The sequence below is a fragment of the Magnolia sinica genome, chromosome 3, assembly GCF_029962835.1.
Source record: "Magnolia sinica isolate HGM2019 chromosome 3, MsV1, whole genome shotgun sequence".
NCBI lineage: Eukaryota > Viridiplantae > Streptophyta > Magnoliopsida > Magnoliales > Magnoliaceae > Magnolia > Magnolia sinica.
The window spans coordinates 124,330,496-124,400,474 of record NC_080575.1 but is presented as its reverse complement, the minus strand read 5'-3'; the positions used below and the strand labels follow the sequence as shown (position 1 = coordinate 124,400,474).

Genomic DNA, 69,979 nt, shown 5'->3' with positions numbered 1-69,979 from the left:
ATACAAACCCTGCAAAATAATCTATACGAGTGTGAGCGTGACAGCTCGTAAGGTCATATCCTTCCCAAAATTGAAAAATTTTACTTTAACACCAATACAACTCAATAAAATAAATAGGATTAATTACGAGTATTAAATCGTCATTTTACATGACAACAATAACAATTTATTTTATTTCATAACAACAAAATAAGACAATATAGTCATCTAAAATCCTTTTTGGTTCAATCCAGGGCAGAGCACCCGTGTGTGTTAAACCTTTTAGGGAATGACCCTCGGTCGAGCACCGGTGTTGATCCTTTTAGAGAATGACCCTCGGCAGAGCACCTGATGAATAAACTTTTAGGGTAAATACCCAGGGCAGAGCACCCGTGTGTGTTAATCGTTTTAGGGAATCACCCAAGGCAAAGCACCCGTGTCGATCCTTTCGAGAATAACCCTGAGCAGAACACCCGTACCGTACTGATCTTTTTCGGGAATGACCCTGGGCAGAGCACCCATAAAAATATAATGATCCTTTTAGGGCAGAGCACCCATAAACAAATAACATGGTGATCCTTTTGGAGCAAAGCACCCGTAAATTCAAATATATTATACATCATCTAATAATAAGGAAATAATTACAATTTAAGCACATAACGATAATTAATTGAAGTCAGTTAATAACTCCAATAAATTACCTCTATAATATGCAATTAAGAATAAAATAAAATAATATGTAATTAAAGACAATAATCAAATAATTGAATATATATAACAAATAATCAATTCAATTTAGTGTAATAGAATTTTCAACAGGGAAGATCACTTACCTGATTTAGTGTAATAGAATTTGATGTATGGTTGATCTTAACGTGCCGACGATCTGACTCTGCTCCAGTTCGACTCAGTTGAACACATTATACACTAAGTGACTTAGCGTGACTCTTTACAGTTTTTATGTAAATTGATGAAGTCATCTGTCATGAAATTACAATGTTGGTCATACATAAATTATACTAACGTTTCTATTTTCCAGCCAATTTATAAGTACTTAACCTAATGACTCACTAAGTTGACTCAATGAATCAACGGCATCAACCCTAACTAGAGTACTATTTTGAATCAGATGGGTTAGAGAATAGTCTACCTATCAGGGATCGCATACAAGGCTTGGATTAAACTTAGAATTTGTTTGAATGTGAAGAGTCCACGGGTCGACTCGATGAGTCGATTCAGCGGTGGTTCTCTCCTATCTTCTTCCTCGTTTCTTCTCTTCTTCTCCCTCTTTTCTTATTCTTCTATTCCTGCCTGTTGTGTCTTTCCTTCTAGTTACTTCCTCTATATCACGTCCCCCAACTGGTCATGAAAACCTACAACTCAATGATTCAATGACTTTTGAGGTTTCTCTCTCTCTCTCTCTCTCTCTCTCTCTCTCTCTCTCTCTCTCCATTAATGCCCCTAGCTTTTAACGCTGGAGAAAGCTCTTAAAGCATTTAAAGAGTTGGAGGTTGCAACTAAAGCAAGCAATTTGAAGAAATAAAAGAACAAGATTGCAAAATAGATCTCTTGGTGAATTTGATTAGTTATTTGAAACATGAAGCATTGAAAGACTTAGAACCATTGAATGGAGAGGTAGGAGTGGTTAAGATCAGGTTATAAGGGTTTTAAGCGGATCGTGGGGGAGAGTTTTCAACTGATGAGATTACTTCAAAGTCCGAACATAATAGACGGTATAGATTATGCTATGGGTCCCAGCATGAAGAATGGTTGATGGTCATATCTCGGGTCGTGCAAGCGTTGGCCGAAGAAGAAGGGAGAAAGGAGTGGGAGATGAGGTTGGTTACGGTGAGAGGAGTGACGTGCAATGTCATGTCACTTTCTTCTTTTCTTTTCTTTTTTTTTCAAAAAACATGGTGGGACCCACTGAGATGGCGTGGAAAATCCACTTCGTCCATCCATCTTGTCAGGTCAAGTTAGGGCAAGGGCCCAAAAATGAGGCTGATCCAAGGTTCAAGTGGGCCACACCCAAAGAAACAATGGGGTTTAGGATACCTACCATTAAAATAAAATTTAAAAAAAGGATGTTACATTTGACCCCCCTTAACAAAATTTCGTCCTCGAAATTTACTACAATGACGTTTGTCATCGAATCTCATGGAGTGTATGCAATTGGGGGTGCTTGCGTTGGTGTTTCCTCTAGTTTTGTCATTCTCTTAAATGGTGGCTGACATACCCGAGTGTTGAAATTTGCTCCTCCTTTGATGGTGTGGTAATCTATCCTTGGGCTGACATGAGCGTCGTGGAGACCTATGATGTTCCCACTGTTGTCATTGTTAATGTGGTTGTTGAGATTGTCGACACGGTCCTTGATATGACTACAATGTGACGTGTACGACAGATGTCGTTACTAAGATACTTAGTACGGTCGTGGAGAACCTGTTCCTGCGGTTGAGTCTTCAAACGCTATGGTTGCGATTTCGAATGTTGTGGCTAACCTCAAGTGTTGTGGTTACCAATGCGAGGATCAGTGATATCTACTTCCTATTCACTAGATCTGTTGTGGGATGGTTGGTGTGATCTTAAGATGTCTTGTGGGTGTCTTTACTGTCATGACCTCAATTACGACTATGACACTTTTTAAAATATGGTGGAGGTGATCTTGAGATGATGGTTGCGCTGAAGAGTGCAGTGCAGATCTTTGTTACATGAATGACAACCCATCTGTGGAGGTGGCCTATAAACTTAATTAGGTGGTCCCTGATTTTATGGTTGGCGAAGAGGAAGGGGTCGCACATAAACATGCAACATGGTCTTCATATCCACAGTTGTAGCAGGATTTTAACAGTAGTGATATAGAAGTGTGATCATGGTCGGTATAACCAAAACAACTTAAAAATACATTAGGTCCTAGCTACTCTATTTGCAAGTGATCCACTCTAAAGGCATAGGGTCAGGCGTTCATGATAGAGTGACATGACTCGAGTCATTTACAAGTACAATATATGATCGGTTGAAAATGTATTTCACAAAAGATTTATTCGATTTTCAAGGAAGAATTTGGTGGTTGGAGTTGGCATATGTGATGGTTCAACAGGGACGGTGCTGAGATATATATTAAATTTGAAGTGTAAAAATTTCTGATGTTGAAGGTATTGTTCCATTTAATGCATTGGATAGTTTCAAACACTGGATTGGTCTAATTTTATTTTATTTAATTATATATATTTTTTAATTAGTATGTTAAAGATTTTGTAAGATTGTAAGAGATTAGATGATCTAAAAGACTTACACATGAAGATCGGTAGAATAAGAGCTGTGATATGTACCAAGGTTGTTGTGCAAAAAAAAAAAAATTAAATAAAATAAAATTAGATTATGAGGATATTGTTCCTGCTAATGTTTCTAGTATTTACAAGTATCGGATTGGTCTAAAAAATTTTATAACGATGCATCTATTAGTCTATTATAACTTTATAAAATTTTAACTTAATCCAAAGTTTATAAAAAATTCTAAATTTTGGAAAATTAGGTCTGCCCAGAAGCAAACGATTTCTGACTAGTATACACTTAAAATAAAATCGCTATAGGAGAAACCTAGAATTATATTTTTGTATTATTTTTTCATAAAATTACACTTGTTAATCTACAACTGAGATTTTAAATCGCCTTAAATGGATTTATAATTAATTAGTTATGATTTTTATAATTCAGGTGTTTTCTGCTTACTATTGTTGTCCAACTCATCGTAGTAGACTAAAAATTCTTAGGGTCCAGTTTTGGGCTGTTAGTTCAATGTCAAGCCTAATTAATATCATATTTGATGTCATACAGATACATAGGGTTTCCTAAGTTTATATTTTATTTTTGTTTTTATTTTTTATCACAAAAATAAAAAAATCTTATATTTGGTTCTCTAATTCAATTTCTATCATATGCCTTCAAATTGATTCTAGTCTAGGCTTAATCTAATCATTAGTATAACATACATCTAAGGTTCTCATGAGAATTTAAAACCTAGGCTTTGATACCAATTTGTCACACCCCGAAATTTGGTATCCGAGTTGGCCAGGCCCGAACCCGAATTCCAAGATTGTGAGTTGTACTTAAACAAAATATACATCGCAACCCATATTATTTTCATGCATTTTCAAGGCAATCAAAGCAACTAAAAAAAGGTCAAAATAAATTTCATTAAATAACATCCACAAATCAATCTTTGAATATTTAGTTATATTGATATTAAAAAATAATTAATAACAACATACATTGATCTTTAATTAACTTCTAAATAAATAAGGGAAAAAGTCTTCAATCTTGCCCAACTGATTCTTCATATACGAACCCTGCAAAATAATCTATATAGGTGTGAGTGCGACAGCTCGTAAGGTCACATCATTCCCAAAATTGAAAATTTTACTCTAACACCAATACAACTTAATAAAATAAATATAATTAATTACGAGTATCGAATCGTCATTTTACATGACAATAATAACAATTTATTTTATTTCATAACAACAAAATAAGACAATGCAGTCATCTAAAATCCTTTTTGGTTCAATCCAGGGCAGAGCACCCGTGTGTGTTGATCCTTTTAGAGAATGACCCTCGACAGAGCACCGGTGTTGATCCTTTTAGGGAATGACCCTCGGCAGAGCACCTGGTGAATAAACTTTTAGGGTAAATACCCAAGGTAGAGCACCCGTGTGTGTTGATCGTTTTAGGGAATCGCCCAAGGCAGAGCACCCGTGCCGATCCTTTTGGGAATGACCCTGGGCAGAGCACTCGTACCGTGCCGATCTTTTTCGGGAATGACCCTGGGAAGAGAACCCATAAAAATATAATGATCCTTTTAGGGCAGATCTCTCATAAATAAATAACATGGTGATCATTTTGGGGCAAAGCACCTATAAATTCAAATACATTATACATCATCTAATAATAAGAAAATAATTACAATTTAAGCACATAACGATAATTAATTGAAGTCAGTTAATAACTCCAATAAATTACCTCTATAATATGTAATTAAGAATCAAATAAAATAATATACAACTAATGACAATTATCAAATAAATTAAATATATATAACAAATAATCAATTCAATTTATATGTTAACGTAAAATTTTCAATAGGGAAGATTACCTACTTGATTTAATGTAATAGAATTTGATGTATGATTGGTCTTAACATGTCGACGATCTGACTCTGTTCTAGTTCGACTCAGTTGAACGCATGATACACTAAGTAACTTAGTGTGACTCTCTACAGTTTTTATGTAAATTGATGAAGTCATCTGTTATGAAATTACAATTGTTGGTCATACATAAATTAAACTAACGTTTATATTTTCCAGCCAATATCTAAGTACTCAACCTAACGACTCACTGAGTTAACTAAGTGAGTTGACTCAATGAATCAATAACATCAACCCTAACTAGAGTACTATTTTAAATCAGATGGGTTAGAGGATAGTTTACCTGTCAGGGATCGCATACAATGTTTGGATTAAACTTAGAATTTGTTTGAATGTGAAGAGTCGACGGGTCGACTCGATGAGTCGATTCAGCGGTGGTTCTCTCCTATCTTCTTCCTCGTTTCTTCTCTTCTTCTCCCTCTTTTCTTATTCTTCTATTCTTGTCTGTTCTGTCTTTTCTTCTGAGTTACTTCCTCTATATCACGCCCCACAACTGGTCATGAAAACCTGCAACTCAATGATTTAATGACTCTTGAGGTTTCTTATGATCTCTCTCTCTCTCCCTCTCTCTCTCTCTCACCATTGATGCCCCTGGCTTTTGACGCTGGAGAAAGCTCTCAAAGCATTTAGAGAGTTGGAGGTTGCAACTAAAGCAAGCAGTTTGAATAAATAAAAGAAGAAGACTACAAAACGGATCTCTGGGTGAATTTGATTGGTTATTTGAAACATGAGGCATTGAAAGGTTTAGAACCATTAGATGGAGAGGTAGGAGTGGCTAAGATCAGATTATAAGGGTTTCAAGCGGATCGTGGGGGAGAGTTTTCAACTGATGGGATTACTTCAAAGTCCGAACATAATAGACGGTATAGATTATGCTATGGGTCCTAGCATGAAGAATGGTTGATGGTCATAGATCAGGTCGTGTGAGCGCTGGCCGAAGAAGAAGGGAGAGAGGAGTGGGAGATGGGGTTGGTTACAGTGAGAGGAGTGACGTGCAATGTCATGTCACTTTCTTGTTTTCTTTTTCTTTTTTTACAAAAAACATGGTGGGACCCACTAAGATGGCGTGAAAAATCCACTCTGTCCATCCATCTTGTCGGGTCAAGTTAGGGCAAGGGCCAAAAAATGAGGCTGATCCAAGGTTCAAGTGGGCCATACCGTAAGAAACAATGGGGTTTGAGATAGCTACCATTTTAAAAAAAAAGGGATGTTACATTCTACCCCCTTAATAAAATTTCGTCCCCAAAATTTACTACAATAACGTTTGTCGTCGAATCTCATGGAATGTATGCAATTGGCAATGCTTGCGTTGACGTTTCTTATAGTTTTGTCATTCTCTTAAATGGTGGCTGACATACCCAAGTGTTGAAATTTGCTCCTCCTTTCGTGGTGTGGTAATGTATCATTGGGCGGACATGAGCGTCGTGGAGACCTATGATGTTCCCACTGTTGTCATTGTTGATGTAGCTGTTGAGATTGTCGACGTGGTCCTTGATATGACTATAATGTGATGTGTACGATGGATGTCGTTGCTAAGATACTTAGTACGGTCATGGAGAACCCATTCCTGTGGTTGAGTCTTCATGCATTATGGTTACGATTTTGAATGTTGTGATTAACCTCAAGTGTTGTGGTTACCAGTGCGAGGATTGGTGATATCCACTTCCTATTCACTAGATATATTGTGCGATGGTTGGTGTGATCTTGAGATGTCTTGTAACGCCCTGAAAATTGGGAGTCGTGCATACGCTTGACTCCCGAGTCCCAGGACATCACTTATATCCAATTTTTATTAGTTTACGTTTAATCGGGTTTAATTGCGAGCCTAAAATTTTCTGAACATGAAGTACAACCACATAAGTCTACTGAAATGAAAGAGATCTAATATATATACAGGTCAAAAAATATAAATGGGTCGCACAAGGCGTTGCCCAACAAAAATCATAAAAAAATGATATGTCTAAAAAGAATAAAGCTGAGTTCACAACTCAGTGATCTAAATTCCGACTGACAAGTCGATGGAGAGCCGCCCATCAACTGAAAGTAGGACAACTCGTCCTCCTCGTTTAAGCTTGTGCCGTCAGGTTCCTCGTACTCAGCGTCACCTGCATCTACTAGAAAGTCTGGTTGGTGTTTTAAAACACCGTCCCAGAGTGGGAGTGAGTGATTAACTCAGTGGGTGCTATTAATCTTAAATTATAACAGACATCAATTACATTATAAATTTATGAAAAATAATCATTCATAAATACCCAACTAATCTTACTAATGCATATGCATGATAGATGATATGATGCATGCCCTCGCCACAACACTCCCTCGAGCGACTTCATCTAACGATCACGTATGACTGACACTCCCTCAAAGCGACCTTGACTACCGAGTCGCCACCCTAACTAGTGCGATGTAATGTGATCGTGTTAGTTGGGTTCTTAGTAAAATCTATTCATCCAACAGGTTGGGGAATCTGATACACCCCGCATATCAAATGCCCTGAACTAGTTGCGAAGCCAAGACCCCCCAACATGTGAGGCCGAGATTCCGCGATCCTTGATCCCCTCGGGTTCCCCATCCCCAACTTCAAGCACATGGGGAGTGTCGAGAGAAAGGGATCACTCGCTGTCACTACAGGGAGGCGCGTCACCCCAGCGTAGGCCGACAACGCGGACACAGTGTCTCATTCCACCATACTTTACTCACGAGATGGTGGATTGGCTTCAATTGGTTATCGATGGACTACAACGGTTGTAGAGTGTTCTAGGTTCCATACATATGTGAGCAATCAAGGTTAACAGGTAAGATTGATAAGTAAATAAACTATATCGCACAAGTTCAAGCAAGCACGCGACAGACAACATCAGGTACGGGCGACCCATGTAGTCTAACTACTGTCACCCGTCCACACTCGCCTAAACCCATGGGTTTAGTCCAGGGTAGTCCTACCAACGGGACCACCCTTACTCTTCTCATTTCCTGACCAACCCAAGGGTTGATAATCATCCATATCATGCTAAACATCAGCGTTATCAACTAGCATAGGTAATATCATGCATCCATATCTATCACACACAATTTAGGTTTTTCTACAAGCAAGCTAACAACGTTATGAACAAGGTGCGTGTGTGTTGTGTGGGTTAGTGAGGAAGTTAAGCACTTCCTGCATCTCGTAGAGCCTAAATGCACAAGAGTTAATGAATCATACGTGTTATAAAGCAACACCATATAAGAAAATCATACAAGACATGAACATGAAATCATCTATTGTAACCGAGCATGTGAGAGGCATGAACAACATCATATGAGAACTAAAACATGGAAATTCCATACAATTCCAACAATTATACGATTCCTGGGTTTCTTTAGATTCTCCAAATATGTCATCCACATAAACAAAATCATTAGACTCATACTACAATTGGTGCTAGGCCACATAAGGTTAATAGTTCGCACCTATGGATCGTTGAAGACTTGAAAAACGACTTAGGAACGCCGAACTCGATGTCGATCGGCCGGAATTCTAAGACAACGTACTTGCATGTTAGAATCTCATGTGAATCCACCCTCAACATGAGGAATTTATAAGAGATGAGGGTTTTACCTACTCAATCGGTGGAAAGAGGCTCTTCTGGTTGTGGGTAAAGGATTTGTTGAGGAATAGGTGAGGAGTTACAAGAATTGGTCTCCTTTGGGCCCCACTAGAGCAATGGCCTACCATCCCTCTACTTTACTCTCCCTTCCTCTCTTCTTCCTTTTCTTCTTTCTCCCTTTTCTCTCTTCTCTCTTTCCTTTTTTAAAGGGCAAAATCGTATGGGGAGAGAGGTGCCCAAAAGAAGCCCCTTTTATAATTCCAGATTTGGTGCAAATGGCCCCAAGTGTTGGGTTTTTACTATACTAACCCTATGAGAAGGTTTTTCTAGCCTCTAGGGCCCACTATGGGCCATAGGAATTGACACCCACCGTTGGATAGTTGACCCTAGCGATGATCTACCCACAGACACAAACGGCCTGTCATTTGGATGCGTCGATCGACGAGTATGATTAAAAGTCTGTTCAACGGTCATCGATAGTCAATCGGGGCTGCGGCTATACCGATATGAATAGAGAAATATCCTTACTCCACATGTGAAGTTTGGTCGTAAACTTACGGTTCGAAACCATCATCTTTGCATAAGAGTGGACGACCCAGTTCACTTAAGTTACACCTTTTTCCTTTAGGGTATTTGCACTTCTCATGCACTTATCCTTTGGCCCAAGTTGAGCGGTTCTAGGCACCACCAAGGTCTAACTCCTGCGATGGACGTCAAGCCTAGTAAGACGGACATTATTCTATAGTTTTGTAACTAGTGGTCCACCAACGAGCAATCTAGAGCTTGTTCGGGAAATCGGGACATCTCTATAATGAATTAGGTATTAAGATTTCTTGTGGGCAATGATTAGGGTTTGGATTAACTATGTTCATAGTGTGGCCTATTTATAACTAGTGAAAGGAGATTTAGTCATGATTACTTTAAACCATCGGTTTTAGGCTAAAATAACAATCGGGTTTATTTGTCTATTAGTTAAGATCTGGGCCTTATCTGACTCGGCTTCGGTTAGATCTTTAATTTAATTATGATTGTCTTGATCAGTTAGCGATGAGTCAGTTAGATTTTGGGCCATATGTGAGTAAATCATGGGGTTAAAGTTGATGTTCCAGTTATCGGGCGGATTCGTTGGCTTCCTACGGTTAATTACTTGGACTTGTGCGGTTCTTTACTGGTATCACCCCTGTATAAACTAACATTGAGTGTTAATGGCTATTAAGTGATATTATAAGTTAATTAATAAAAAAATTTAAGAATTTTTGAAAATCCAAAACAGTGAAAATCCAGGATGTTACATGTCTTGTGGGTGTCTTTATGGTTATGACCTCGGTTGCGACCATGACACTTTTTAAAATATGGTGGAGGTGATCTCGAGATGATGATTGCGCTGAAAAGTGCAGTGCAGATCTTTGTTACATGGATGACAACCGATTCTGTGGAGGTGGCTTATAGACTTGATTAGGTGGTCCCTGATTTTACGGTTGGCGAAGAGGAAGGGGTCGTGCATAGACATACAACATGGTCTTCATATCCACAGTTGTAGCAGGATTTTAACAGTAGTGATGTAGAAGTGTGATCATGGTCAGTATAACCAAAGCAACCTAAAAATATTTTAGGTCCTAGCTACTCTATTTGCAAGTGATCCACTCTAAAGGCATCGGGTCAGACGTTTATGGTAGAGTGACATGACTCAAGTCATTTACAAGTACAATATATGATCGGTTGAAAATGTGTTTCACAAAAGATTTATTTGATTTCCAATGAAGGATTTGGTGGCTGGAGTTGGTATATGTGATGGTTTAACAAGGACGGTATTGAGATATATATTGAAGTTGAAGTGCAAATACTGTTCCATTTGATGCACTTGATAGTTTCAAACATTGGATTGGTCTAATTTTATTTTATTTAATTATATATATTTTTTAATTAATACATTGAAGATTTTGTAAGATTGCAAGAAAGATTAGATGATCTAAAAGACTTACACATGAAGATCAAGACAATAAGAGTTGTGATATGTACCAAGGCTGTTGTGCAAAACAAAAAAATAAAATAAAATAGATTATGAAGATATTGTTCCTGCTAATGTTTCTGGTATTTGTAAGTATCGGATTGATCTAAAAAAAGTTATAACGATGCATCTATTAGTCTATTATAGCTCTATAAAATTTTAACTTAATCTAAGGTTTACAAAAAATCCTAAAATTCGGAAAATTAGGTCTGCCCAGAAGCAGACGATTTATGACTAGTATACACCTAAATTAAAATCGCTATAGGAAAGACTTCAAATTATATTTTTATGTTATTTTTTCATAAAACTGCACTTGTTAATCTACGACTGAGATTTTGAATCGCCTTAAATGGAGTTATAATTAATTAGTTATGATTTTTATAATTCATGTGTTTTCTGCTTACTATTGTTGTCCAACTCATCGTAGTAGGCTAAAAATTCTTAAAAATTTCTTAGGGTCTAGTTTTGGGCTGTTAGTTAACTGTCAAGTCTAATTAATATCATATTTGATGTCATACAGATACGTAGGGTATCCTAAGTTCATATTTTATTTTTATTTTTATTTTTATCACAAAAATAAAAAAATCTTATATTCGGTTCTCTAATTCAATTTCTATCATATGCCCTCAAATTGATTATAGTATAGGCTTAATCTAATCATTAGTATAACATACATATAAGGTCCTCGTGAGAATCTAAAACCTAGGCTCTGATACAATTTGTCACGCCCCGAAATTCGATACGTGAGTTGGCCAGGCCTGAACCCGAATTTCAAGACTGTGAGTTGTACTTAAACAAAATATACATCGCAACCCACATTATTTTCATGCATTTTCAAGGCAATCAGAGCAACTAAAAAAAGGTCAAAATAAATATCATTAAATAACATCCACAAATCAATCATTGAATATTTAATTACATTGATATTAAAAATAATTAATAACAATATACATTGATCTTTAATTAACTTCTAAATAAATAATGAAAAAAGTCTTCAATCTTGCCCAACTGATTCTTCATATACAAACCCTACAAAATAATCTATACGGGTGTGAGCGCGACAGCTCGTAAGGTCACATCCTTCCTATAATTGAAAATTTTACTTTAACACCAATACAACTCAATGAAATAAATATGATTAATTACGAGTATTGAATCGTCATTTTACATGACAACAATAACAATTTATTTTATTTCATAATAACAAAATAAGACAATACAATCATATAAAATCTTTTTTGGTTCAATCCAGGACAGAGCACTCGTGTGTATTGATCCTTTTAGGGAATGACCCTCGACAGAGCACCCGTATGTGTTGATCGTTTTAGGGAATCACCCATGGCAGAGCACCCATGCCGATCCTTTCGAGAATGACCCTGGGCAGAGCAACCGTACCGTGCCGATCTTTTTCGGGAATGACCCTGGGCAGAGCACCCATAAAAATATAATGATCCTTTTAGGGCAGAGCACCCATAAACAAATAACATGGTGATCCTTTTGGGGCAAAGCACCCGTAAATTCAAATACATTATACATCATCTAATAGTAAGGAAATAATTACAATTTAAGCACATAACGATAATTAATTGAAGTTAGTTAATAACTCCAATAAATTACCTGTATAATATGCAATTAAGAATCAAATAAAATACTATGCAACTAATGACAATAATCAAATAAATTGAATATATATAACAAATAATCAATGCAATTTATATGTTAACGTAAAATTTTCAATAGGGAAGATCACCTACCTAATTTAGTGTAATAAAATTTGATGTATGATTGGTCTTAACGTGTTGACGATCCGACTCTGCTCCAGTTCGACTCAGTTGAACGCATTATACAATAAGTGAGTTAGCGTGACTCTTTACAGTTTTTATGTAAATTGATGAAGTCATCTGTCATGAAATTACAATTGTTGGTCATACATAAATTAAACTAACGTTTTTATTTTCTAGCCAATACCTAAGTACTCAACCTAATGACTCACTGAGTTAACTCAGTGAGTTGACTCAATGAATCAATATCATCAACCCTAACTAGAGTACTATTTTGAATCAGATGGGTTAGAGGATAGTCTACCTGTTAGGGATCGCATACAAGGTTTGGATTAAACTTGGAATTTGTTTGAATGTGAAGAGTCGACGGGTCGACTCGATGAGTCAATTCAGTGGTGATTCTCTCCTATCTTCTTCCTCGTTTCTTCTCTTCTTCTCCCTCTTTCCTTATTCTTCTATTCTTGCCTGTTGTTCTTTCCTTCCGAGTTACTTCCTCTAAATCACGTCCCACAACTGGTCATGAAAACCTGCAACTCAATGATTCAATGACTCTCGAGGTTTCTCACGTTTTTTTTCTCTCTCTCACCATTGATGCCCCTGACTTTTGACGCTGGAGAAAGCTCTTAAAGCATTTAGAGAGTTGGAGGTTGCAACTAAAGCAAGCAGTTTGAAGAAATAAAAGAAGAGGACTGCAAAATGGATCTCTGGGTGAATTTGATTAGTTATTTGAAACATGAGGCATTAAAAGATTTAGAACCATTGGATGGAGAGGTAGGAATGGCTAAGATCAGGTTATAAGGGTTTCACGCGAATCGTGGGAGAGAGTTTTCAACTGATGGGATTACTTCAAAGTCAAGTCCGAACATAATAGACGATATAGATTATGCTATGGGTCTCAGCATAAAGAATGGTTGATGGTCATAGCTTGGGTCGTGTGAGCGTTGGCCAAAGAAGAAGGGAGAGAGGAGTGGGAGATGGGGTTAGTTACAGTGAGAGGAGTGACGCGCAATGTCATGTTACTTTCTTCTTCTTCTTCTTTTTTTTCAAAAAACATGGTGGGACCCACTAAGATGGCGTGGAAAATTCACTCCGTCCATCCATCTTGTCGGGTCAAGTTAGGGCAAGGGCCCAAAAATGAGGCTGATCTAAGGTTCAAGTGGGCCACACCGTAAGAAACAATGGGGTTTTGGATGCCTACCGTTAAAAAAAAAGGGGGATGTTACAGCCTCACTCAAGGTGTTTTGGCCCTTACTATGGGCCCACTTAGATGTGTGTGTGTGTGTGTGTGTGTGTGTGTGTGTGTGTATTATATATATATATATATGGTAAAAGGTACTATGCGCTCGACCTCACGATAAGCTCCCGTGAGGTCAAGCTGTGTGGGCCCCATCGTGATGTGTGTCGACCATCAACACCGTGCATTTGATGGGTCCCCTCTAAATTATGGGATATCCCAAAAATCAGCCGTATACGGAACTTAGGTGGGCTATGCCATCTAAAATCATGTGAAGACACTGTTAAAACATATAAAAGCACTTGGTGGGGCCCACCTGAGTTTTGAATGCTGCTGAAACTTGGTCTGAACCCTCATCCAAGTGGGACACACATAATGGATGGGCTAGATTTGCAAACCACGTCTCGGTAGGCCCAAAAAATGATTATGAATGTTTTAATGGTGCACGGCCCCTCCCCACTTCTGTATGTGGTGTGGCACACACAAGTCACAAATTGACTTGATTTTTGAGACCCAGGCCCATGATGGAATGGTGCATCTGATTGATGGGGTAGATGTTCGAAACGCATCACGGTGGGGCCCACACAGCTCGACCTCATGGGACAGACTCGTGAGGTCGAGCGCCTAGTACCTTTTCCCTACACACACACACACACACACACACACACACACACATATATATATATATATATAAAAGAAAATAAAGTTAAAAAAATAATTATTTATTTGAGTCGAGGTATGACTAGGTCACTTGAAACCTATTCTGACTTTATGGAATTGCTAAGAAAATAAAGTTAAAAAAATAATTATTTGTTTGAGTCGAGGTATGACTGGGTCACTTGAAACCTATTCTGACTTTATGGAATTGTATCACAAGTGGAACATGAATTTTGGACAATTAACTTCCGGGATACAACGACTATAATCTGATTTCATTGCTTCACTCATTATACATTGGCTTGAACTAGTGCGCATAACTCAATTAAAGTGAGTTAACTCGACGATGAACTCAATTGGCAAAACAATACTAAATTAAAGGTGATTTTTTGAAGAAACAAGACAAAAATCATTAATCTAAATAATTAATTAAAAAATTGAGTAGGTTTATATATAGATCGTAACTAAGTACTTTATTGGATTTGAACTCAATTAATCTGAAATCCATGCGAAAACTACCACGTGTAAACCTGCTTGTAAAGTACAAAACAAAACTATCAGTACAAGTATACTCTCGATCCTCAGTAATATAAATTCCAACTAATAGCATAACCCTTGATGAACCAAATTTACATGCCTCATAAGAAGTGGCTTAAACATATGCAAAACTCCTCTCTTGATACTTGGTTTTTCTTTAGTCATTCTAGAAGTGAAAAAATAGAAATGCACTGAAAATAAAATACTTAAATAAAGAAAATGAAAAAAAATACTTTAAGCTTTAAAATAAATTATTTTAAAATACAACAAAATAAATACAACTCCACTATTACTGATCCACCAGTTTATGCATCCAACGAATCATTTTCCTATAACGAGGCCTGCTAATTAATGGGATAGATACTCTTTGCATTTATAACGTAGAGATGAGATGGCACACCGTATCATCTCCATCTCGAACTGGCGTATGATTTAGTGGAGCCATTGTCCTCCCATGCAACCTACCTTCCCGTTCATGTGGTGGCAGGGGAGATAGCAAATCATGACCATTTAAACATGACGCGTGTCATGGATAGTTGATATTGAAAAAAACCACACTAATCGTACAACACTAGTCACTTGATCGCTGCCACGGAAACTGTACGGTCATACCATTTCTAGTGGGGAACAATCGGCGGAAGTAGAACTGAAGACTGTGATATGATGGTCTGTAAATGCAATGACCTGAGAAAGATAAAAATGCTCGTCCGAGAGATTATGCAGCTGACGCGGTTTTGAAATTGTAAAAGTAGAGTCTTTATTCAGTGATCTAAACCGTTGAAAAGACGGGCCATTCCGTGGATGGCCAACCCAACAAAAATTTCCATATTTTAAGATCTTAACCGTAGAATATTATTCTTTTCATTTTTTGAACGGGAGCAATGCATTTTCAATGGAAAACACTTCTCTAACTTGGATAAACGTCTTCGTGTGCATAAAATCCACCCCATTCATCAGGTGGGCCACCCCATCAAATTATACACAAACCTTTAAATCACGTGGTGTGGCCCACCTGAGTCATTGAATAATGCGATTTTGGGTGATTCTTTACACCGACGAAACACATCATATAAAACACCATGGCGGACTCCACATCAGAGTAACGGTGGGCGTCCCATCCCAACTGTTTCCTATGTCGTGGCCGGTCCCAGGGCGAACATGAGGCAGCGTACTTGATGGACGGAGTGGATTTATCTGACAAAAGTTCACCTACCTGGCGAGTAACCTAGCGCGGTTCATCTTCATTTTCAACCGTTTCAGAAATGTTTAAATTCTTTCCATCTTTGGGAGATTTTTGTTACGTAGACCATCCACAAAGGGTCCAGTAACACCAACGGTTCGGATCACTGAACAATGGCCCCGACTTTATGGTATTGTAAAGTCTCTCAACCCGAGCATTGTATAAAACCTCCCTTCGAAAAACTCGACCCTCGTCCTCGCCACATTCTTTTTCCTTCTTTCATTTCTAGGGTTAGGGTTTTTTGTAGCGTTTCGGGAGAACAGCAATGGCGACGGCGACAAAAACACCCATGAGAAAGCCCGTATTTACGAAGGTGGACCAGCTAAAGCCCGGAACGACTGGCCACACGCTGACAGCGAAGGTGGTGAGCTCCAAGCCCGTGCTGCAGAAGGGCCGAGCAGCGTCCACACACACCCGCCCCACTCGCATCACCGAATGCGTTGTCGGTGACGAGACCGGCACCATCGTTTTCACCGCTCGAAACGAGCAAGGTACGTCCGTAGATTCATACGTACTTAGACATGTATGTATATACATACACGTATGAATTTATTCGTCATTTAAAAAAATATATATTTACAAACCCTCTTCTCTGTTTAAAGCCCTAATTCTTGATCTTTCTTTCGTTTCTACTTATCTTTCAAGACCTAGAAATTCATCAGATGCTCTAAAACTGTTCAGCTGTATCATCGGCCGTTGATTTTGCACGAATTTAGGCGATCTTGACCGTTGAGTTGATGGGTCACCTCGTGGATTGACTATGCCCTAAAAAATTCCTCCCAAGAGGACGATGCTAGTATTTTAATCTGCGGTGCCCTTCAAAAAAGATGGCTACGAAAACAATACGACCTCATTTCAGTAGGCAGAAGGCCAGTGTATTGGATGCCTAGGGTCATCTGTTGTAGAATATTTACGGGGAAGTGTTCGTCCATGGAGGGCCTGGATCACCGATTCACCGCACCCTCTTGTAATTGGGGCCAGATGGAACAATCAAGTGAATGAATTGCCTGGATTGCGACTTCGTTGGGCCCACTTGTAAAAATTCTGGCATAGTGCTACTATACCTGTCCTCCGTGCCAACAGTCAAATAATTCCTTTCTGAAATTTCCCCATTTTAGTGCCATATTGGCAACACCCATGTTGTGGAGTTAGGATGTAATGTTGGGCAAGATCTTAAACCATGCCCCTCAGTCATTGAACAATGACCGACAGAAATGATATATGATAAGAATTTCGCGATAGAGCCCACCTTACACATTATGCGTAGCAGGGTGGATGGTGAATCACAGCCATCAACCTGTTGGACCCATGCCATGTATGGGCCACGTTCAAGAATCGCAAAAAATTTGGTGACCCTGGATGTCGGATCATTTTACATTAAAAGATAGTCATTTTGACGTTCAGTGGGAGGAAAGAGATGAAAATTGATGGCTAGGATTGCCCAGAGTTTAGGGTTTCTTAATTGTGGGCCACCCATGCCAAAGCCAACTAGGTGATTGGTCCTGATCTAATGGGATCTCTGCCATGTGAACGGTGGAGATGAGGCCCTATGATAATTGAATATGATGGAGATGACTTTATCACATCATTTCCCATTGACCAAGCCTAAAATCTAAATCTTCACTAGATGCTCTAAATCCCCTGATTTTGCGACAAACCTTTTGGATGCACCTTGAAAAAGGCGTTTGATGCCAACATGGCATTTTAAGCCAAATCCTAGTTTATTTGTGCATTTGGTTGCATTTAAGCAAACCGTCATATGATCCCCCTCTCGACAAAAGTGCTAAAATTCTCACTCACCAGGAACCAATCTGATTGGTCTTTTGGCAAGTTGACCGACAAAATTGTGGGAAAGTCCTCTTCCTCGGAAAGCCCTCTTTTGCAGAAGTTGTGTCCAAACAGGCCCGTAGCCCTGTTTTTCCAGGGCTGAAAATGCTACCATGTGGATTGCCGTTTCTGTGGAGTTTGTTTTGCCCTTGTTGCAGCCAGAGGAGCCCGTCATGTGTTGCTCTATTTGGTCCACATGCTGAGATGGTCAGATGATTGGAACCGTCCACATTGTAGATTCTATGAAATAAGGACCATCCAAAGAAACTTATGCTGAATGGATGATTCAAACCATCACTGTGTTTAGCTGAGTTTATAAATTTGAAAAGAATTTTTTCAATAGCTCAAATTCAACTCCAAAAATGCAGAGGTATCACCATCAAAGGGTTGTGATTATTGGAATATAACTCAGATATTGCAGATACCTAGAACAAGGACAGTTTACATCATCTGACCATCTACATGAGGCGACACATGTTTAGGTTCCCAAGTTGCAACATAGGCAGAACAAGCTGTTTTCTGTGCTACCCCAAACACACTTTGTTTGGATGTGCAAGTGACTGAGTTGCAAAATTTTAGTTTTAATATAGAGGAAACGACCGATTTCCTTGGAATGAGATTGATAATCGCCCTAAAATTGCAGTTACGTTTCTATCAAGTACCATTTGAAAGTAACCTAACTGAAATTTACAATGTTTCCCCTCATATTAGATGCTAAGGAAGGATCATAAAATATGGTTATCTACACTTCAATTGACCAATAGTTGCAATTCAAATCAAGGATGCATCCAAATGTACCCCGAGTTAGGCTTTGGGAGTTCCACCAACCATGATTTGGCAGTACACCCTACCTCAGTTTTTTTTTTTTTTTTTTTTTAAAACTCAAATAATTGCATTAAATTTAGAAACCCTGTTTTTATATTTTAAAAAATAAATCAATTCTTGTTAAAACCTAATCAAATCTCATTATTATTAAAAACGAAAAAGAAAACATTTTTTCAAGAAATGCGAAACCTGTATGGGAGATTTTAGGGTGGGACTTTGTCTAGAGCCTGCTTAGGTGTGGCACTGAAAAATGAGTTCATCTTATTTTATTTGATCCTAATTATGTATCAGTGATCGATCCTCTTTATTTTTGGGTAGGGATGAAAACTATGACCAACAAGTTGTATAAACTATGATCTCTAGTACACAATTGATGTTGGCTAATATGAGATAAAACTCATTTTTTATGTGGCTACCAAACACGCCCTTAGTTTTTTCTGTGTCAAAATTGTATCAAAGCTGAAAATTTCGTTCTCCACCCGATCCCTATCTTTGTTACTTTTTTTCAATGATGGCTTTGTCTTCTTGGCAGTTGACTTGATGAAGCCAGATACCACTGTGATTTTGAGAAATGCGAAGATTGATATGTTTAAGGGGTCGATGAGGCTCGCGGTCGACAAGTGGGGTCGAGTTGAAGTCACCGAACCTGCCAAGTTCGTGGTGAAAGAAGATAACAATTTGTCCCTTGTTGAGTATGAATTGGTGAGCGTCGTGGATGAGGGACCATGATTTCTTTCATGGGATGATGACTTATAGAGATGTGGAGGAAGAAGGCATTGAACCTTTCGAAGCCTGCTTGAGTAATTGCTGCTGAGTAAAACAGTTTCTAAAGAGTAATTTGAGGCAGTATACAAAATCTCACTATGGTTATGATTTTTTACTTTCTCTTTTTAAATGTTCCCTCCATGAACTTGGTAATTTACAATGACAGCAGCGGTAGTTTTTTAGGTGTAAAAAGGGATCAGTGTTTGTTGATTCTACCATATGAACATAGAGATGTCCAGCGAACTTAGAAAAGTAAATGAACTAGTGTTTATAATAAGTGTGTGTCAATTAGTTTTCATGAATTCTCTCTTGGGAAGGTCTGACTTGGTGTTTCTTATGCATGCCTCATGGTTACTGAGGTTACTATACTGCAATACGACGGTATGCATAGTGTTTATAATGTGTGTCAATTAGTTTTCATGAATTCTCTCTTAGGAAGTTCTGACCTTGACATCAACGGATGGTATTTCTTATGCATGCCTCATGGTTACTGAGGTTACTATACTGCAATACGACGGTATGCATAGCGTTTGTAATGTGTGTCAATTAGTTTTCATGAATTTTCTCTTGGGAAGTTCTGACCTTGACATCAATGCCTCATGGTTACTGAGGTTACTATACTGCAATACGACGGTATGCATGCATTGTATTGCGCATCTGTGGTTTTTTTTTTTCAAAGGATGTATTGTGCATTTGTATCTTTTATCTTATGACAAGCAGAGTGGAGGTCCTGCAGTCTCTTCTTTACAACCGGTGAAGTCATGGCATTTTGCATCTGGGTGTATTGGGTAGGCCACATACACCTTTATAGCCTCCTAGGGCAGAAGGCGGTCGTCCGGAAAATACGGTAAGTCTATTGATTGGTATGAAATCTCTCTCTCTCTCTCTCTCTCTCTCTCTCTCTCTCTCTCTCTATATATATATATATATATATATATATATATATATATATATATATATATATTTGCTAGTGGCTTGCATGTCCTGCCTCATTTATACTAGCCCTGATTGGTTTCCACTTTAAATGAGTTCTTCTCATTTTAGTTAACAGGTAATCATGCATCAGAGATTTTCGTAACATTAAAAATAATTATGATAACCATAATTTACGTAGAGCTTTGCTAAGCACGTGCTAGCATGGCACATAGTTGCGAGATGCAATCCATCCATCAGGTTGGTCCAACCTTCTACTTGTTTTCCCAAAATAGATCTGGTCCGGTCAGTATGTGGGCCTCAATATGGCAAACAGGCGGGTGGATGGGTTAGAAAACCCAATCTGTTTTGCAGACTGCGGCCTAGCTAACCCGTGGATCAACCTTTTTTTTTTTTACACACACACACCCACACACCCACATGCCACATGGGTACTCAAACCCATGACTTCAGTGTTGAAAGCCACAGGATCCACCACTGAGCCATGAGTAGGTACCCGTGGATCAACCTGATTTTGCAGCTAGGGCATCAGTACAGTGGTTCATTTCTGGAGGATGCATTGGACCTAGGTGTGCTATTGAACTGTGCTAGCAAATATGTGTTATTTACATGAGCTTTATTGCACCGGTACCCGCTTAGCAGAGCTCATTTTTTGCAAACTATGATCACTAATACATAATTAATGTTAACAAAAATGAGGTGAAGTCATTTTTGTGCCTTGTATGATGTTCTTATATATCAACATCATTTTTATATCTTAAAAAAAAAAAAAATTTAAAAATGAACATCATTTTTTACATGGCTATGACGCAACTGTTGTTCTGCATAGGTATGTTTGTAAAATGCATTGCATTGCATTAAATGGAATTAACATAATTATTACACATTGATTACCTGTAGGAAAATACCATGGTATTTTGACAATCCAATCCCTTGTTTGGGATCCAAATCTTCTCCTGGGAAAAACACTGTATTATGTGGATAAAATGCATGCATATGATTTTGTGGGGCATGCAGATGTCTTGTATTTTAAATTCCACTATAAATCATGCTGCATCTCTTGTTGGGACTGGAAGGTCAAATATTTGGATTAATTGGAATTTTCCCAGTGATTCCAAATGCTTGTTGGAATTTATATCCACCTAATGCAGTAGGTTACTGTCTAATCCTGCATTCGAAATAGGCCCCCTATGAATAGATGATTGGCACCTGGTGCTCTCACAATTTTTAGTAATCTGCGTTGCCTGTCTAATGCAACCCCTGTGGACTTGCCAAGCCCTAAAAATCTCTTAGTTGGGAGATCCTATCACAGATGCTGGCCCTTATTTCATTTCCGTGGACCATTGTTACATCCCCAATTGAGCCATATCTTTACAGACACAATTTGATAGTGGTCCATTGACATGGGTCCTTAACAAGCTCAAAGTCTGGATGGTTCAAACCATCCAAGTATAAAGCACGTATTCAATTATTCATTCGGATTTAGAAGAGGTGGTAGCATGTGAGGTTGAAATCTGCACGAAATGGTGCTGCTGGAGATTGCTGTGGAACGATTCCTTGAGAGTCATTTCTTTCTGGAGAGATTCGTTCATCCCCATCTAACGGCTGATGGTTGCCCAAATGCAACGGACCATCAGAACAATAGAGCCTGCTTGGGCGGCGGATAGCAGGATTGCGAGTCGCATGAATGAAACAGATCCCTACATCAAGCATGCATGCAACCGTTACCCACTTGTCCGCCCCAGATCGCAGTTTCTTGTGTCCATGCCAAGTGGGGACGCTGACAATTGCAAGATCTGGGCCATTCATCGGGTCTGACACACAGCAAACATGCCCAGTCTCAAGAGATAATTTCAGCTGCTCTCATCAGGTTGTCCACATGTGTATGAGAAATATCAATAACACTTCTATTCCGTACACACATGGAGTGCCTTATGAGTGAACCTATCCAATTTTTGGGCCACAACATGTTCGCGGTGGGATATGCACTTGCCGAATGACCTGGATCTCATCCAACCCGACGGTTTGTTGATGGTCCAAAACAACCTTCACATACGTTCCAATTTGGAGATGTGAGTCATCCATGGGCGTGCTCCCATTTAGAGAGGATTTACAAGTGCCAACGGGGCGAGCATTCTCTGGTTTCAATGGGGGTATCCATCCTAGACTGCCAGAGTAGCTCAATTTGGCAGATAGGTCACATGCACAGATATGGGTGTGGTCCAAACTTCCTTTCCCCCCCTACTATTTTTTGTTTCTAAGAAATATCTCCGTATGCAAGATGGATGCCAAACATGGCCAACCCGATGACTTGATGACTTGACTCTGGCAAATGGTACAGGAGAATCTTCAACCGTAGTGATGACCATTCCAGATCTTATGGGTCAGGCAGGTAAATTAGTTTAGGTACTGTTTGGATATCAAGGTTTAAAATTAGTGTATCAGAACCACAGTTTACAATCAATGCGGCCTGGTATTACCCCCTTTGCATCCTTTACTGGGCTGTTTTGGGCCGAAACAACTGCATTGTTGATGGCAATACCAGTACCAGTATGTATTGGGCGATATATACCGGCTTCAGACCATACTTTAAAACTTCTGGGCCAACGATAAATTGCATTTGGAGTAGTGAACCTATGTGAAATGGACAAGCAACCATTCTCCATGCTTTTGGGATGTGACCCAATGAGGTCAGCAGGAGTCGAGTCGAGTCTCGTCTTCAATTGCACCCCAAATTCAAGATCAACATAAGAACAGCTCCCCCATTCATCCTTCCCTCACTGTATCAGCAAAGGAAATGCAGGTTCTTAATGTAGCATCATCATCTCTCATCGACAAAGTTCAAGGTTTTTCGGGGCAAAAACACCATCCTAGCTCGCATGGGTACTGTTAGCAGCAGGTTGGGGCAGACTTGCACAGAATCAAATGTTACTTCGGCACAACTTAAAAAAAGGTGGTGACTTTCGAACGAACGTACAAATGGAATAGTTGTATCCAGACAGTCCAAATCACTGACTCCAACTGCAAATGGGTCATAACATAAAAGACCACTGAGAAGACAACATTAACCATTTGATTTTCCCTACCAATAACCAGATGGTTAGGGTTGTTTTGTCAGTGTGATTTTAGACATATGCTCTGTCCACAATGGGACCCACAATTTGGATGATAATGTTAGCTATACGTTAGTAACAGTGCCCGTAGTAAGGAGTCACCTTCAATTTCTATGGTGTAAAACTATCATAGGAGTCTACCCCTTCTCATCATTCCCCCAGGGGGGCGCTCCCCCATATAACTACCCAAGGAACGCTGGTGCAGTCTTTTTATGGGATTTTGCATGCAATCAGAGCCATTGAAATGCCAAACCTCATCAGAGTGGGGCCAATCTCCTCATCCATGCAGCCATCTTCAAGCTATTTTTATGGTGTCTACTACACTTGAAATTGTAATTTCAAATTCAGAGCCTGGTTCATAATGGCCATAGGAGGATAATGGAACCTTCAAAGACGGATGATTAGAGATAATGTGAACATAGGTGAATTTTTATGAGTCTTGGGTATGTATGCATTTCTTATAGCCAACTGGGCATCATAATGCTAGCAAATGATGTGTATCTGTCCTGAGAGGCATGATAGGCATCAGTATATGTATGCATTTCTTATAGCCAAGTGGGCATTGGAATACTAGCAAATGATACATATCATCTATACTGAAGGCATAGCCGTCTAATCTTGTTGTGTACACAGGAACAAAATTATGAATCTTACGTGCCAGAGATGCTGTATGTTAGTGCCTGCCAACTAGTGATAGGATCCTCAGGTCTAGAGCTAAGGGTTCTGCATTTGGTGCAGGGGGTCAGACTAAGAGAGAACTGATCAAATGTCCAAGTGCCTATCATCTTTGAATCATGGCTAAGGGAGGTGCTCTACACCTTGCAAAGATGCTGTAATAGGCCTGTGGCTGGGCGCAGAGCCTTTGTCCATTAGGAGCTTAGCACCTGATGCTAAAGGCTTCTCCTGGCAGTGGGAGTGGAAATTTTCAGACAGACCAGGAACTCGCGCAACAGCTCAAAAAACACAGTCCACGCCACAGGTGGCGGCGCTATGTAACTTGAGAAAAGCAACTCAATCAGGAAAAAAAAGATATGAAAAGAAAAACTCATAAGCCCATGTGAGCATCGGCATCCTCTTTGAGACCTGTTACCCAATCTTCAAAATATATTTCCATTTTTAACTTCTTACTTTTCTAACTGAAACTATCAAACACCTCAAGCAGCTCACAAGTCCGTTGGAATCCATGCAGAAGACATTCATGGAAAATACCACCAATGACGCAATGTCCCCAACAAATGAAACTCATCCATCTACAATAAAACCAAATATATGAAGTTAAAAACAACCCCAACTCCAGTCAATGATGTAGTTTAAATAGCTCCCGCTTTATTTCTCAATTGACAAGCAGCATAATAAAGAAATTAGAAACCAGGGTGGCCAGAAGAGGTCCAAATCCACCTAAAGTGCGAGGAAGATGTCACAGCCCTAAAAGAAGTGAAAAAAGTCAGAAATGAACAAAGGGGCCAAACTTTGTAGATTGACAAGAGCTGTGTTCTGATGTGGCAGTCTTTTGGGTTTTGGTCACAAAACACATCCGCATTCAAGGTTTTCAGTGCTAATAACAAGAATAGCATGCATGTCCAATAAAAACAGAATGGAGAACTAAAAAAGATTTTGCTTGAGGTTTACAGAAAACTCTTAAGATATAATTTCAGATACTGAAAGTTTACAGAAACAAGAGTTCCCTCCAAAATGAAGAAAAAGCTGAATTCTATACAGAAAGGCTGGCAGAGTAGAGGTTTTTTCAAAACAAGTCCGCGGGCAGCTTTGGGATGGTAAATTGAACTGCAATGGTTCAATTCCGTAAGGGGTTTTCGCCAACTGGAATCTAGCCCTTAGGAAATGGATTTCACTAGTTAGGGAAAGGGTGGGAAATGAATTCCCATGGGAATCTAATTCCCAAAGTTTCCCATCTTTACGATGGGTAGCAAAAACTTTGGTAAATGGATTCCCATCCAACAGCCATATTTTTTACAACGATAAAAAGGCCTCTCCTCTCCAAACTACTCTTTCCCAATATCCAAACACAAAAACTGGATTCATAAGAAAGAGCTTTCCCACTATCCAAACACCATAAACAGAATCTCTTTCAATGGGAATTTGCTCTTGGAAACAGATTCACGACCCCTTTAGGATTCCAGGGAGCCAAACGACCCCTAAATTGGAAATGACCAGACTGGAGCCAAGCCGAAATGATGACATATGGAATTGAAATAGGAGTTTGGTGAATGGTGCCACCCCTCACTTAATTCTTCTATACTGAATTGAACTTTTGCAATTCAGTTAGATTTAATTGTAACCTTAGGCTGTGTTTGGCTCAAGGCCATCTCACAAACAGGAACAATAATCTGTGATTTTTATTTTTATTTTCATATAAATAATCTGTGATTTTTTAATTTATACTCCAACAGAATTTGGAAATTCACAAGATGGAACTCTTTTGCATACTGGAATGGAAAGAAACGGGCTCTTTCATATCCACACAAGCAAAGTCTCATGATTGCTGGGAATTCTACTAGAATAGAAAACCTTCTTTTTCAAAAAAAAAAAAAAAAACTTAAAAATTGCAATTATATTTCTCGAGGCCCGAGCTAAATGCAGCCTTATTTTTTAGAAGTTATGAAAAATGATCAACGACAAATTTCTTTTCACTTTAGAAAATAGAGGTGTCTTGCCAAAACATGAGAAAGAGGCACAAATCTCAAAAGCGGTTCTAGAGTGGATTATCTTAAGATAAAACTTCTGATTGCGCCGAGAATAAGATAGAACTTAAACCCAAGACTAACTGAGAATCTTACCAACACACCATAGAATCGGCTGACACACTCAGAAGACTAATATAAGATGAGATTTTCACTCTCAGTGAAACAGTCAAAAGGTTCCAAACTAACATTGTAGTTCTAGAAAACCAAAATTAACATACTGAGAAAGGCTTTAGTGTTCCTAGTTGATCCAGACTGTTCATTAGGTCTAACACATATTTCATGGGCTACCATGAAAACGTACATTGATCAACAACTTTAACCATTTGCTCAATGGCCTTAAAAATGGACAGTAAAGATCATTTACACAAAAATAGCTCCGGTCAACAATTTGATTCATCTATTTGTTAAGGACCATCAAGGATTGTTTATGATGCTAAAGAATCATATTCATAAGATGATTTTAACCATCCCATCCAAGGATTGGAAACAAAAAATAAGGCCAAATTACAGATGGATTAGAACATCCAATCACTGTGACTGTTTGCACGATAGACCATGAAATGGATTCTGAACTGAATGGACAGTTCGGATCAATCGATTGGACTAAGTGTCCAATGCAACTAGGAGCACAATAACTTCTGGCAATCACTTTGAGGTAAGTGGTGTGATGGAATTTCCTTCCATGAGTATGTAACTTTGCATCCATCCCATCTTCTCAAGGATTTCTTCTGATGTTCTGAATATTCAGTATGCCATTGATGTAGAGGTTCCAAAGGAATATTGAAGTGCTTACAATGGGTAGACCAGTCATCTGGTTGCTTAGTTCGGCTCTACAACACAGGCTCCCTAAAGGTTCACTGTCCACTTCGTAGACTGAGTTTCAATGCCCCTCATTGGCACTACTACTGTTGATTTGATCTCGCTATCAAGCTGTCTCTCATGCTTAATTCCAAAAACATTGCTTGCATTGACATAGACAAGGTTGGGCATTCTCCCCTCTCTAGTCAGGTACAGTTTCTCTCATCTCACCCCAGCTTTCTACTTGTCCCTCCTTTCAGAATCTTGACTCAGCACCACTAATCACATGAAATGTGTTTTTTTAAGGGCATTCATCTCTTCTTTCTTCTAGCTCTCTTTTTCAAGGACATTGTCTATTTACTCCCCAAATGATAGCTATTTACCAAGATCATGTGTTGGCAGTGCTCTATTACCACCATACACTCCTTACAAATGCTTTATTTTGATATTCCATCATTCTCACAAAACCTTTCCTTTAGTCAATTGACTAAGGATTGGAGTGAGACCGATTCATCCATGACAAGAGAAGGAGGGGGGCATTAAATGGGCTTACTCAAGTCTGATTAGTAAGAGAGTTTCCAATGAGTGGGTGATATGAACCTTGGGAACCTTTGCTGCTGAACCAAGCATTCTCACCACTTTCATGTGGTGGAAAATTCTATTACATGGGTGTTTACAAAAATTGTCTCATTTATGTTACAATTTTTATTCATTTAGATTATCATGCAGTAGGACAACATTTGCAACAAAAATGCCTTGTCGAAAGGCTTTCTTAATCTAGGAACAATACGTTCAAGGCTGTGATCTAGCACAAGTCCTCAATTACAATCCCTGAGGGAAAACCCTTGATTAAAAGGTAAAAACCAAGGAACTCCATGTTAAATGTCACAGAACATAATATGCAAATGATGCATGAAATCCTAATTTATGTCCCTCGTCTTCAGAGTTTCTAGATGATCGATCAACCTAGAGCATTCTCGTGCTTCATGAGCATGATAGCCTTTGGTGTTTAGGGTAACCAACTAGGTATCATGATATTAGCGTGGATTGTGTATCATGTATCCAAAGAGGCATAGGCTTCAAATAACCATGTAAACTACCCTGTTTTGGACAATTTCTAACAACACTGTTGAGTTTGGGACTTCTAAGTTCCAGCATCGCCATGGGTCTAACATGCCAGAGATGACCGATGTGGCAAAGGATGCTTGACTGGAAGTTGTGTGCAGCCCATTGAAAGATGTATGCAACCCCTTGGAATAGGAATAGAGTATGTGTGACTTGGCCCTTAGGCATAAGACCACAACATCTAGGTGTTGGGTAGTCAGATATAGTTAGTACGACCCAATCTTGAGACAACATAGGCAGTGTGAGACCATTGTTGATGTCTCTCATAGTTGTCGTGAGACCACTTGGGGCAGTGCAAATAGTGGGCGGATAGCTACTGTTGAGGCCCCTAGACAGTTGGTGTGCGGCTGCTATCATAGGTCATAGACAATTGGCACAAGGCTAGAGGTGGGCAGGATCCGACCCGACTTGTCGGATCCGACTCGACTGAACCGGTTGGATCCGATCCAACCCGAACCGAAAGACAAGGTCAGCTCGGATCGGATCGAGTAGACCCACTCGGATTCGACGCCAAACCGAGTCGAGTTCGGGTCATGTAGCAACTCGATCTGGTCTGGACCGGAATCAGGTAGTATAAAGTCATATTTTACTTCTTCATTTTTTACCTTTACCCTTCTTCTACCCGAACCCTAACCCTACCCGAGCCAGTGCCGCCAAATGGACCTTTTTGACGTGTAACAGCAGCAACCATACTAGTCTTCCCATCCTACTGGTTGAAGCACGACTAGCGAACAGGGCCCTGCCTAGTTTTGAGGTCCTATCCGGTGTGAGAGGAGAGTTTGGGTTGCTGACTCGGGTTTGGCGGACGGCCTGGCATGATGCGGCACCGCAGCCTGAGCCGACTTCCTCTCATTCCCTCCTTCTTTCTCTCCTCCTTTCTCTCCCCCTTTCTCTCCCGATTTCCCTCATCTCCTCCTTTCTCTCCCTCTTCCTCTCCCTCATTCTCTCCCAATTTCCCTCATGTTTCCTTCCTACCACCAGAGTCTCTGGCTCGACTTGACTCAGCCTAGTTCGAATCGACTGGACAAACTCAACTCGATCCGACTCGGTTTCCCTAATCGAGTCGGACTCGATTCGGGTCAGGCCAGCAAGGAATCGGTTCGGATCGAGTTGGCCCTCCTGGACTCGGTCTCGAATCCGATCGGGTTGGGTCAGCTACTTGCAAAAACCGTATCGAGTCGAGTTGGACCTAATCCGGTCCGACTCGACTCGATGCCCACCTCTACACAAGGCCATATTGGTGGTCTCCGATAATTAGCATGAAGCAACACCACTGAAAGTGTGTACAAGACGAAGAATCATCTCGAACTGCCCTCCCTTGAGAGGGGGAAAATAATGAGTCCTTAGACTCCACCATTCTTACCTTTTCATAGTGCTTACGTCAGGGAAAAGGGATTTGTGAGCTTACTCCTAGGTAGAGATGAGAGAATGAATGCTCGAAATCGCATGACTCATGAGGGTTGGAAATGAGGACCCAAGGGAGGTATTTATAGCCTCCGGGGAAATCTTCTAACCACTTTTCCCTCCAAAAAGGTTGTTAGGTGATTATTTCCTGATCAAATGACAGTTTTGGACATGTTGCAAGCTTATGGAATGAGTCGTAGAGCTCCGTCAAAGCAAGAGACCAAGTGTTGGGTGACTTGTCATCTCACGCTGGCTCTAGAATGGTGTCGTGCCAACTATAAGTAGCTAGATTCCTCTCTATCTATTCTTATCCAAAAGAGCTAAAGACCATCTTGTCCTTGCATCTAATTGATGAGAATAAACCTCCCAATTTTGAGCAACACCCATCTAGATGCCTCTTTTTTTTTTTCTTTTTTTTTTTATAGGCAATTTAAATGCCTCTTGTCTTCTTCTATTTTGCAGGATTGTCATTCTAAGAGTCTATAAATAAAAGAGATCTTTGCACGATCTCACATGTTAAGAATCTAGGTAAAGAAGAGAGGAGAGAAAAGAAGAAAGCATGAAGCAATGGAGGAGAGGAAGAGTTGGGGTTTGAATGTTTTTTTTTTTTTTGGAAAGATGACGATTGCATTAAAAAAGGAAAGAGACTACAAAGGAAAAAAGCATGCTTAAATGGCAGACAACGATTACACTCCTAAAAAGAAAAAATCGCAACCATTAAGGCCCTTAACATTGGAAGCCCACTCGATTAAGGATCACTTAGCCTTAGACGAAACCACCCCAACAAGATGGAAGGAATCCCCAAACCAACCACCAGACGGCCAGAATGGCCATCCTCCAAATCATTGATTTCTCCTTTCCTAATTGCACCCCATGCCACGCCTGAAGGAGCTAATTCACCTCTCGCGGGAGACACTAGTTTAAGTTGAACCGAAGCATAAAATCAGCCCATATGGACTAAATGAAAGGGCAATGCAGGAGCAAATGATCGACAGTCTCTTCTGCCCGCATACAACATAAGCAAATGTTGGGAAGCCATCCCTTTCCTCCTCAGATTATCCACGATTAGGATTCTCTTTTTGCCAACCAGCCAGCCGAACGCAAGGACTTTCGGGGGAGCTGTGTATTTCCAGAAAAAAGAAAGATTAGCCAAGGGATCGGACTGTTGCAAGTGCATCTGATTATAGAGGGATCGAACCAAGAAGGAGGATTTTTCTGGTCTCTAGAAGATGCAGTCCTCTGACGTGGGAGAAGGGGCAACTGTGTATATACAATCCAGAAGGCCCGCAAATTCTGGGATCTCCCGATCTTGGAGGCCCCTTCTGCATGTCACATTCCAGACTATATTTCCGCCAACTACTACATAATGATCAGCTACATATGAACTTTTGGAAGAGGCAATTAGATATATGTTCGGATATGTAATTTTAAGCGGCCGATCCCCGATCCAAATGTTGTCCCAAAAATGAATTTTGGCACCATTGCCAAGCACAAATCCAACACCAGAAAGGACCTCCCTTTTCATCTTCGTAATGTCTTTCCAGATATGAGACACCTTGTAGGACGATGATTCCTTAGAATGTGAGGGAGGGAAGCTCAAAAAGGATTGTTACAGATGAGTTCTCTCTCAATAAGCCAAAAACCAGGAATTGGAGCTGAGTCACTGTTTATATAAGGAGATCAAGGCCAAGAAGACATCAAAGAATCATCATTTTCTAATCATTTTCATATTTGTATCATTCCTTTTCCTCTTTTTTTTGAATGGTAACACTACTGGGGATTGAACCCTGGATCACTCACACACGCTACACCATCTCTACCAGCTCTCTTACTTGCATCATTCACTGTATTCAATTTTGCTAAATGCATTGAAATTTGCTGAAGTCTCTCTTATTTTATTCTCATTTATAGGAGTGAAGACCATGAAAATGGGAAGGGGAGGTACCTAACCCCTTCTCCTTTTGTAACCGAATCCCTTAGATCTCAGGTTGGATCAGTGAAACTAGAGTCATATTCTTCTAGTTATTGTGTAGTTCTAGCTATCTACATGCATCAACTGGCAAGAGCTAGTGGCAACTCCCAATTGCAATAATTTGAGCCAAACCGCACCCAGCATCAAATCGCAACCCCGGCACCCACAGATTTCTGATGACCACTGGGGAATGCGCATCAAGCATAACTTGCTAATATTGATAAAAATAAAGAGTAAAAAATCAATTTGTAAAGAACCAATTCACTAGTTCATCTTGGTTAAACCCACAAAGAACAACCTGTCTCACAGATAATTTATTGCTCATCCTCACTAATCAGTAATCACTGAAGTGAAATGAAGGGATTTTTCTACAAAAAACTTCTCATGAACCTACTGGATATTCATCACACATCATCACCAGGAGCTGATTAAATACAACAAATCAGCGTGCTCCTTCAGTGATTAACAAGATGAAGTGCATAGAAAAGCTTATCAAAGAAAACAATTATACAACTAGAACTAATTGAAGTGCATGATTAAGCAACGGGAACTGCTTCATAAACATTTCAACAACTGTTCACCATTCTCTTCATTTTTTCAACATACGTCAAAACATCTATCATTCCTCATTATATTAAAACAGTTGCCTTCTCACCTAATCTATTGATAAAAAAATAAAACCATTCACTAATTCCTCGGAGCTTGACAAGCAAAAGGAAAAGAGAAACAGCAAGTTATTCCATGTTTGTGTGCTTGATCATCATCTAGTTTCATCTTGGCCTACAAGAGGGAAAGCTCTTCTATCAAAACAAAAAAAAAAAAAACAAGGAGAAGAAGAATGGCAGATAGACCAAGAAACAATGAGAAAGAGCACAAAACAGAGAATTGAAGTATGCCATTGAACTTGATTTGAGACCAGCACCTCATTATCTTGAGATTACGATATTTGCAATAACTACTTTGGTATTGTTGCATGCAGGAAGTAATCTTATTTTCTACATTTTCTGTTCATTATAAGGCCATGGTCATCTTTGAAATTCAAGGAGGGGAAGTAAAAATAGTTTTAATTCAATTATAGCACACGGCTGAAGGAGTCCATCCTTATAAGCTGTGGTGATAGGGGCTTCACATGAGGAGGTGTGGAAGATACCAGCAGGAATCAGATTAATTTGGTTAAGTAGCCTTTTCAATAAAATTTTGCAAACAAAGAAAATTCATATGAATGGGAAGCGTCATATTACCCACTTACAGGAAGTTAGGAACAAAGGAGATGTGCAAAGGTGGACCAACAATTAGAGTCTCAAACTTAATGAGTCACGCTATTAGCTCTCAAAGAGGGTGGTGGAACAAAAATTAAGACAAGAAACAAGGATATCGGAAAAGCAATATGCCTACATGCCGAAGAGATCAACAATTGAAGCTCTTTTTATACTTGGGCAACTAATGGAAAATTATTGAGATAGGAGAAAGCATATGACAGAGAACCTAAGAAGGTAATGTTATGATTTTGAATATCGGTATTGCATCGGTTGATGTTGTATCCATATCAGCCTGATACGATATGTGATATGGGTTGAAATGGCCCACCTTATTTAAAAAAAAAAAAAAAGAGGGAGGGGGGGGAGTTGTATTGGCCGATACAAGGTGCATCAGCACCAACGTGAGTTGATACACCCATAAAGGTCAATATATGATTTATTTTTTTTTCGATTTTTCACTGGTTTTTTTTTTATGCTGGACAATTAACCACTTGTTCTAACGAACTGATAAAGTATGACAAATCAATCCCTTTATCCCATATCCTAGGCCCCACATCCCATGGGTTAGGACATAAGCCAAACCCCCTCATGGGCCCCACATCACATGTGTACTGCCTCACACGGGTTGCCCACCCTGAGTGTGCCCCTGCATCCCACAGAAAACCCCACTTGCCTAGTACGAAAATACCCCTACATTAATCACCCCAGGTGAGGAGGCTCGAACACAAGACTTCCCGCTCTGATACCAATTTGATGCAGAACAATTAACCACTTGCTCTAAAAGCTCGAACTGATAGAGCATGTCAAATTAACCCATTTATCTCATAGCCTAGGCCCCACATTACATGGGTTAGGACATCAGCCGAACCCCTACCTCACCACCCACCTCGAGTGTGCCCCTACATCCCATAGGTCACCCCACTCGAGCGCGGTGTGAAAATGCCCCTGCATTATTTTTCCTCATCTTCTCAATGGAGGAAGCTTAGAAAGTCAGTTTAAACTACATCTACCTATTCTAATGATCAAAATAAAATATTTGTGTGGGATACAATGAATCAAAGAGAGAGTGGACCATTATGGGAAAAATCAGAAATTTGGGTAAATCTTCACTTTTTTTCTTCTTTTTTTCTTCCTTTTGTTGTATTTCAATGAAATGGCCAAAAAAGGTTAAACCTTCACTTCTTCTTTTTTTCCTGTTTTTATCTTCCTTTTGTTGTATTTCAATATAATAGGCATAATTCACTAAATCATGCTTGATTTGTGTTCAATTAAGACCCATTTGGTTGACTCTCAACAGGTCAAGCCAACAAACAACATTCTTATTAAAGAATAGTCTAATAAACCATTATATACAGTCCAAAATACAAAAAAGAAAGGACAGATTTTAAGTATCTCATTTTCCCCTTTTTTCTAACGTTTTTCCTTCATTCTTCAAGTTTTTTTTTAATAATAATAATAAATAAATAAATAAATAAATAAAATTGAATGATACAGGCTAATACTAATATCCAGAATATGGTGCATGATGATGAGGAAAGACGTCCAGGAGGATACATTGGCATAGTTAAAGAAATGTCTAAACATGTTGTGACAAGAGTGAGAATGGCTTGTAGTGAGATTAGGGTGCGTTATAAAAGGGGGTTATTTGTCATTAAACCCTTGAAAGTTTTATGTGTGTTATTTCCTACTCGATGAAACACAAAAGGGCTCCACCATAGTTACCGAATTTGCTTGACCAATTACAATGGAAAAATCGTTCATTTAGAATAAATTTGCAGCATGCTGCAGAATAATTGCTAATATAACTATTCAGACCAAAATTTGTCAATATGATAATGATCGTTGACTGTTTAGGCAGCCCCTACTCAAGGTTAGGACTCACACACAACAGCTGGTGTGCTAACATAGTAATGTTCATGCCAGTAACTACTGCACTACATTCAATTAAAGATATTGCTGCCACCTTTTGTGCAAATTACAAAACTACACTTATCTTAAAATGATGAAAATGTCACTTGCTTTGGTTAGGGTGGAATCAGCAATCCTATCTCAATGTCAATCTAATTAACAAATCTGAGTGAACCAACCCAACGAACTCAAGAGAATGGGATCAATGAATTACAGATGCCTACATCCAATGAATCGGGTCCATCCATATTTCTTAGAAAGGGGGAAGAGAGAGGGAACTAATGTGCAAACCAGGACCAGGCAACATACGGCTAGAACACAATGTACCTCTAACATGAGTCACTAAATTGTGGTGGCTCATCCACCATACATGCCATTCGTGCAAAAATCCAACATTTTAAGAAAGAAAGAAAGAAAGAGGAAGAAGCATGCATGAATCTAGACTGTCCAAACCAAGTGCTTCATTGTCGATGGAGCACAGGCTGACATTTGTACTGACTGACTAATCTTAACCATCTGATTTTGCCAATTGAACTTGGATGGCACCCATTTCCCATTAAATCATCTATTTCATGGTCACCAACCAGACAGTTAGGGTAATCTGATCAGTGTGAATTCTGAGCAATGATCAATCCATGATGGGGCCAATATTTGGATGGTCTGGACCGGACTGGTATGAGCGCACGTCCAAGTTCGACGGATTGAGTTGCCATAATGTAGTACTCGGTGAAAAACACAAATTGGATTCCTGCCTTATTTCCAGCTCAATGAGGATGGCTGGGGTTGGGTTAACCCACAGGCCACCAACAAAACCCGTTTCAAAAGACGGGCACAGACTCAGATTAAGCTTATCCGGTTTTTGGATCAGACTATGACAATCTCACTCAATGAAATCATGGGCGAAAAAATTCTCAATATGATCAAGTGAATAAGCACTGCACTTGATATTGAATCTTGCAAAAATGTAAACATCAAATTCCGTATTCGAGAAGGAGAGGGAGTACCTTCGTAGAGCCAGTAATTGCGGCGATAAACTGCAAGCATTGAATTGAGGATTGCCAAAGCATTGGCGCTGTGCAGCGGCAGCAGCGACTCCACGCAGCAACTCATCGCCATGGGAGACCTGAAATGAAATTCAAAATGACCAGAGTGATTTGTATACAAGACAACGTTGTGTGTGTGTGTGGGTGTGTGTGAGAGAGAGAGATAGAACGTCCTGATGCATCCGTTTTGAATTAGTGGGGGCCATTGCTTAGCGATAAACCGTTGATACGATGGACCACACAGTGGATTCTACATATGATGATTCTGTCCAAAGGACCAGTGATATTTATCTGGATCGTTGATGTGAATCTTTCCGAGCCGTTTATTTATAGGCCACCAATCCAAGGGTTAGAATCGCGAATCTGGGAGAATTTTCAAGCACCACCCATCCATTTTGGGTGACTCCGGATCAACGGCTGGGATGACCGAACAATGGAACTTGCATATACCAACTCGCGCATGAGAACCCTATGATTCCAATGGTGGAGAGAGTATTGGACCTGGTGAGGCGAGAAGGCTTAGGTTTTTGTTTGGAGAGGCGAGGAAAAGGAGAGCGAGAGGCTTTGGCATCCGCAGCGATTTTTACTGCGGCGTTACGGAAAGATGAGGACCGGAATACGGTCCTGAGGCAGGTCGCTGCGGCGGCCATGAAAGAAGACGGACGGGCGACGGAATAACCGAGGTCGCTTGGTCTCTGTTTTCCTCCCTCTTAAGGGGGACGCGTATTGGCTACTGACAGGTTGAGTAGCGAGATTGCTACTGAAGTGACGTCACCAAGTTATGTGGACCCCACCATGATGTATGTTTTGTATCTACGCTGTCTATCCATCTGAAGAGATCATTTTAGGGTAAGATCAAAAAAATGAGTCATGTCCAAAGCTCCAGTGGACCCTACCATACAGTGAGGAGAGTGATGCCACCGTTAACAAAAGTTTTTTATCAAGCTGATATTTGTGTTTTCATTTTATTTTCTTTGTTAACTTTTGAAAACAGTTAATGGTGTGCATCATTCTTCCATTGTTTCCTGTGGTGGGTCCATTATAGCTTTGGGTCTGACTCATTCTTTAGCTCGTGCCTTAAAATGATATCTCCAGATGGGATGGACATTGTGGATATAACGCATACATAGTAGTGGGGTCCATTGAACTTGGTGATGTCACTTCTGACTCTCGCTACTCAACCTGTGAGTTTCTAATCCGCGTCCCGGGGAGTGGATTTGGTGTTCGCACCGTGACATACGAAGTGCTGCACTTATGTTGGGGCCACCTATATTATTTTCTGTATGTCCACGTTGTCCATCCGTTATTCCATCTCATTTTATTATGTTGCACTAAGAATTCAGTTAACCATTTTAAAATTAAATATATTGTTCTTTGTCACCATTTCATTCCACAAGTGTTTAAGAAAAGTAATGTCATTCCCGGTGAGATCCACGTGAAGGTGAAATCTATGGATGTGCTTATAAAGTTAATTTTCAATAACAAGTTTAAATTTTGTTTAACTTCTCTAATAAAGATTTCATGAAGACGAATGTACACTAAAGCCAATAACAATGAAGTTATGATCAAAGAGTTTAAAAATGGAGGTTTGAGTTTGTGGTTCATGATAATTGAAGTCAAAAACTAATAGTCTTCAAATTAACATAAATAAGAGACTTTGATCAATCAAACAGCTTAGTCAATCAATTGACCAAACCCCAAATTAAATAGATTAGCATCTAAACAGTTTTGAACATGTACGATTAATTGACCAGACAAGTTGATTGATCGAGGAATAGATTTTACCTGCAACAAATTACACAAGGTGATCTGTAGTGAATACACAGACGTGGCCAAGCATTCCTGTTATGCATGATCCACATCATGAACATGTGTAGTCATGTGGCCAAGGAATACTTGTGGATCATATTACATATATGCATGTATTACATTCATTAACAAGTACGCTGTAGTGGGAGTTCTTGCGTCTGTTGGAGTACACCCGTATTCGGTCCAAACGTTTATTGGGCTAAGAAACCCAAACCCCGTGCAGATTCCTTTTTAGCTACGGACGCGGATTGGATGCTGACAAGTTAAGTAGCCACTGCTAAAGTGACATCACCAACTTCGATGGCCCCACCATGATGTATCTTTTGTATCCACACCGTTCATCCATTTAGAGATATCATATTGGGGCATAATCCAAAGAATTAGTAAGATCTAAAGTTCGAGTGAACCCCACGATAGAAAACAGTGGAGGGAGTGACGCCAACCCTTAAAAAGTTCCAAGGGCCACAAAAGTTTTGGATCAAGCTGATATTTGTGTTTTCCCTTCTTTTATGTCTTCTTTAACACATGAGAAGGTTGGATCTTAAATAAACATCACGGTGGAGCCCCGAAGGTTTCAGGGGTGGGCATCACTCTCTCCACTGTTTTCTGCGATGGAGTCTTTGTTTCATGCCTGAAATGATCTCTCAAAATGTATGGTGGATACAAAACATACATCATGGTGGAGGCCGTGTAACTTGGTAACGTCACTTCAATAACGAGTCCGGTTGCTCGACCTTTCAGTGGCTGGGTCTTGGTAACCATTGGTCCAACCCCTGGACTTGGATTCGGGGGTGACTCCTGTGTTTTGGGAAGCAGATCATGTATGCTTTCAGTATACTGAGTAAATTCTATTGGGCCCATCCATGTCGTCCATCCATTTTATGCACTCATTCAAGGCACAAGGCAAAAACTTAATCACATCTAAAGCTGAAGTGGACCCCACCACAGGAAAACGTGTGAATTGAACACCTGCCTTGAAAATTCCTTGGGTACCATCCTTTCGTCCATGTTCATGTGACCCTTTGGACATGTTGGATGACAAATAAACATTATTGTGAGCCGTAGGAAGGTTTCAACGGTGGATGTTATTATCCAGTTATTTTCTGTGGTGTGGTCCACTTAAGCTTTGGATATGCTTCCCCAATGTTCATGTTGGTACTGGTAAGTAATGTGGCCCACCATGATCTATGTATTTTATCCATGATATCTGTTGATGCAAAAATATGGTTCACCCTTATTGAGTTCCAAGCTCTGTAAGCCTGCACAAGAGAATGACAAAGGAGACCCGGATTAAAACAGGGGACCCTTCGATGCCAAAGTCAGACTAAGAATCTGGGTCTAAGTAGTGTAACTAGGTTTCTGGTGAGAGATTTTGCATACCTACTCCTATGCATTTGATGGCTATTTATACATTGCGACCAAAGTTGACGTGCCCATGTTTCTCGGCACAATCTTAGCCATTAACCACGATTGACAAATGTGCAGATCTCAGCGGGCGTGCAGTTATTCCCAAATCATATGTTACTGGGACGTTGTGCTGGTCGTTTCTCCATTTAAACTGACCCAACAATTGTCGTGCCCATGTTCTTTCAGTTAACCTTAGCAGACAACACCAACACCACGCCTCGGAACTGAGTCTGAGCTGACTTCAAGTGGATAGAATGAGGTCTAGTTGAGTATAATCCCGTCAGGTCTCGCTACTCGGGGGTTTCGCCCAGGCAGGACGTGCTCCAGATTTTTCTGTAACAGAAGTCCCCTACTCTCTGAGTACGACCTCGGGCTCAGAGAACAAACACATGGGAAAACGATCCACGACCTCTTATACTGTGAAGAGTCGGTTCATCTAAAGTGTATAGTCGCAATTATGGTTCCCTGCTATCAGGATGGCATATCGTCACGACTCTTCGTAACTGATGAACACATGGTGACGGTTGTAAATTCGAATCATCGGATTAACTGTGGAGCTGTCGCATGGATTTCAAAGGACGGAATGGCGTCGTTACGGCTACTCGATGTTAGTAGCGCGCGGCTCGGCATTCCTTGGCTAATGGCCCGTCGCCACATGTCTCATAAGTTCGGTTTGTGACGGTTTGGCTTCGGATGCGTCGGTTTGTCATAATTGCGGACAACAACCTTGGGCTGTATAAAACCCCTATGCCCCTCCCTAGAACAACTTTGTTTTTTATTGTCTACGAAGGTGCTTGCTGCGGAAGTTCACCTGAGCAAGCGATTTTCGGTGAGCCTTTCCTCCTCCCGACCTTCTTTTAGTTTTCTCCTCTTCACTTTCAATCTGCAATGTTGAACGGATTAGATGCGATTCGGGAGGGATACGCGTATGAGGGCGACTCCGGGCAGGAGAGCTCGGACTCCTAGCTTGAGGTTTTTGAGGGTCCCTTGGAAGCGGTGCCTCTCCATCCGCGGCCCCAAAAGGGTAAAGGCCATAAGGCCAGTGCTCGTCCCGGGGACATAAAAAAGAATACCCCGAGATCCAATGGGGAGAGCTATCATTGAGCCTTCAGGTGGCCGAGCTACGGAGCTCGTCCTTGGGGGCTCAGTGCTCGTCAAGTCCCAAATGGCTTGGGTCCACGAGGAGTTCCACATCCCCGACTCCGTCCACAAACGAGCCCCTACCCCTCATGATGCCCCTGGGGAACCTGCTGCGGGTGACGTCATCATCTTCATTTGCGCTCTGCAGTGTAGGCTTCAGCTTTCGTTGCACCCCTTCTTGAGCGCCCTGACAACACGCCTGAAGCTAGCCTTGCAACTCATCCCCAATGCCTGGAGAATCTTGATGACATCATACATAATATGGCACCAAGCTAAAAACCAGGAGCTAGTGCCCGACGAATTCTTGTCGCTCTACCAAGTCAAACATGATCGTACCGAGCCGTGCTGGTATTACTTTGCTGCCCGGGCGCATCAGGGTTTTGGCCTCGTCCTCAGACTTCCTTCTTCCAAGAAAGATTAGAAAAATAAGTGGTTTTGGGCTTCGGGTAAATGAAAAGCGCCCGCGGCTGAGCTCGAAAATTTGTGGGTTCAAGTGCCCACCAGATTCTTCACTCCAGGTCAGATCTCGAGAGATGCCTATTTCCTTCATGAATTTCCAACCTGAACCATTCTCACTGATCTTTGTTCTTGTAGAATACCCAAAGGCCCCCCCCCCAGCTCTCCTCTCTTCTCAAAGCTTGGGTTGTCAGAGCGAGGTTACGCATGGAAGAGCAGTGCGTCTGGCACTACATCATCACCCCAGATAATCTTCACTAGTCTGGACTCTGCAAACTCAAGCCCCTTCCTTCTGCTTTAAGTCGGTATCACTTCATCATGCTGAAATTTTATGGACTTGTAGATTTTCTTATCTTCTACTGCTTGCGCAGGTATGGCCGAAGCTTCCCGATCCAGGAAGAGGAAACCCCCACCCCTTAAGGATATGCTGCTTGTTGAACCCTGAGTGAACATTATCGCTCGGAAGAGGAAGAAGACTCCTCAGGCCGAGGTTTCTGTTGATGCAGCTCCCGACGCCATCGCGGAGGTTGAAACTACAGCTGCATATAGGGCTGAGGTCACTCTATCCCCAGCCCTCCGACTCACCGTTGCCTCCCCTCAAGCCCTTGAGGTGCCCCCAACAACTTCCAAACATCCTCTTATTATGATCCCTTCCTCCTTCGAGCGTGAGGGGGTCGACCAAGCTGCCGGAGGGATGCTCTCCCCTCTTAGGGACGGAGGTGTCATGATGGCCGAGGCTTAAGTCTCGGCCGCCAGTGGCGTTTGAGAGTCGGCAGGGTCTGCTCCTCTCCCTAAGGCTGGAAGGTGTCTTCCGGGCTATCACATCTTTGGCCTAGTTAATTGAGCGTCGAATCATACCCCCGAAGAAGAAATCGTCGAGCTCCTCACCCACCTACACGAGTCTTTCATTAATGACATCACCTCCGTCTGCTACAAGGTAACTCTCGTACTAAATTTTTCCCTTATTTGATTTTGAATTGTCTCTAACTTATGCTGTGAGACCCGTATCCTAGCCCGTACCATGCGTATGCCTCCGCGGTCCTCCCAGTCGAATTCTGGCGACCCGCGATCTGTTATTGGTGTTTGCGCGTGATCCTGAGTCATGTCGTATATATTAGAGTCGACTCGAATTGAAACTTGTACCCTTACGATTGCGCCGTCGCCGCGTATTACGCGCCAAGGCGATACCTGGGCCAGGAGATGTGGGCCCATACACATCACACCCCATCACTCACCCATCCTTAAGTACAACCACCCCTCCTTTAAAGTCAACTCTCTCCCTTAACAGAAGTACTCCCATCACTTACATCTCTCATCTCTCTCATCTCTCCTATCTCCCTCATTTTCTCCCAAGCAAGCAATTGTCCAAGCTCTATGAGAGGAGAAAGCTTGGTGCGACCCACCTTCCTACCTCCCATCCCCACTATACAAAATCCATCTCGACCGTTGAATCACACCCCTTGGAGCTCTAGATCGCATTGGCGGAAGAAGGAAGAGGAGATCAAAGGTGGGTGATTTTATTATTTGATTTTGTGATTTGAGAGCCCACATGGTGGGACCCATCTTGTTGTACGCATTGTATTGTGAGGGCCCAATTGTGGTGGGGTCCCTCCCCTTCACGTATCTCTCTCTCTCTCTTGTGATGGGTGTGGCCCACTTAATCTACGCCGTACAAGCCGTATGGGCGCACCTGAAGCATGTTTTTCATCCATGCCATCCAACCGTCTAGATGATGCATTGGACGGTGGGGTCCTGATGCATGTGTCGTAGATCCATGCCGTCCATTTGTCCAAGACGTGGGGCCCACCTAGACATATCTATGGCATATCCACGCTGTCCAGGGGTGTGGACCTGTGTGATGTATATCCTCACCGTAAGCCACCATGATGTATCTGTCCACACCGTCCAGTCTTTGGACGGTGGAAATCCACCATGATATATGTGGTGTATCCACACGTGTGGAACCCATGTGTGATGTAACTGTTTTATCCCAATCGTCCATCATCTAAACGGTTGGATGCCACTATGATATATCTATCCTATCCACGTTATCCGTCCAGATTGTTGGACGATGGATGAAGGAAAACACCAATATCAGCTCCATCCTAGCAGGTGGGGCCCACATGTGGACCCACCTGATAACGTATTGAATCCAAACCGTCCCTATTTGTGGACCCCATTGACATTGGTATTCCATCCACGCCGTCCATCACATGGACCATTTACATGTGTGGCATCCATGGGCCGCTTGATGTATGTATCCAGCCGTCCATCACTGGACGCTGGACACTACTGACCTGCAGAACAGGACAGTAATAATAATAATAATAATATTCAAATAAATAATGTTATATAAATATATATATAAATATATATATATATATATTTATATATATATACACACACACATGTATATGTATATTATGGGTGGGCCACACCACGTGGACCCACCTGATATATGTGTTTCATCTCTACTGTCCGTCCATTAACGGACGCTGTTGGACCAATGTGTAAGGCCGTGTCCTAGACCGTATCATTCCGTAAGCTTCCGCGGTTCTCCCGGTCGAATTCTGACGACCCGTGATCTATTGTCGGCATTTGCGCGCGATCCTGAGTCATGTCCCGTATATCAGAATCGGCGCGACCCGAGACTTGTACCAGTGCGACCGCGCCATCATCGCGGTTCTGATGTCGCGTCTTGCATGCCGATGCAGTACCCTGGCTAGGAGATGTGGGCCCGCGTTCAGTTCGAGGAAAACGCCGCTCGTTGCAAATCCCGAGAGAACCCATCACATCAATCCCATCAATCAAAGTACACATCACACTCCATCACTCACCCATCCTCAAGTACAACCACCCCTCCCCTAAAGTCAACTTTCTCTTACACAAGTACACATCACTCACTCACACCCATCACACCCATCTCTCTCTCTCTCTCTTACACTTCTCTCTCATCTCTCTTTCTCATTCTCCAAGCAAGCATCCCACGTCCATGGCTCTCCATGGGAGAAGCTTTGTGTGGCCCACTCCCTACCACTCTATCTCCCATCTCCACCCTTAGATCATTATCTCCACCGTTAAAGGAGCACTTTTGGAGCATTAGAAGGCTAGGGAGGAAGAAGAATGAGAGGTGGGTGCTTCTTTCTCCCTTTTCCATTATTTTGGTGTGATGATATGGCCGTGTGGCCCACCCGGATATAGCCCATCATGATGCATGTCATATCCAACTGTCCAAGCCATATGGACCCTACCCCTTGGTGATGGGAAAATACAAACATCACGTTGATCCAATCAAGTGGGCCACGTCTACATGGGACCCACCAGCTGTGGTCCCCACACGTGGGGGCCCACCTTGATGCCATGAATACCCACGCCGTCCGTCCAGCGTCCCTTAGACGCTGGACGTTGTGGAGAGAACTGAGTGAACTGAAAGCAAGGTGTTCTCCCAAAAAAAAAAGGACAATTTGATATTTAAGGCTTTTGGGTGGGCCACTCATATAGGCCTTACCTTGATGTATGAACCTTATCCACTCCGTCCATTCCCTTCCAAGGCTCATTTTAGGCGTTGAGCCGAAAAATGATGTTAATCCAATTTTTCTGGTGGGCCATAGCATAGAAAATGTTAATTTTTACTATTAAAAATTGAATAGGACCCACCTTGAGCTAAATCATACTGGATATTGGACTCCTTTGGACGATATCGGGCCATGGAATCCAGTGGCTGGGGTGGATTCATCTTAAGCGGGCCCCATGTATGAAAAATCGTGAAAAAAATCAATTTAAAAAAAATAATAATAATAACAGCAGCATTGCTGCTGCTGTGTCAGAGGGCAGGCAGCGCCTGCTGCTTTGTATGGGCGGACGGGGCAAGGGTCACGGCCCCACCCAAATATCAGCCCCATCCAAGTCTAAGGTGGCCCACATCATAATAAACAGTGGGGTTGAACCCTCTACCATTGAAACCCGTTTCTGGGTTCATAGAAATTTTGTATCAACATGAAATTTATTTTTACACTTCATCCAGGTCTGCGTGACCTTATGAATGGATTGGATGGCTTATAAGCATTATGGTGGGCCCCACGTGGGACCCACGGTGATGTATGTATTTTATTCACACCGTTCGCAGCACGGGACGGTGGAACCCACCCTGCGTATGTTTTCCCTCCACGCCGTGCAGTGGACGGTGAACTCCACCGTGATTTATGTGTTTTATGACAATGGGACCCACTGTAATGTACGTGTTCTATCCATGCCATCCAGCCCATCCAATATGTCTGTCCCACTTGAATGAGGGGTCAGACCAAGTTTCAGAAGCATCCAAATTTCAAGTGGGCCCCACCAAGTGCTTTGATATGTTTTAGGCATGTCTTCACATGGTCTTAGATGGTATGGCCCACCAGAGTTCCGTATACAGCTGATTTTTGGGATATCCCATAATTTAGAGGGGGACCCATCAAATACACGGTGTTGATTGTTCAACACATATCACGGTGGGTGTATACATATAAACTTTATGTTATACGCCTAGTTGGCCACACGTGCTACCCACCAGATGGAAGGGTTCCACTCCTTCCATCCACCGTCTGAGGGATTGGACGGTGGACAGCTCACCATGATATGTGTTTTTATCTCCACCGTCCAGATGGCCGGACGGTGGAATGCATTGTGGTGCATGTACTTTATCAATACCAAATATCTGCAGAGTCCACATGTGATGTATGTGCTGTGTATCCAAACTGTTCAGACCAGCTGGACGTGGACCCTACGTTGATGATCCACACCATGGACCGTGGGGACCACCCTCCTATACAGCTGCCTTTCTGTGATGTCAACAAGCTCTGTGGGTCCCGTTTGATAGGTGTGTTTTATATCCGTACCATCCAAGCTATATATGAGGGCCCACCTTGATGACACGTGTGGCCCACACCCACGTGGGACCACCGTGATGCATGTGATTCATCCATACCATTCGTTGCATGGACGGTGAGCCTTTCATTGATGAATTTGTGGCCCATTTGTTATGGCTCATTGTGATGTATTCAACGCCCATGGGTGAGGCTCAAAGTGATGTACTCAGAGGCCCGTGGGCGAGGCCTAATGTGATGTATTCGAGGCCCGTGGGCGAGGCCTAATGTGATATATTCGAGGCCCGTGGGCGAGGCCCAATATGATGTATTCAAGGCCCGTGATCGAGGCCCATTGTGATGTATTCGAGGTTCATGTGTTGCGGCCCATGGTGATGTGTACGTAGCCCTTGTATGAAGCCCATTGCGATGTGTATTAGGCCCTTGCGTGAGGCCATGGGCACACTATATGTTTCACCCTATGTGGGCCACTCCTTAAGAGCAATGTTGGTTGAATGTCCACATTGATGGGCAATGATGGTGGGATGTCCACATTGTGACCTTCCCTTAGGCCTTGTTAAGCCCATTCTCACCGATTGTCGAGGCTGATTCCGATTGTCATGACCGATTGTCGATTTCGATTGACGTGACCGATTTGCCGATTCTGATTATCGATCGATTCCGATTGTTATGACCGATTGTTGATTCCGATTGACGTGACCGATTTGCCGATTCTGATTATCGATCGATTCCGATTGTCGATTTCGATTGACTTGACCGATTTGTCGATTCTGACTATTGATTGATTCCTATTATCGTGACCGATTGCCGATTCCGATTGACGTGACCTATTTGCCGATTCTAATTATCGATTGATTCCTATTGTCGTGACCGATTGTCGATTTCGATTGGCGTAATCGATTTGTTGATTCTGATTATCTATCGATTCCGATTGTCATGACCGATTGTCGATTCCGATTGACGTGGCCGATTTGCTGATTCTGATTATCGATCGATTTCAATTGTTATGACCGATTGTCGATTTCGATTGACGTGACCGATTTGTCGATTCTGACTATCGATTGATTCCTATTGTCGTGACCGATTGCCGATTCCGATTGACGTGACCGATTTACCGATTCTGATTATCGATTGATTCCTATTGTTGTGACCGATTGCCGATTTCGATTCACGTAACCGATTTGCTGATTCTGATTATCGATCGATTCCGATTGTCCTGACCGATTGCTAATTCTGATTATCGATTGATTCCTATTGTCGTGACCGATTGTCGATTTCGATTGGCGTAACCGATTTGCTGATTCTGATTATCTATCGATTCCGATTGTCATGACCGATTGTCGATTCCGATTGACGTGGCCGATTTGCTGATTCTGATTATCGATCGATTTCAATTGTTATGACCGATTGTCGATTTCGATTGACGTGACCGATTTGCCGATTCTGACTATCGATTTATTCCTATTGTCGTGACCGATTGCCGATTCCGATTGACGTGACCGATTTACCGATTCTGATTATCGATCGATTCCGATTGTCCTGACCGATTGCTAATTCTGATTATCGATTGATTCCTATTGTCGTGACCGATTGCCGATTTCGATTGACGTGACCAATTTGCTGATACTGATTATCGATCGATTCCGATTGTCATGACCGATTATCGATTACGATTGACGTGACCGATTTGCCGATTCTGATTATCGATGATTCCGATTGTTATGACCGATTTGTCGATTTCGATTGACGCGACCGATTTATTGATTCTGATTATCAATTGATTCCTATTGTTATGACCGATTGTCAATTTCAATTTGTCGAGGCCGATTGTATAGGCCGATTCCGATTGTTAAGGCCGATTCCGATTTGTCGAGGCCAATTGTATAGGCCGAGTATCTAGGCTGATCTTGATTGCTGAGGCCGATTGTTGAGACCTATATGATGTATATGCGGCTCATATTTGAGACCTATTGTGTTGTATATTAGGCTTTTGTGTGAGGCCGTGGGCCCATTATATGTTTGGCTCTATGTGGCCATTCTTTGGGGGCAATGTTGGTTAAATGTCCACATTGTCGAGGCCGATTGTTGATGCCGGTTATTGATACCGATTATGAGTATGTGACACTATAGCATCATAATACATGCCCATACGCATCATTTGCATGTTTGATATGAGATGTGATTGACCATTGCATATGCCATAGGGTAGGTTGTTCATGGGGCTTCCTGATAGGCGGAGTTACCCCACATGAGAGCACGGTATGTGCCGGATTGATGCATGATTGGACTGTGTGACTCATGCATCTCGCATTTATGTGACATGACCACCATACGCCCTAGCGACATCAGGGTCATAGCCTCCACAGGTATTTCGTGGATGGCCAGATGGGACACCGGAAATCTGATCTATATGGGGTGCTATAGATATCCCTGGGTGAAAGTCCCTAAACCCTCTTGGTTCCAGAGGTTGCTCCAACGTCTAGACCGAGTGGATGCACGAGCGCATGAGGGCCGTATACCGTTAGGCGGCGTCTCCCACTGTGTCGTGGTCAGTTGGAAGGGGGTATGGCCTTACCTACCCGAGAGGAGGGGGCAATGCTAGGCTGAGTCTGACCAGCTCGAGGAATGGGTCCGCTATCGATGAGCCGGGCCCGATATTGGCAGGCAGATAGTGAGGTCTCTTTCACTCATCTTGTTGCGCGCGATGGGGCGGCAATCTGGTTTGTAGTGTAATAGACCCCGGTGATTTCCCTGAGAGTAACCGTACTGATATGTGGACTTATTGAGCAGGAATTGCATATTCATTCATTCATTATCCACTTGGGCTGGTGGTGCGTAACTATTTGTTATGTGTACCTTCGCATAGCGAGGATTTCGGTTGGGCGCGCGACTAACCTGAGATCAGGAGTTTACCACATTAAGTTTGACTATCCAAATTTAGGTATGGGACTAGTTTGGATAGAAGTCCCTGGTGGTGGACCCCATAGCTTGCGATACTACGTACTATCATCCCGACTTCACACTCCAGCATGGTCATTTCATTCGCACCGCATACCACATTACATCCGCAGTACTTAGTATTTTAGGTTGCTATGTTTCTGCATTATACGGCCTATATACGACTGACGGTATTCGTGGACTCATCAGGATTTGTATATTGTATTGCATCAGCGGCATCTGATATTTGGCTTGTTGTCTCCGCATTGCATAGCTGATCTACATTGCTTCATCAGTATATGATATTGTTTTATTATATTTCTGCGTGCGATAAGACTGATGGTATTTATGGGTTTATTAGTACGTTTTCGTATTACTCTGATTTCGTATGATTCATGATCTTGATAGTGTTTCTGATATTGTATGATTATGCGTTTATCAGTAATTTCGCTAACTCTGATTACTCTGATATTGCTTACTTGGCACTTACCTTATGCACACACTTTCACCACCCACTAAGCTTTCTATAAGCTTATGCACGATAGATGCGTGCAGGTGATGTTAGGTTGCAGCAGCATTGAGCCTGAAGCGTGCAGCGGTCTTCTGGAGCTTTGATTTATTTTATATATGTATTTCCTTTTCAGTATTGTGCTTAAACGATTATATTAGTGAATATGTGATGATGATGTTGCCTTGGTGATTTGGGTAATCTTGTGGTTATGCTCATTATAAGATAAATGTACATTAAAAAAAAAAATCCTCCTTGTAGGATTCCAGGATCGGAATCTGGCGTATATACGCTGGGAGCCGAGAATGGGGTACTACGGAGGCTGTCAGCACCGGATTTGGCGATCGGGAATTTTCTGAGCCCGGTCTCCAAGTTTGGGGCGTGACAGAAGTTGGTATCAGAGCATAACTTGGGAATACCTGAAGATAACATCACATATCTGCTGATAGCAACCCTGCACTCTATGATTGTTGGAGAACTTAGAATGGTTAGATCCCCGAGTTCGAATAACTTAGAGATTTTCTGACATAGCTCCCTACCATTGATATTATAATGCTGCTTAGTATTCGAGCTTCGATTTATTTTATTTTTTTTGCTGATCCGAGATCCTAAATTAGTGGGGTCATCATAGCGTTGATGAGGCATCCTGAGAGCGCGAGATTAGAGAGCGGTATTTGTTTATTTATTCGATGCTTCTTCTTCCCTTACCTTGTCCTTCGTAATAGTAAATTTCGAGGACGAAATTTTTATTAGGTGGGGAGAATTGTAAGGCCGTGTCCTAGACCGTATCATTCCGTAAGCTTCCGCGGTTCTCCCGGTCGAATTCTGACGACCCGTGATCTATTGCCGGCATTTGCGCGCGATCCTGAGTCATGTCCCGTATATCAGAATCGGCGCGACCCGAGACTTGTACCAGTGCGACCGCGCCATCACCGCGATTCTGATGTCGCGTCTTGCATGCCGATGCAGTACCCTGGCTAGGAGATGTGGGCCCGCGTTCAGTTCGAGGAAAACGCCGCTCGTTGCAAATCCCGAGAGAACCCATCACATCAATCCCATCAATCAAAGTACACATCACACTCCATCACTCACCCATCCTCAAGTACAACCACCCCTCCCCTAAAGTCAACTTTCTCTTACACAAGTACACATCACTCACTCACACCCATCACACCCATCTCTCTCTCTCTCTCTTACACTTCTCTCTCATCTCTCTTTCTCATTCTCCAAGCAAGCATCCCACGTCCATGGCTCTCCATGGGAGAAGCTTTGTGTGGCCCACTCCCTACCACTCTATCTCCCATCTCCACCCTTAGATCATTATCTCCACCGTTAAAGGAGCACTTTTGGAGCATTAGAAGGCTAGGGAGGAAGAAGAATGAGAGGTGGGTGCTTCTTTCTCCCTTTTCCATTATTTTGGTGTGATGATATGGCCGTGTGGCCCACCCGGATATAGCCCATCATGATGCATGTCATATCCAACTGTCCAAGCCATATGGACCCTACCCCTTGGTGATGGGAAAATACAAGCATCACGTTGATCCAATCAAGTGGGCCACGTCTACATGGGACCCACCAGCTGTGGTCCCCACACGTGGGGGCCCACCTTGATGCCATGAATACCCACGCCGTCCGTCCAGCGTCCCTTAGACGCTGGACGTTGTGGAGAGAACTGAGTGAACTGAAAGCAAGGTGTTCTCCCAAAAAAAAAAAAAAAAAAAGGACAATTTGATATTTAAGGCTTTTGGGTGGGCCACTCATATAGGCCTTACCTTGATGTATGAACCTTATCCACTCTGTCCATTCCCTTCCAAGGCTCATTTTAGGCGTTGAGCCGAAAAATGATGTTAATCCGATTTTTCTGGTGGGCCATAGCATAGAAAATGTTGATTTTTACTATTAAAAATTGAATAGGACCCACCTTGAGCTAAATCATACTGGATATTGGACTCCTTTGGACGGTATCGGGCCATGGAATCTAGTGGCTGGGGTGGATTCATCTTAAGCGGGCCCCATGTATGAAAAACCGTGAAAAAAATCAATTTAAAAAAATAATAATAATAACAGCAGCATTGCTACTGCTGTGTCAGAGGGCAGGCAGCGCCTGCTGCTTTGTATGGGCGGACGGGCCAGGGGTCACGGCCCCACATGCGGGCCCCTCTATGATGTTTGTTTGTCATCCAACCCATTCATTATGTGGGCCCCTTCCTTCAGTAGGCCCCACCCAAATATCAGCCCCATCCAAGTCTAAGGTGGCCCACATCATAGTAAACAGTGGGGTTGAACCCTCTACCATTGAAACCCGTTTCTGGGTTCATAGAAATTTTGTATCAACATGAAATTTATTTTACACTTCATCCAGGTCTGCGTGACCTTATGAATGGATTGGATGGCTTATAAGCATTATGGTGGGCCCCACGTGGGACCCACGGTGATGTATGTATTTTATTCACACCGTCCCCAGCACGGGACGGTGGAACCCACCCTGCGTATGTTTTCCCTCCACGCCGTGCAGTGGACGGTGAACTCCACCGTGATTTATGTGTTTTATGACAATGGGACCCACTGTAATGTACGTGTTCTATCCATGCCATCCAGCCCATCCAATATGTCTGTCCCACTTGAATGAGGGGTCAGACCAAGTTTCAGAAGCATCCAAATTTCAAGTGGGCCCCACCAAGTGCTTTGATATGTTTTAGGCATGTCTTCACATGGTCTTAGATGGTATGGCCCACCAGAGTTCCGTATACAGCTGATTTTTGGGATATCCCATAATTTAGAGGGGGACCCATCAAATACACGGTGTTGATTGTTCAACACATATCACGGTGGGTGTATACATATAAACTTTATGTTATACGTCTAGTTGGCCACACGTGCTACCCACCAGATGTAAGGGTTCCACTCCTTCCATCCACCGTCTGAGGGATTGGACGGTGGACAGCTCACCATGATATGTCCCAAAGACCCTACCCCAGGTTCAGATGTGTTTATTTGAACTGACGACTCGAGAGTTTGGAAGGACTCCCCTACCACATTCATGGAACGCCGAGCACTTGAAAGTCTACTACTCCTGGAGGGAGCAATGTTAGGGTCAGCTCATCTTGTCATAACTTTATTGTTTCAATAAAAGTCACGTCTTTCTACAGAAAACTGTCTAATCCTACACAATCTACAAGGGACCCCCATAAAGGATAAGGTTTTGCAAGAAGGTCGGCCATCTGACGGGACGGTCGACTCATTTTCTGAGTGCGCTACGAGGGACCATTTCTCATGTGCAGAGGCGGAATCCTTCGATAAGTAAATTCTTATAGAATAGGTCGGCTCGTCACTCGTCATATTAACATTCAACAGATCAACAATCACCATTTAACCATCTGAACCCGGTCAAATAAACCTGAGACGGTGGATGGAAGGAGTCTTTGGGACCTAATTGGGAGGTTTATTTGAACTGACAACTCGGTAGGGGCCCTCCCAATTAGGTCCCAAAGACCCTACCCCGGGTTCAGATGTGTTTTGGAACACGTGACGCAAGACTAAATTACCTGGTCGAAAACGCCTTATTTTGGTCTTAGAATTGTAGAAACGGGCGACCTGCTCGTGCAAAGCAGTAACTCGTAGCTTAGCAATGTCTCGCAATTCTTCGAGCAGGTTGAGGCTTGTTGCGACTTAATTGGTATTCTACTTGTCTTGGTAGTTTCGTACCTATGTGGTAGGAAGTCCTCTCTCGACCGGAATGACAGCTTCTGAGCCATAGGAGAGAGAGAAAGGAGTCTCTCCCGTAGTTGACTGAGTCATGGTCCTGTATGCCCAAAGAACAAGCGGAAGCTCGTTGGCCCAGTTGCTCTTAGCTTTCTCTAGCTGTCTTGAGATGATGCTTGATGACTTTATTCACAGCTTCCACTTGTCCGTTGGACTGAGGATGACGAGGCAACGAGTAAGCGTTGACGATGCTGAGCCTTTGGCACATACCCCTAAACTTGTCATTGTCAAACTCTTTCCCCTTATCGGACACAATGACACGTGGGATGCCGAAACAACAGATGATGTTCTTCCAGATGAAGTGCATTATCTTCTGCTCGGTAATCTTTGCCATCGGCTCAGTCTCTGCCCATTTGGTGAAATAATCAACCGCTACGATCACATATTTGGTTTGCCCGTTGCCTTGCGGCAGAGGCCCAACAATGTCGATCCCCCATTGAGCAAATGGTCATGGTCTACTCATGGGGATCAGCTCTTCCGCTGGTTGCCTGGGGACGGATGCGAATCTTTGGCACTTGTCACATTTCTGAATGAAGTCTTTAGAGTCGGCCTGAATCGTCGGCCAAAAGTATCCCTGACAAATGATCTTTTGTGCCAAAGCTCTAACACCAGAATGGTTTTCGCATATTCCTTCATGAATCTCTCTGATTACATACTCGGCCTCATCTGGCCGCAGACACCTCAGATACGATTGGGAAAATCCCTTAATGCATAAGATATCGCCAATGATAATGTATCGTGCTGATCTAATCTTCAGGCGTTGAGCCTTTAACCTGTCCTCAGGAACCTTCTCGTCCTTGAAGAACTCAACTATCGGGTCCATCCAACTCGGAATCACCTGCACGGGTTAGACGACTTCGTAACTGTCAATGCTTAGCCTGCTCAAGAACTCCACCGAGAAGAACCTCGAAATTTTTCCCTCAGTCACCAAGGCAAGTTTAACAAGCGCGTCTGCCCAAGAATTCTCAGCCCTTGATATTTGGCTGATGCAGCACTCTTGGAATTTTCCCATTAGCTTCCGAGCTTTATTCAGGTAGGCTACCATCATAGCTTCCTTTACATCATACTCCGATGATACTTGATTTACGATGAGTTGCGAGTCGCACTTAACACTCAGGGATTAGACTCCCAGGGCGGCTACTAGTCTGAGTCCAATCAGCAGGGCTTCATATTTTACTTCATTGTTGGATGCTCAGAATCCGAGCCTTATCGCATACCGAACTGTTGCTGTGTTGGGAGTGACTAGGATGATTCCTGCTCCTCGTTTTGAGTTTGATGAACCATTCACAAACAACACCCACTTGTCCTCTGCCTCAGTCTCCTCGCCGCTCTGATAGGTAGGGGTAACCGCAAGGTTCCCTGTCAAGCTCACGGGTGAGTCTGTGTTAGGTGCCCCATTATCCTGAGCAGTGAATTCTGCTATAAAGTTGGCCACCGCTTAGCCTTTGATGGCTGTCTTTAGCCGATATTCGATATCGAACTCTCTAAGCTCGACCGTCCACTTGGTTAACCGACTGGACACTTCAGGCTTTTGCAACACTTGCCAGAGAGGTTGATCTATGAGGATGACAATGAGATGTGCCCGGAAGTATGAGCATAGTCACTAAGTAGAAACGATTAGAGTTAAGGCAAGTTTCTCCATATCCGGATATCTTATTTTCGTTGGGATCAACGCCTTGCTGACGTAGTAGACTGGGTATTGCTTTTTCTCAGACTCTTTGACAAGAGCTGAGTTGACGGCCACGGAGGACACGGTTAAAGAGAGGAACAATGGTTCCCCTTTCTCTGGCTTAGATGGCAATGGGGGCGATCCTAAATACTGCTTTAGTTGTTGTAATGCCTGCTTGCACTTGAGGGTCGACTCTGCCTTCTTGTTACCCTTCAATTGCTGAAAAACTGGGAGGTATTTATCTGTGGCTCTAGAGATGAAGCGATTGAGTGCAACCACCTTTCCTGTAAGGCATTGGATTTCCTTTAAATTTCGGGGTGAGCTCATACCTAGGAGAGCCTTTATTTTCTAAGGATTAGCCTTGATTCCCCTTTGACTGACTTGGAAACCGAGGAACTTACCCGAACCTACACTGAACGCGCATTTTACCGGGTTTAGCCTCATCTGATACTTATGAAGTATAGAGAAGGCCTCGGCCAGATTTGATATGTGGTCAGTTGATATGACACTTTTCACTAACATGTCATTAACGTAAACCTCCATGGTCTTGCTGATTTGCTGAGCAAACATCTTATTCACCAGTCGTTCATAGGTAGCCCCTGCATTCTTCAACCCGAACGGCATGACCGGTAACAGTAACGTCCTTTGTCCGTGATGAAGGCTGTTTTCTGTCTATCCGAGGGGTGCATAGCTATCTAGTTATAGCCGGAATATGCATCCATGAATGTTAGGAGCCCGTGCCCGGCTGTGCTATCAACCAATTGGTCGATTCTCGGGAGGGGAAGCTATCCTTGAGGCAAGCCTCGTTGAGGTCAGAGTAATCTCGCAGAGCCGCCATTTCCTGTTGGCTTTTCTGATGAGCACAACGTTGGCTATCTAGTCGGGGTAGTGGACCTCTTCTATGAAACCGATGTCAAGGAGTTTGACGACTTCCTTAGCAATCATCGCGTACCTCTCGGGCTCAAAAGTCCTATTCTGTTTGACTGTGTTATGTTCCAGATCTACATTCAGCTTGTGGACCATGACTTCTGAGGAGATGCTCGGCATGTCCTGGTGGGACCATGCGAAGACATCTTTATGCTGTCGCAGAAAATTCAACATCTGGTTCTGCTACTCGGCACTCAATGACGACCCGAGCTGGACTGCCCTGGTCGAATCGGTGCCATTACGTGGTACTATTAAGAGATCCTCCATAGGAGAACTTTCCGTTGTGATGTTCTCTCTGGGGTCGAGCATATTGACTGTAAATGCTTGCTTTGTCGAGCCCTTTCTAACCGCTATGGAATAGCATCGCCGAACCTCTCACTGGTCGCCTTTGACATAGCCAATTCCCTTTATAGCAGGGAACTTCACCATCAGATGGTACGTGGATACTACCGCCCTCATGGCGTTAAGAGATGGTCGCCCAATGATAACATCATGAGTCGACGGTACATTTACAACCAAGAAGTCTACCAGTAGAGTAACTTGGTTCTGACCTTCTCTTGCCGTGACCGGGAGGGAAATTGCTCCTTTTAAGATAACTTTGTCTCCTGCGAAGCCATGCAACAGTGTCTTTACAGGTCGGAGATGTGACCTGTCAATACCCATCTTATCAAATGCCTCGGAGTATAGAATGTCAGCTGAACTCCCAGTATCGACCAGGATGTGGAATATTCTATGATTGGCAACGTCATTGCGACTACCAAAGTATCATCGTGAGGATGCTGAATCCCACTCGTGTCATCCTCTATAAACATAAAACTGCACGGGCTTACTCGGAGCTCCTTTCTCGGCCTGTCTGCCAAGTGAATGTGATGTTCTAGATCAGTACTCCGAGCATGGGCTTTGCGGGCCTGGTTTGAGTCGCCACATCGGGACGGACCACCGTATATCATATGGATTTCGGTACTGTCGTCCGTAGCCCTGCCTAATTGCTCGTCCTTTTGAGCCTGCTTTTCTCCCTTTATGTATTGACGTAGGTGACCCTTGCGAATGAGGGTCTCGATTTCTTCCTTCTAGTCGACATAATCACTGGTTTTGTGCCCATGATCGTGATGAAAACGGCAGTACTTGTGCTTATCCCATTGGTCTGCCTCTGTCTTCATACAGCTCGGCCAATGCGGCAACCTCTTGTCCCGAATATCTAGTAAGATCTGCTCTGGATACTTGTTGAGGGGGGCATACGAGCTCAATTTGCTCTCGGGCCTCCTGCTCAACCTTCGATCACGGGGAGTGCTGTTGTCTGACCTTCTCTTATTTTCCTGTGGTGCTGCTTCGTCCTTTCGCCTTTTCTCTTTGGACGAATGTTCCGAGCCTTGGTTATTTTTCTGCGAGCTAAAAAACTCTTAAGCATTCGTGTACTTTTGAGTGCGATTTATGAGCTCTTCAAGCGTAATTGGCGAAGAGGAACCTCCCCCTTTTGAGCCCGCTGATTATCGCAGACAAAGCCAGTTTGTCGGAGTAATCGTTGACTTGCAGAGCCTCCTCGTTGAAGTGAGAGAAGTAATATTTTAGTGACTCTCCGTTCTTTTGCTTAAGGGTAAGTGGATGAGTTGACGGTTTGCGGCTCTTCTTTTCCAACAATGAACTGCGTCAGGAATGCTCTATCGAGCTCAATGAATGTGCTGATCGATCTCGGCTTAAGTTGCTGGTACCACTTCTCGCAGCCCATGTGAGGGTTATGGAGAATGCTCTGCACATCATCACCTCTAAGGTCGATTGGATTTGCATCCATGAGCGATAAGACTCCATGTGCTCCATTGGATCTCCGGACCCCGAGAATTGAATAATGGGGGGCATTATGAACCTCGAAGGCATGGCTGCGCCCATGATGTCGTTGGTAAATGGAGGCTCAATCTCCTCCATCATTGCTTCCACTACAATTAGAGTCGGTGCCTGGTGGTTCCGCTGCAAGGTATTGATTTGGTTTCGGAGTTCATCGAGCTGGGCTTCCTATGGATCCTTATTATCCACAACTGTTTCACGAGGAGTTTCAACCTCGGGTGTTTTACCCCTCCTCATCCTTTCTAGCTCATGGCGAATGTCAGCCGGGGCCAACGCCGAGGTCTCGGATACATAAGTTGGGACCCGGGCTTCCGCTTCTCGCATGTAAGTTGGAGCTTGGGCCGACATGCTCCGAGATACTCTCACTCGCGAACTTACGAGGACAGGTCACTCTACTGCAGACGGAGCGGCTTCGCCTTGGTCAAGGGGCGGATATTGACTCGCTGCTTGTTGTCGCTTCATCTGATTGATCTCATCTACCAACACTTGCACTTGATTTTGTAATGCTCGATACTTGCCTCCGCGGCTTCGGGTCTGTTGAGATGGTCCCGTTGGGGCCAACTTAGCATGAAGTATTGACGACGAATGCCGTTGCTCAGCGGGCCCAGGCTTCGCCACTGGTGCTGGAAGTGCTCTCTGTTTTCCCTTAGCCATTTATAACAAAGCTACAAAGACTCTTTCGTCTCACGTATCCCATAGACGACACCAAAAATGTTGATGCAAAAATATGGTTCACCTTTACCGAGCTCTAAGCACTTGCTCCGAGCTCTGTAAGCCTGCACAAGAGAAGGACAAAGGAGACCCTGATTAAAACATGGGACCCTCCGATGCCAAAGTCAGGCTAGGAATTCAGGTCTAAGTAGTGTAGCTAGGTTTCAGGTGAGAGATTTTGCGTACCTGCTCCTATGCATTTGATGACTATTTATATCTTGCGACCGGAGTAGACATGCCCATCTTTCTCGGCACAATCTTAGCCATTAACCACAACTGATGAACGTGCAGATCTCGGCGGGCGTGCAGTTATTCCCAAATCGTGTGTTACTGGGACGTTGCGCTGGCCGTGTCTCCATTTAGACTGACCTAACGATTATCGTGCCCATGTTCTTTTAGTTAACCTTGGCAGACAACACCGACACCATATCTCGGAATTGAGTCCAAGCTGACTTCAAGCGGACGGAATGAGGTCGAGTTGAGTATAATCCTGTCAGGTCTTACTACTCGGGGTTTCTCCCAGGCAAGACGTACTCCAGATTTTCCCATAACAATATCCATTTATTTACCAGTCATTTTAATGGCATTTACCCAAAAATGAGGCAGATCCAAGATCAGGTGGACCACACCATAGTGATAGAATGCCCACCATTGAAAAACTTAATGGGGCCGCAAAGGTTTTTGTTCAAGTTAATATTTGTGTGACCTAATCAACAGGTTGGATGGCAGATAAACATTAGCGTCGGCGCGGTGTGTGGTCCACCCGAGAATTGTATCTGCCTTATTTTTGGGCTCATGCCCTAAAATAAGCTGAACAAATGGATGAACGGCATGGATTCGTCACGGGGTCACGGCACCGACCAGTACCGAGACATCAGTACAGGAGGGTCACTACTTCCCAGGGAATTGAGCCCGCGCCAAACGCTCATCGGATTTCAGCCAAAGAGCGGCTTTTGAAAAACCCTAGACCTTCGTCTCAGATCAACTCCTGGATTTCCACCATTGCTCTCTCTCCGTTTCTCGCAACTAGGGTTTCCGCCTGAGGTACGTTTACTCCTCCCTTTCCATTTATATTTCAATCGGTGTATATTGCTGTCTGCTCACGTATCCTTTTTAGCTAGAATTACAAAGAAACTTCCCATTCGAACCAAGTACTGAAAACCTCTCTCTCTCTCTCTCTCTCTCTCTCTCTCTCTCTCTCTCTCTCTATTTTTCTGGAAACAGATCGAATGCGGATTTAACTACCGGCGTGTCGATACCGAGTAATGGCTTCTTTGTTCAAGGTAAATCCTTCGCTGTAGCTTTTGATTTCTTGAAAGTTGTATATTTATTTAAGATCACAATTTAGGCCGTGTTTGGATGCAGAAGTGAATGGAATTGCGAACCTTTAGCTTAGTTATGGTTTGACGGAAACATACTGCCTCAGCACGCCCTAATTATTCTACATTCACTTGTTTACACGTACGTGAAAGCAGGTGCACTTTCCAAAATGTATAACACGTGCAAGATCGGGGCCGTATGTTGGGAGGGTCTCATTCTGTATGTGTCCTGGCACGGAAGTCCGACTAGTCTGCTCATCAGGTGGGGCTATGTGAATGCAGGTGCGAATGAGATGGGTGGTTTGAAATAGTTGATGAACAGTTGAGATTCAATGTACATATCTGGTCCACTTGAAAAGCAGATTAGCCTAGCTTCTAGGTTAGGTTCATACATAGCAGGGCCTGCCTTGACGAACGGATTCAATTCCATTCATGTGTTCCATGTAGGTGTGTATGTGGTCGTGTGTACATTTAATCAGCAATATCACCTTGAACTGTGTTTTAACTGGCCAGACAGCAAAGGTAGAATCCTCGTTGTCATTTAAGCCTTATCCCAACTACTTGGGGTCGTTTGAACACGTGAATTTTGAATTTGCATCACTCTAATACTTTCTGTTCATTTTCTTTTGTGAATCTGACTTACATGAAGGTCTTAAGACCAGTGTTTTAAAACCCTGGACAGGACAGCTGGACTGCCACCAAAATGGGGCAATCCCATGAAATCCATAGCAACATATAGCTTGGTTAAGATTGTATGATTGAGGCAATACTAGGAAATCAATAGCAATCCAGAAGGCTGGGGGTCATGGATAGTTCATTTTGGTGATTGGACCTATTTCCATGAACAGTCTTCGGCACCAATTTTTTTGTGCCACCTATACATGGAACTATGAGAAAAGTTGTCCAAAAAGGATGGGATGGCCACCTATATATGAAACTGAGAGAAAAGTTGTCCAAAAAGATCAAAGAAAAATAAATGAGGGGCGATTTTTTACCCAAACACATGATCCATATGCCTTGAGGCTGAGGTTTAAGTCTTGCCTATGCTCGGTTTGTACTTCATGCTATTAAGCATCAAGAACAACCTTGAGGTATTACAACTCTAGGACTGAGACACCCACCTTAAAAAACTATGGTTATAGGCAACGTATGCAAAATCAGTTATATAACCGAACGTGGGCACTGTTACACGTTGCGGGGCCATAATGGCCGTTATGAAAAAAATGGCCTATAATGGGCCGTTATGGCCGATATTGATTTTTTTTATTTTTTTTAATTCTTTCCAAAAAATGAAAAAAGAAAAAAGAGGCCATTACGGCCAGTCGTATCGAGATGCTAACGGCAGTGGCCGTAGAATACCTTGGTGATAGGTGACATCTCATTCTTTCTTTTAGCCTCCAATTTATATACATTATTCCAAATTGGATCTCATTGTGTTCACATTTGAGATATTTAAGTTAAGCTGCCCTTTGAACCTTCTAATAATATTTTCTATTATATGCAATCTAATATTTTTCTTTATTTTTCATTTGATGTTTGAGTATACTGTCGGTGGCCACAAAGACTATTGTCCAACTAGTTATGCTAATCGCACTTGTTTCTGCTCCCATTCCCTGTGTTTAGATCTAATGTTTGCTTTCTTTGGTAACTTAACTTGCTTCAATATTAGGATCCAAACAAGCTTTCAGCATATCGGGATAGAAGATTTCCTGGAACACAGGAAGAATTTGAACATGCACTCCTAGCCTCAACAACTGTTTATATTGGGAATATGTCCTTCTACACGACTGAAGAGCAAGTTTATGAGCTATTCTCTCGAGCTGGAGAGATTAAGAAGATTATTATGGGTTTGGATAAGAATACTAAAACTCCATGTGGCTTTTGTTTTGTCATGTAAGGTTCTTACCTGCTTTGTACACTTTTGCACACGTGCAAATTTTGTAATAGTTTAAAGATGCTAATTGATTGTATTTCACTTGGAGAGTAGATATAGCGTCGTTCACAATCAAACATTTTGTTGGCAGTATTTATCCCTATATGTGTGTCTTTGTTTTCTCACAGTCCTGTATGCATACTTGTTGTTGGAGAGTGCTCTAAAATATGCTTGCTTGTTGCTGAAGTACATTTGGGATTTGTTAACAATGTGGGTACGCGGTACGCCAGGATTGGACATGTGGCCTTTCAATGCTACAATTGATATTTTATTCCTTTGGACCCAAGTCCTTTCAATGATGCAATGATATCTTATTCGGTTAACGCATGTTGGTCTTCAACCATAGCCATTATAGTTATGTACACCATTTGCAAATTTATCTCGTTATGCAAAAAAAAGTAACATGTAAGGCATAAATTTTCTTTTTCTTTTGATAGAGGTGGAGGAATGATGATAATATATATCAACCATACTCCAAACATAGGCAAGCTGGCATTGTTATTTCACCTTTAGTTGAGACCTGCAAGGAGAGAACCTATCACGACCCAAATTTCAGGTACTTGGTGTATACTTCGGACCCGAGATCCACATCATGATTTGTGCACTAAGTGTACTTAAATTATTTGATATGCTTACACAAAATTTGCCTAGCTAGGAGTAATACCATAGATCTAAATTTCATTTATATTTGGCCACATCTCATGAATAAGAAATTAACCATCAGTTATTAACATAGCTAAGGACCATTCCATTCGGGGTTTTATGCAATAAAATAAATCTTGTCTAACAAACTTGAAAGAAAGAAATAATATTCCAAGAACATCAAATGGAATTAAAATGATAAGCATGACTGGTCTAGGGCAACATCTTCTTCCTCTGTGTCAAGTAGGGCTATGTGTCCCTTGGGTCCTTTTCTAGCTCGACCACGTACTCATGTTCTTGACCATTTGGCTTATCCTCAATCATATATGTACAGTTTTATATCAATACAGGGTAAGCTGGCTAGGCCTAGTGAGAAGTCCCGACATGGTTCTTCACATCAAATCAGAATATAATAATAACAATTATATAAAATATAAATTCAGAAAGAAAATACAAATGCTAAGCAATGCGTGAATGCATGAATGCATCAAGTGAGAATCCGTCCGCTTGCTTGAGTTGGGAACCCATCAACCCGCATCTACCCCTTGCATACTTCTACCATTTGCTAGGCATTGGCAAGGCCTGCTTCTACTCCTTGAGTAAGCTTCTACTAGTATAGTGGGCTTTTGATAACAATTCTACTAGGTATACCATCCAAGGAGGTCCCTCAGGAATTCAGCACGTATCGTGCATGCAAATGATGGATGCACAAGCCACAAGCATATTAAGTAGTCGTAGATGATATATCATATGATCATTCCCATTCTCATATTTGAATCATTGTAGTTTTCATGCTAACTGATAACATCATCACAACCGTAAATTTATAGTTATATCAATTCCGCAAATCAGATCACTAGTTGCAATTATATAGAAAATTAGATCATAAGTTTACCAACATAGTACATCAGATCATTGGTTATGCTCGCATATTGAATAAATTACATAATTAATGTAGTAAGAGATCATAATAACAATGTCAAAACATACACACAACATATCATCAATGAATCTATTTTAACTTAATGAAGGGGAAATACATCGGGATCACTCACAATTATGACAATTATTGTTGTACTACATTTGGACCACGACCTTGCAATTTTTCTTTCTTTCTTCTTCTTCTTCTTCTTCTTCTTTTTTAAGTGGTTGCTGTCATCAATTTTAAATGGGTCAGGTGGTTGGTTTGTCTGCTGTTTTATGATATCCCGATCAGAAGTATTACTGTCTCATGGTGACCAGATTATATCTAATCATGTGCAGCAATTTACTTGCCTTCAAAATATTGTTTTTATTGTTCTCCTATTGTTGTCTGACCATTGTATGATGGTGTTTTTATCAGATATTATTCTAGAGGGGATGCTGAGGATTCAGTAAAATACATAAGTGGGACTATTCTTGATGATCGCCCAATTCGTGTTGATTTTGACTGGGGGTTCCAAGAAGGAAGGCAGTGGGGACGGGGTCGAAGTGGTGGACAGGTTAAACTGCTGTTGCATTGGCAGCTATTTCTTTTCTTTTTCATACCCTGTTGGTTTTATCATGTTACATTCTGCTTATTCTGATGTTATTTTTCTCCTGTGGTATAGGTGCGGGATGAGTATCGCACTGACTATGATCCTGATATCCTTTGCAAACATGCAATCAATTCTTCCAGAATTTCTTTACTAGTTCACATTTTGGCTCTCTCTTGTTTTGGTCTCATAGTTCTCGGCTGGTTTTGCTTTGGCTCTAAGAAGAGGGTTGGCACCTTGGTGATATAGTGGCATGTTAAAACTTGGTTTTGGCAGTTGGAGTTGTGCATGGACTTATATACATGCACGCACACGTCTTGGGGGACAACTGGATAAATTAATGGCACCGTTCAATGGTTGAATACCATACCTGTTAAAGTAATTGAGATATTAGAAATTATATCCATGCATCTGGAAAGTTTTCAATGGTGTCAGTTTTCAAAGAGTCTTCATGTCGGAACAACTTGGTAGTCGTAAATGGTCCCGGATTAATTCATCCTATTGGCCTGTAATAGTAGTAAGTCATTGATGGTGGATGTTTCAAGTTTGCTAGACATCGATAACTAGTGCTACTGTTTGGCATTTCAAATAGTTTAACTGTTTCTTTCTCATGGCATCCCATCTTTTCCATATTCATTTTAAACTATGGGATCAAGAGATGCTCTTTTTGCTTGTACAAGTAAATAACCATGGCACTCCATAGTTAATCAATGGAGTTTTTTCCAAGATATGCTCCATACGTTTAATCTTAGAACATTTATGTTACTCTCTCTGCACTCATTGTTAGGTTTAGAAGTTGGTTGCACTTCTGCTACCCTCAGTAAATGATATCAGCCTGTGAAATGTTGGATTGATCCATGTAATTGGTGGGCTACCACTTGGAAGATCCACAAACAAAAATCATACTATTCAATCCATGACGTCCTTGGATAGTCAAAGTGTCTGGAACAACTGTCCAAAGAACAACAACAAAAAAGGAAAAAAAGAAAAGAAAAGAGTCTGTAGATAGAATGGTTAGAAACACCCTATTGGTATGATTTTCGGCCATTGACCCATTGATGTCACTTATCAGTTGGTTGGCCCAGATTTAAATCAACATGCTGTGCCAGTCTTAATAGGTTACAGGGACAAAATACCATTTGCTAAATACACCCACCCCTCCCTCTCACTCCCTCCCTCCCTCCCTCCATGTGTGTGTGCATGTGTAATTTTTTTCAAGTATGGAGGGGTTCTTGAGATTTCCATGTAGGAACTAAGTTAATGCGTCATTCCTTTAGTTCCCTGAAGACTGCCTAATATTCAGAGTGCAATCTGTCACCGTTTATCTTCTTAACAAATTACACGCAGAGGTGGTTATGGGAAATTGGTGCAGAGAGAACTGGAAGCACAACGGCAGTTAGTGGATTATGGTGCAGGATCTTTGGATTCTTTCCAGGCAATTATTCCATCCAATTGTAAGTTCTGGAAGCAAATCTTTTGTACATCCCCAATTCTTAATCAACATATTGCTAGAGACTTATTTGAAACTAATGGTGGAGGTTGTCATTGAGGGTGCTGTTGAATGCACTATTGAGTTTAATTTAAATAATTAGTCTAATAAATTGGAAATAGCCAAATTTTAATTTTTTCAGCATTCATATTTCATTTTGACGGATGGGCTACAAATTTTATTTATGTTGCTTTCAAGCTGGACTTGAGAGGAGTGTAAACATAATCTCAGGGCTGCTTCCTCAGTCTAGTAAAGTGGAAATAACCAGATTTTTAAGTATTTTAGCATTCATATTTCACATTGACGAATGGCCTCCAGATTCTATTTATTTTGTTTTCAAGTTGTAAGGAATGTAACTACGGCCTCGGGGCATCATTATGAGTACATGAAACATCATTAGTTTCTGTCATTTCCTCTTATTGGGCTGAATTTTCTCAATCCAATTTACTTGTGCATCCAAATGCGATCTGAATTATCATTGACAATTTGGAAGCAGGTTATCTTATTGCTTTTGTATTGCTGTGGCAGAATGGATCTACTTTCATCTGTCATGCTTTCTTTCATTAGTTTTGCAAGTTAACGGAAATTTAACTCTAATCAATGTCTATACTATATGTTAAGTGCCATGTGTTGAAAATAATTGGGAATAGTCTCAATGAATGCCTGCATGGCTTGATAATATCAACCCATCATCTAATCTTTGGATAAAGACATTATGAAGCAATACATTACTGTCACCATTTACAATATGAAATCTCAAAAGCTCTATAATTAATAATTTCTATCCTTCAAAAAAAAATCTGTGTTTTTTTCTTTTTCGTCAATCATCATATGCTCAAAAGACTCAGGAGTACCAAATCTTATGTTTAAGACTTGCATATCACACCTCTATCTCCTTGTTGGTACTTGTTCATGGGAGATTTTTTGTGCGCTTCTGTTCAGTTTCTTTATAGGTGTTTTTTTTTTTTTGGTTTTTGTTTTTTTTTGTTTTTTTTAATGTTTTTATTTGCTTGATTATATGGTAGAATCCACTGTAATGTAATAAAAGACGGGATTTTCGGACCAAAGGGTGCTTTCGTGCCCTCTCCACAACTTTTTCCAATTTTCAACTTCCTTTTTTTTTTTTTTCCATTTTAGTACCCTCAATCTCTTCCAGGTTTCTCTAGGAAAAAAAAACCCTTGGAGTTTGGGTAATCCAATGGATTACTCAAAGAATGGTATTCTAACCATGGCCACACATGTCAACCCAATACATGTCTAAGACCAGTGCCCACCTGATGTCCAATATTGGTTGATTCTTGGGCCAATCCATATTAGGTACACATGTTAAATAATTAGGATCTTAACAAACTTTCTACAATTGATTGCACATGTTGTGCGCTCGTGCATTGTGCAGTTTCCTGCTGTTTCATTGATTGTAATTTGGCACTTCTTTTTGTTTCCTTCATTTCTTCTTCTTTTGCCAAGTTTTAAATACAATAACCTTTGTGGCTAATTCATTAACATATGCTTGGGGCCCATTTCGGTTCTAAAAATAAACATCCATGTCACCCATTTTAACACCAGTGATTTCTGCAGATGGTAGACAAGGCGGAGCCCATGGACATGGTGGATCTCATAGACAGGGCAGAGGTATGTGTTTAGTGAGGTTTTCATATCCCCTTCCAGACAACTGTTTTTTTTTTTTTTTTTTCCCCCTTCTTTTAAATAGATATCTTGATGAGTGCTGGTGATGGAAATTGAGTTATTCATGCCATTTTTATGTACAAATGCTTTATATTTAAGCTAATGATGTTAAATGAGTTCATTTCTCAGAATGCCTCTTGCCTTGTACATGTTTGTGTCGGCTTTGGGTCCTTACCTAGAGCTGTACATGAGCCAAGCTAGCTCGAAAAGCTCGCTCGGCTTGCCTTGATCTAGCTCGGCTTGACTCAACTTTAACGATGACTCAAGGTGAGCCAAGTTTCATATGACCCAGCTCGTTTTGAAGACAAGCCAAGGTCGAGCATTGTGGAGCTTGACGCGAACTCAGCTTGGATCGAAGCTCGAGCTTGGTTCGACTCAAATATATTATATATGTAATATTTAAAAATAATAAAACTTAAAACTTAAAACCCTACTCTACCTGTTCGTCCCTTTCTTACCCTTTTTCCCTTCCTTACTCATCCGGCTGCCCCTGAGCTCCTCCCTCTCTCCTCATCCGGCTGCGCCTGAGCTCCTCCCTCTCTCTAACGCCCAAGCTCCATAGTCAATCTCTCTCTCTCTCTCTCTCTCTCTCTCTCTCTCTCTCTCTCTCAGCACCCACAACAAGGTTCCTCTATCTAATAATATATATAATTGAATATTTGATTTGGGGGTTGGATCGGTTGTAGGTGTTGGGTTAGTTGGGTGGGTGCTGGCCATTGGGTTGGGTTGAGGTGGGTGGGTGCTGGTAGATGGGTTGGGTTGGGTGTTGGTTGAGGTGGGAGTAGGCTCGACTCGACTCGAGGTAAGCTCGCCTCAACTCAATTCACTAGCTCGCCTCGAAAGGTTTGACAAACAAGCCAAGCTCCAATGGTAAGCTCAAGGGTGAGCTTGAGGAGAGCACGGATGAGTCAAGCCAACCTTGACCCACCTCAACTCGACTCGGCTCAATGTACGGCCCTATCCTTACCCATGCCTTGGTGGTAGACTCACAATAGTTTCAACGAGGTCATGGGTTCGAGTACCCATTGTGGTGTGAGTGCGTGAGTGTGGGGTGTGAGTGCGTGTAAAAAGAAAATAAGCTAATGATGTTAAATTGTTCTTCTTGATACAATGCTTCGTTTTTTTTTTTTTTTTTCCCCTTCTGAGGAGATTATTTTGGTTTGTATGATTTGTGTTTTAACTACCAAACAGATTACCATCGCAAGCGGCACCGTGATGATGACCGATATGCTTCTGAGATGTCAAAGAGAAGCTCTGACCATGAATATAGGAGAACATCTGACCCAGAATCCAGACCGGTAAACCGTTGTTTGGTTGAAGCAGTGTATGTTTATAATTTGTAGATGTGATAACTTGAATGCCCTTTGTTTTTTCGCTGCAGGAGAAGAATCCACGTTTCCGTGAGAGCGGTGACTCTGATGACGACGACGATGGTGATTATCGAAGGCGGCGGCGTTAACCAACTCCCCATTGTTTGTTGTGCTTTTTTACTGTTCACACTATCTATAGATATGCTCTTGAATATTTAGTGGTCTTTTTTGCACAAGATTGGAATAGGAAGATGCAATGTGATCTGATAAACATTGGTTACTCCGTAATTTCGAACGTAAATGTTCGTGGGATCAGACAGTCTTCTGTCGATGAATGGTTGAATTGAAAAGAGTACAGTAAAGGCCACATGGCAGGGGAAGACGTGGATCTGAACTGTCCACCTAGCAGGCTCTTCCTTGGATGGACATGGTTGTAAAATGAGAGGCCTGAAAATCCTAGATAACACTTTCCCTTGCTATTTGCCACAACCATTGACTTGCTCTTTTGTCCATCCATTTAAAACCACCAGTTCGACGCGTGGGATTGCCTATTTGTGTTACCTTATAATCTCATTAGGACGATAGTTGATAGCGTGTGGCCTACAAACTGAACAATTATGAAGTGTGACACAGCACAGCTCATTCAACTGGAAAGTCCCCAGACTCTGGATATGTTTTGGCCATCATGTCCATGCCTTTTTCACTAAATGAGGGCCTCCTTCGATGTACACAATGTGTACAGCAGCCCTTTTGCGCACAATAGACTATCCTTGCTTTAAAGGTCAGCATATACAAGAATATAATGTTTCATGAACATAGGATCACACATGCCAAATGTTTCGCATGTGTGCCTCTCCATGTCGAAACACCTATGTGTGCCAGCATCCATCTTCAAGAACCTCACATGCACCATGTGTCAAGCAATCTGCAATTCGTCATAATGTTATATGAGTTAAGATCTCTGCATGTTCCTCCACTCCATATCTCAAATACTTGACAAACGGCAACAGTATTGTATGACCTGAATAGCATGTGCAGGAGCGTGTATTGTCCACGATTTTGCATGCATCCAAACAGCCTCTCAGAGCCAATAGTATTCTGACACATCAGTCCAAACCAGACGTTGCCTAGGGTAGCCTTTGAGATCAACTATAGGGCCTAAGGTCAAGCTCAGCCATAAAGCACAGCCGATTACATACCCATGCAGATCTCGTGACTACAATCCATTCTAGCTTGATGAACTGTTGGTAGATGGCCCCACTAAAAATCCTAGGTAAAAAAATTTCCAATAGGGAATATGCTTATTTAGCTTGGTAAGCACATTCCTAAAGTGTTTGGGTAGCTGGATGCGAGGAATGGGTTAGTGAGGAAAGAAAAATCAGGGGTTTTAAAGGTTTTAAGCGGGTCTTCTGAAATGTATTCGTACTGATCATACAGCTCCTGTTTGTAGTTTTATTGCTCCTCCAAAGTTTGCAGTATGGGCTTCCTGACTCAGCGTAGGGCACTATTGTGACCCGAATCAAAATTTTGCCTGAAACAGAATTTTTGGAGGTTCACAGCTGAGAGGCCCTGGCTTGCTTCCGCACGTACACATACACGTGTAAGGTAATAACTTTTGCACATGTGCGCGGTAGTGTAAGGTAATAACTAATGCACATGTGCGCAGTAATAATCCTGAGGGGCTCATTACTTACGTGGACGCTTATGTGCTACATGCGCACTTATTGCAATGATAGGCAGGCATGCAACCTACGCTCAGTCGGTAGTCCTAGTAGGGAAAAAAAAGGCACTTACAGTGGACACCTTGTGCAAGGAATGAATCTCCCTAATGCTTGTATCATGTATCTTCGATATGCCAAGTCAGTTAATCATCCCTAGTATGCCCTTTTACAAGGTATTTGGTATGGTTTTCTGCATGTCTTTGGGTCGTCTTAGATGATGCCAGAATCAGGTCCTCTCACTCTTGCTCCGGTGGTGGACTCTCGAGAGTTTCAAAACCCAGTCAAGGGTTGGAGTACCCATAGGTGGTGAAATTCCACCATGGCATGAGTGTGTGGGGGTGTGTGTGCGTGTTAAGAAAACAAAAAAAAAAAAGATGATGCCAGAATCAATTGAAGCTTTCTTCTTTGTGCGTTCGTGGGGAATGGCTCTATTG

At 41.9% G+C, this 69,979-nt stretch overlaps 3 protein-coding genes across 7 annotated transcripts; 2 read left to right on the top strand and 1 right to left on the bottom strand.

The window, feature by feature from the left end:
* Positions 1–16,407: 16,407 nt before the first annotated feature.
* LOC131241139 (uncharacterized protein At4g28440-like) lies at positions 16,408–19,943 on the top strand. The gene is made up of 2 exons (XM_058239818.1): positions 16,408–16,715; positions 19,409–19,943. Exons 1-2 carry the CDS (start codon positions 16,490–16,492, stop codon positions 19,603–19,605), a joined length of 423 nt encoding a protein of 140 aa, XP_058095801.1. The 5' UTR covers positions 16,408–16,489; the 3' UTR covers positions 19,606–19,943.
* Positions 19,944–24,719: 4,776 nt separating this feature from the next.
* LOC131241140 (protein NUCLEAR FUSION DEFECTIVE 6, mitochondrial-like) lies at positions 24,720–36,619 on the bottom strand. Of its 4 annotated transcripts, none has more exons than XM_058239823.1 (3): positions 36,403–36,618; positions 35,863–35,981; positions 24,720–24,937 (listed from the first exon to the last, which is right to left on the bottom strand). In XM_058239823.1, the coding sequence occupies exons 1-3, from the start codon at positions 36,549–36,551 to the stop codon at positions 24,930–24,932; spliced, it is 276 nt and encodes a 91-aa protein (XP_058095806.1). In that variant the 5' UTR covers positions 36,552–36,618; the 3' UTR covers positions 24,720–24,929. The 4 variants fall into 4 exon arrangements, with proteins under 4 accessions (XP_058095806.1, XP_058095803.1, XP_058095805.1 ...); XM_058239820.1 differs by lacking the exon at positions 24,720–24,937 and adding an exon at positions 24,939–25,085 and having other exon boundaries at positions 36,403–36,619; XM_058239822.1 differs by lacking the exon at positions 24,720–24,937 and adding an exon at positions 24,939–25,112 and having other exon boundaries at positions 36,403–36,616.
* A 22,205-nt stretch (positions 36,620–58,824) lies between these two features.
* On the top strand, positions 58,825–68,155 carry LOC131241138 (nuclear cap-binding protein subunit 2). Of its 2 annotated transcripts, XM_058239816.1 has the most exons (9): positions 58,825–58,975; positions 59,156–59,214; positions 60,920–61,143; positions 63,168–63,306; positions 63,415–63,448; positions 64,683–64,793; positions 66,407–66,460; positions 67,706–67,812; positions 67,896–68,155. In XM_058239816.1, exons 2-9 carry the CDS (start codon positions 59,197–59,199, stop codon positions 67,971–67,973), a joined length of 765 nt encoding a protein of 254 aa, XP_058095799.1. In that variant the 5' UTR covers positions 58,825–58,975; positions 59,156–59,196; the 3' UTR covers positions 67,974–68,155. The 2 variants fall into 2 exon arrangements, with proteins under 2 accessions (XP_058095799.1, XP_058095800.1); XM_058239817.1 differs by lacking the exons at positions 58,825–58,975; positions 59,156–59,214 and adding an exon at positions 59,512–59,532.
* Positions 68,156–69,979: the final 1,824 nt, after the last annotated feature.

Coding starts and splice junctions, on each gene's coding strand:
- LOC131241139 (XM_058239818.1), top strand. CDS start 16,490: ATGGCGACGGCGACAAAAACACCCATGAGAAAGCCCGTATTTACGAAG. Junction 16,716..19,408: donor CACCGCTCGAAACGAGCAAG/GTACGTCCGTAG, acceptor TCTTCTTGGCAG/TTGACTTGATGAAGCCAGAT.
- LOC131241140 (XM_058239820.1), bottom strand. CDS start 36,551: ATGGCCGCCGCAGCGACCTGCCTCAGGACCGTATTCCGGTCCTCATCT. Junction 35,982..36,402: donor AAGCCTTCTCGCCTCACCAG/GTCCAATACTCT, acceptor ATTTCATTTCAG/GTCTCCCATGGCGATGAGTT. Junction 25,086..35,862: donor CAATTACTGGCTCTACGAAG/GTACTCCCTCTC, acceptor CTCGCACTTTAG/GTGGATTTGGACCTCTTCTG.
- LOC131241138 (XM_058239816.1), top strand. Junction 64,794..66,406: donor GGCAATTATTCCATCCAATT/GTAAGTTCTGGA, acceptor TGATTTCTGCAG/ATGGTAGACAAGGCGGAGCC. Junction 67,813..67,895: donor CTGACCCAGAATCCAGACCG/GTAAACCGTTGT, acceptor TTTTCGCTGCAG/GAGAAGAATCCACGTTTCCG.